Below are 56,568 nucleotides of genomic sequence, written 5' to 3'. Positions count from 1 at the left end.
TGACAACCATCTCTGCAGCACTCCACCAATCAGGCCTTTATGGTAGAGTGGCCAGATGGAAGCCACTCCTCAGTAAAAGGCACATGCGAGTGCGCTTGGAGTTTGCCAAAAGGCACCTAAAGACTCTGACCATGAGAAACAAGATTCTCTGGTCTGATGAAACCAAGATTGAATTCTTTGGCCTGAATGCCAAGCGTCACGTCTGGAGGAAACCTGGCACCATCCCTACGGCGAAGCATGGTGGTGGCAGCATCATGCTGTGGGGATGTTTTTCAGCGGCAGGGACTGGGAGACTAGTCAGGATCAAGGGAAAGAGGAATAGAGCAAACTACAGAGAGTTCCTTGATGAAAACCTACCCCAGAGCACTCAGGACCTCAGACTGGGGAGAAGGTTCACCTTCCAACAGGACAACAACCCTAAGCACACAGCCAAGACAACGCAGGAGTGGCTTCGGGACAAGTCTCTGAATGTCCTTGAGTGGCCCAGCCAGAGCCCGGACTTGAACCCAATCTAACATCTCTGGAGAGACCTGAAAATTACTGTGCAGCGACGCTCCCCATCCAACCTGACAGAGCTTGAGAGGATCTGCAGAGAAGAATGGGAGAAACTCCCCAAATACAGGTGTGCCAAGCATGTAGCATCATACCCAAGAAGACTCGAGGCTGTAATCGCTGCCAAAGGTGCTTCAACAAAGTACTGAGTAAAGGGTCTGAATACTTACGTAAATGTGAACTTTATTTTTAATACATTTGCAAACATTTCTAAAAACCTGTTTTTGCTTTGTCATTATGGGGTATTGTGTGTAGATTGATGAGGGGAAAGGCTGTAACGTAACAAAATGTGGAAAAAGTCAAGGGGTCTAAATACTTTCTGAATGCACTGTATATATACATTTATATAAACTACCAGTCAAAAGTTTGGACACAACTACTCATTCAAGGGTTTTTCTTTCTTTTACTATTTTTTACATTGTAGAATAATAGTGAAGACATCAAAACTATGAAATAACACATATGGAATCATGTAGTAACCAAAAAAGTGTTAAACAAATCAAAATATATTTTATATTTGAGATTCTTCAAATAGCCACCCTTTGTCTTGACGACAGTTTTGCACACTCTTGGCATTCTCTCAACCAGCTTCATGAGGTAGTCACCTGGAATGCATTTCAATGAACAGGTATGCCTTCTTAAAAGTGAATTATGGCAAGAACAGTTCAAATAAGCAAAGAGAAATACAGTCCATCATTACTTTAAGACATGAAGGTCAGTCAGTACGGAAAATGTCAAGAACATTGAACGTTTCTTCAAGTGCAGTCGCAAAAACCATTAGGCGCTATGATGAAACTTGCTCTCATGAGGACTTCCACAGGAATGGAAGACCCAGAGTTACCTCTGCTGCAGAAGATAAGTTCATTAGAGTTACCAGCCTCAGAAATTGCAGCCCAAATAATTGCTTCACAGAGTTCAAGTCACAGACACATCTCAACATCAACTGTTCAGAGGGGACTGTGTGAATCAGGCCTTCATGGTCGAATTGCTGCAAAGAAACCACTACTAAAGGACACCAATAAGAAGAAGAGACCTGCTTGGGCCAAGAAACATGAGCAATGGACTTTAGACCGGTGGAAATATGTCCTTTGGTCTGGAGTCCTAATTGGAGATTTTTGGTTCCAACCGTTGTGTCTTTGTGAGACGCGGTGTGGGTGAACGGATGATCTCCGCATGTGTTGTTCCCGCCGTAAAGCATGGAGGAGGAGGTGTTATGGTGTCGGGGTGCTTTGCTGGTGACTCTGTCTGTGATTTATTTAGAATTCAAGGCACTCTTAACCAGCATGGCTACCACAGCATTCTGCAGCGATACGACATCCCATCTGGTTTGGGCTTAGTGGGACTATCATTTGTTTTTCAACAGGGCAATGACCCAACACACCTCCAGGCTGCATCAGATGACCTAGCCTCCACAATCCCCCAACCTCAACCCAATGGAGATGGTTTGGGATGAGTCGGACCGCAGAGTGAAGGAAAAGTAGCCAACAAGTGCTCAGCATATGTGGGAACTCCTTCAAGACTGTTGGAAAAGCATTCCAGGTGAAGCTGGTTGAGAGAATGCCAAGAGTGTGAAAAGCTGTCATCAAGGCAAATTTGAAGAATATCATATGTGTTATTTCATAGTTTTGATGTCTTCACTATTATTCTACAATGTAGAAAATAGTAAAAATATAGAAAAACACTTTAATGAGTACGTGTCCAAACTTTTGACTGGTTCTGTATATACATTTTTAGGAACTCAGTCAGGGTCTCAACTTACTGTTGAGAGTTAGAATTGTGGAATACACCAAATTTAGTTGTGCATCAGCAGTTTTTCTCTTGATATGTCAGTCACTGACAGTCACTCAATTAGTCCAAATACTGAAAACGTTTCTCTCCACCCTATGGCAAAATGTGTATAATTGCAGGACATTAGCTGTAAAACTGCTATTTTTCCTCTCCGCCTCCTGGCAAAATGAGAGAATTGCATGAAATGAGTTATTAAATTGCTAAATCTTCTCCCTGCCCCATGGCAAAATGTGTAGAATTGCAGCAAACCTGCTCTAAAACTACAACATTTTATCTGCGCCCAATGGCAAAATGTGTAGTATTGCAGCAAATTAGCTGTAAAAGTGCTATTTTTTCTCTCTGTCCCATGGCACAATGTGTAGAATTGCAGGAAATGAACTATAAAACTTCTAAAATATATATACGCTCTCAAGAGGGGGGCCATAAATATCCTTACGCATTATTAAACATAAACCAGCTAAATGACTGCTTTCTGTTCTTTTTCATCTAAATTTTATCCAGATGTTTTGGACATATTACTGTTTTGTATAATATAGTGAATGAAGGCTAATCCTTGCTGGCGCTTGAACCAGTGACCCATGGAGTAATAGATCAAGTGCATTATCGCCTGTGCCATAAACACTCGAACCTCTTTGGAGAGGTCATAGTATGATTGATTACAGGGATGGTATACAAAAATGAATGTGTTTGGAAAAGTGATATATTATTAAGACATTAATTGATTATCCTGCCAAAGCCAGGTCATGATTGTTTATAAAGACCATTTAGTTGTGTTGGTTTTGAGGTGTCAAGGACAGTGTTATCGGACTTAGAATAAACAAAACAAAACAAATGGTTGACGTGCACAATAAATACAATAATAAAAGGACCTGATTTTCCCATGCAGATGCTCTGTGGACAGTGACATTGCAGATCAGATAGGAAACAGTCATTCTGGTGCCTTCTATGCCACCCCTGGGCATTACAGAGGGCACCTGTCTATAAAAATAAACTGATGAGGAATATTCAGTCAAAACCACTGGAGTTTAAAAAACATTATTTTCAACATTGAAAATATGCTGGGGCAGCATGGACAGGACATAAGGGATAGAGAGCTTCCCAGGCTGTTCACATCATCATCCAGGGAACAGCTGTGGTTCGTTAACCCCTTTGGGCCTTGGGAAGCCCAGATCCTTCCCACGTACCACCACTGCCTGGGCTGTCTGTCTCTCCCCCGGATGTGATCACCAGCACAGCCTAGGGCTTTGCTCGTCATTACCCACTGCTGGGCCTGATGGGCACGCTGGTAATGATGATTGTCACATTAGATTATCAACAGTGTCTAGTGACACCAGTGCTTGGCCAGCCCTACTGTCATTGAAATTGCCCCGCTTACAATGAGGCACATTATTAATTATTATTATTATTATTATCACTGGTTTGGATGCCAAGGACACAGTGGTACACGTTGTTACCCAGGAAAACAGGGAGGGCACATGCATCGAGAGCTTATGAAAACAACCTGTCAGCAGCCAGTCAGTTTCTTGTAATGGAGAGGAGGGGAGAAGCAGATGTGATTAAATGGGATTAAAGCTGCACAGGGAGAATGGGGGAACACTCCTGCTGTGGAATTTTATGCAAGAGAGACAGTTTATGCAGTGAGTGACAGCGCAAACTAACTGTAGATAGTAGCTGCTGATTGGGATGTCACTTTGGCTTTGTGAGATAGTCAGACTGCAAAACAAGTTCAAGGAAATCACGAAAACAAATCCTGTATTTATTTTTGTATTACGGGCCTCTTGTCATGAGATTTACAAGTGTAGCACACCCTCTCCCGTCTTTGTGGGCAATCAGTCAGCCCAGCAATCTCTGTTCTCTCTGTGACTCCAGGTAAGGAATCAATTCCATAAAACTCTGCCTTTGTGATAATAGAGTAGAGTGAAAATGTTGTTATCTGAGGTGACTAAATTGGGAGAAATGGGTATAGGAGTCAGTCTGCCCAAGCTACTGCGACTTTGACACGGTAAAAATAGGTATAATCGTCCTGGCCAATCAAATCCATTCTCTGCTGTCTTCTCTTTTAACAGCAGATTGTACATTCTGTGGGACAGCTTGTGATTATGTCGGCTCATTCTAGGCGAGATGAAGATAAACGTTGTTTATCTCGTTTAGTTGCTGGTAAATTGAGGATTATTTGTTTCTGTGACCTTAATCCCCTGACATTATCTGGCAGGGGACTCGGTTCTGGGATGTGAAATAATCACATGATGATGATGATGATGATGATAACAAATGCCAATAATCAGAGTAATTATAAAAGTTGTATTCAGCGGTTTGTGGCTTTGCAACAGCCTCATCTCCTTGAAGGTAGTAATTAACTGGACTAATGTCCAGGATAGGTGATGAATTGATTGCTGACAGGATTGCAAATTATTACATTTGTTGCTTGATAATATTGCCAAGGTATGCAACATCACTAAACACATCTGGTAAAAGGGAGCTCAGCTCAAAATGTAAAGTATGTTATGCTAAGAGGACAGAAATTTGGTCAATCTCTGGACAATAATGGGTGAAAAGGGTTGAGCAGTGGGGTATGTGCTGCTTTCTGCAAGAACCACTCAGTTATTCTGGAACCAGGTGCAGGCAAGAAACTAATCTACTTAACGTATCTGGGAAAACGTTTGTGATTACCTTAAGCAATTCTAAGAATAATTGCAAATATGAAACCTATTGACCTTCTTCACCTGCGGGATTGTCTGAGACCGGACAGCTGATGAAACTGTGGGTTTGCACAAACAAATAATTTCTGCACAAACTGTCAGAAACCGTCTCAGGGAAGCTTATCTGCGTGCTCGTCTCTTATATCGATGGCAATTTGAATGCACAGAGATACATTTTACATTTTAGTAATTTAGCAGACGCTCTTATCCAGAGCGACTTACAGTTAGTGAGTGCATACATTTTTCATACATATTGTGGGAATCGAAACCACAACCCTGGCGTTGCAAGCGCCATGCTCTACCAACTGAGCTACAGGAGGCCTTGACGATACCGTGACGAGATCCTGAGGCCTATTGTTGTGCCATTCATCATGGCCCCATGTCGCAAGGATCTGTACACAATTCCTGGAACCTGAAAATGTCCCAGTTCTTCCATGACCTGCATACTCAGTTCCCACCAATATCCAGCAACTTCGCACAGCGATTGTAGAGGAGTGGGACAACATTCCACAATCTCTGTGCGAAGGAGATGTGTCGTACTGCACAAGGCAAATGGTGGTCACACCAGATACTGACTGGTTTTCTGATCCACGCCCCTACCTTTTTTTAAAGGTATCTGTGACCAACAGATGCATATCTGTATTCCCAGTCATGTGAAATCCATAGATCAGGGCCAAATTAATTTAATTCAATTGACTGATTTCCTTATTTGAACTGTAACTCAGTGAAATCTTTGAAATTGTTGCGTGTTTTTGTTCAGTGTATGTTGTTAATTGTAGCTATAGGTTATTATACATGACCTCTTTCCTGAGACATGCAGTAACTGTCCTCCTAGAACCATAGAAGGTGAGCTGTTCTGCTGTAGTGTTACTGACAGTAGCTTCAGAGGGCTCAGTGCTGGTTGTAACATGGTGTTGAGTCTCAGTTGGTGCCTTGGAATGGAAGAGAATGGAACAACATTGATGGTATGTTTTGTCAGGGTAAGGTATAGGGTAGCTAATAAATCAATGACTAGTGCGACATTACTAGCTTTTCCAGCTGGCGGATAGCCTTTGATACATAGGTAGTGTTAAGTAATCCAATAATGTGTATGCCGCCATGTTGTCTATTTCAAATATTCTCTCATTGATTGAGACAGGTGTCTCAATGTCATTTAACACAATGCTTGATTTTTGAGTCACGCTCATGACATGCAGCACTTTGGGGTGGACACCCACCTATCTCGATCAATGAGAGAAGATTTGAAATAAACAAGATGGCGGTGTACACATTGTTGGATTACTACATGGAGCAAAACATTTATTTTATTTAATAACGGAACCTTTTCTAAATTCCAACTGCAACTAGCCATGGAAGTTTAGAAGACAGCAGTGGCTTCTAAGTTGTGAATTGAAGAAGTACTGGCAAGTAAAGGTTGGTCGAAAATGTGCTGCTTACCCTTAAAGGGATACTTCGGGATTTTGGCAATGAAGCCCTTTATCTACTTCCCCAGAGTAGTATGAGTTCATGGATACCATTTTTATCTCTGCATCCAGTATGAAGGAAGTTAGTGGTAGTTTCGCGAGCCAATACTAATTAGCTTTAGTGCAATGACTGGAAGTCTATGTTATCTACCAGCATGCTAGCAGTTACTATAGACTTCCAGTCATTGCGCTAATGCAACTTCCTTCAAAATGCACGCAGTCATAAAAATAGTATACACAAGTTCATCTGATTGCCAAAATCCTGAAGTATCCCTTTAACAATACATTTTTTTTACATTTTAGTCATTTAGCAAACACTCTTATCCAGACTGACTTACAGTATTGAGTCCATACATTTTCATACTTTTTTCATACTGGTACCCCTTGGGAATTGAATCCACAACCCTGGCGTTGCAAGCGTCATGCCCTACCAACTGAGCTACACTACCTACGTATCAACGGCTATCCGCCAGCTGGAACAGTTATGTCGGACTAGCCATTGATTTATAAGCTAGGTATAGGTTACGGTTAAAGGGCTGGCAAATAACGCACCTGAGAGATATTTGGACTAGAAGACTAGCTACATAGTGAGGTGACGTTTTCAATATGCCTGTAGCTGCGTTTACACAGGCAGGTCAATTCTGATATTTTTTCCACTAATTGGCGTTTTGACCAATCAAATAAGATCTTTTCACATCAGCGCTTTTTCAGAGCTGATCTGATTGGTCAAAAGACCAATTAGTGGGGAAAAAAATCAGAATTGACCCCTCGCTAAACCCTGCCCCAGAATTTGGGGCAACCAATGGTAGCACTCCAATGGATAGCAACTGTCATCGAGTCAAACACCTCAGACAAACTCACAGTTTGAGATCATTGTGAGGAGATTTCGCCAGTGGTTGAATGGGGAATTGGGCTTCCTGGGAAAATGTTGTCCCAGGTTGCAACAGTAACCAAGGATGGTGGGGCTTGGCGAAGGGTCAATTACTGAGAGCACCACTCTGGATATCCACTTTGACATGTCAGCCTGATTCCTGTTTTTTTTTTTTGTTCACGCCACACTACAAAACAGAAGGAAACGTACCTCCTTGATGAGAAGTGTCGGATGGCTCCCTCTCAGCCCTGTCCTGTCCTTCTTATAAGATAAGACCAGGGGTAGAGACTCGGGTCACACTGAGGTTAACCAAATGGACCCCAGCAATAGTCACTGTGGATAGGTCCCAAATGGCACCCTGGCTATTACCTATGAGCCCTGTTTTTCAGGAGTAAGAGAGAGTTGCCCCTTGACACTGATCTAACACCAGTTTTATGTTTCCCCAATAATGGTTAAGGTCAGGATTTGGGGAGGGTACGCTGATCTTAGATCTGTGCTTATGGGAAATGTCTACCTCCGCCATATTTCGGAGTTCAACTTAAGGGTCTGCTATCGCGACCTAAACATTCACAATCAAGGCTGCCGTTTTATAATTTCCATCCACTCAACAGAGGGAAATGAAGTGTTCATAGATTCCTGGAGACAGAAGATATGACTTGCCAAGCACTATGAAACTAATTGTTTCATGTCAAACTTTAGCATGCAACAATTCCTCTTCCAGTGAGTGGTGTCATGTTGCCAAGTTTGAACTATCTTGCTCCCTTATCTTTTTCTGAAATGTTGCCCAAAATGCCACTTGTCAGGACACTGCATCCCTCTTGTACAGTAGACTGGGCTATAGTAACTTGTGAGTCACACCAGAGAGGAATAGGCGAAGCGAGCGGGATAACTGGGCCCAAAATGTTTTTTCTCCAGCAGGTGGCGTTTTTCTTTGGCACATGACATGGAGTACAGGGAGTGGATTAGCTAAAGAGACTGCAGAACTTGACATTCAGGGCTACCCACTGGGCCGGCAATATCTGCCGAGCTCACCGGGCCAGTTAATCAAGATGTCATATGGCCCGTAGGAGGTGGGAAGGACATCAATTCAGAGTTGAACATCAGCACGCGCATTCAAAGTCCTTTTTCATATCAGACACAGCAATGTCATTACTAGCAAAGAAAGGTTTGCTTACATAGCCGCGGGAAGTAGTGCTGAGGGTGCCCCCTGATAAATCAAAACGTTAAAAAATACACTGCTCAAAAAAATAAAGGGAACACTAAAATAACACATCCTAGATCTGAATGAATGAAATAATATTATAATTTTTTCTTTACATAGTTGAATGTGCTGACAACAAAATCACACAAAAATTATCAATGGAAATCAAATGTATCAACCCATGGAGGTCTGGATTTGGAGTCACCCTCAAAATTAAAGTGGAAAACCACACTACAGGCTGATCCAACTTTGATGTAATGTCCTTAAAACAAGTCAAAATGAGGCTCAGTAGTGTGTGTGGCCTCCACGTGCCTGTATGACCTCCCTACAACGCCTGGGCATGCTCCTGATGAGGTGGCGGATGGTCTCCTGAGGGATCTCCTCCCAGACCTGGACTAAAGCGTCCGCCAACTCCTGGACAGTCTGTGGTGCAACGTGGCGTTGGTGGATGGAGCGAGACATGATGTCCAAGATGTGCTCAATTGGATTCAGGTCTGGGGAACGGGCGGGCCAGTCCATAGCATCAATGCCTTCCTCTTGCAGGAACTGCTGACACCCTCCAGCCACATGAGGTCTAGCATTGTCTTGCATTAGGAGGAACCCAGGGCCAACCGCACCAGCATATGGTCTCACAGTCAGGCTACCTCTGGCGAGCACATGGAGGGCTGTGCGGCCCCCCAAAGAAATGCCACCCCACACCATGACTGACCCACCGCCAAACCAGTCATGCTGGAGGATGTTGCAGGCAGCAGAACATTCTCCACGGCGTCTCCTGACTCTGTCACGTCTGTCACGTGCTCAGTGTGAACCTGCTTTCATCTGTGAAGAGCACAGGGCGCCAGTGGCGAATTTGCCAATCTTGGTGTTCTCTGGCAAATGCCAAACGTCCTGCAAGGTGTTGGCCTGTAAGCACAACCCCCACCTGTGGATGTCGGGCCCTCATACCACCCTCATGGAGTCTGTTTCTGACCGTTTGAGCAGACACATGCACATTTGTGGCCTGCTGGAGGTCATTTTGCAGGGCTCTGGCAGTGCTCCTCCTGCTCCTCCTTGCACAAAGGTGGAGGTAGCGGTCCTGCTGCTGGGTTGTTGCCCTCCTACGGCCTCCTCCACGTCTCCTGATGTACTGGCCTGTCTCCTGGTGGCGCCTCCATGCTCTGGACACTACGCTGACAGACACAGCAAACCTTCTTGCCACAGCTCGCATTGATGTGCCATCCTGGATGAGCTGCACTACCTGAGCCACTTGTGTGGGTTGTAGACTCCGTCTCATGCTACCACTAGAGTGAAAGCACCGCCAGCATTCAAAAGTGACCAAAACATCAGCCAGGAAGCATAGGAACTGAGAAGTGGTCTGTGGTCACCACCTGCAAAACCAGTCCTTTATTGGGGGTGTCTTGCTAATTGCCTATAATTTCCACCTGTTGTCTATTCCATTTGCACAACAGCATGTTAAATTTATTGTCAATCAGTGTTGCTTCCTAAGTGGATAGTTTGATTTCACAGAAGTGTGATTGACTTGGAGTTACATTGTGTTGTTTAAGTGTTCCCTTTATTTTTTGAGCAGTGTATATATAACCCCCCCCCCCCCATGTTTACATAGGCCTACACTATGGAGCTGCTTGCTTGTCAAGACATTAACATTATTTACACAAATCACTTATTGGTTAAATACAAAATGAATATTGTAATAATGCTATTCTTTATAGGCCTATATAATTGTTTAAAAACCACATTAATTGCCAAAGGTGTTCATGAGCTATGTCATTTATTATCAGCTGAATATCAACTGTCGGGTGGCAAGAGCGCGCAACTCCTCACACAGCTGATTGCTGAGTGGAAAGAAATGTGTCACTGCGCAACATGTCAGTCACTGCGCAACATCCCTAAATGCAATCTCCGGAAAATACAACAGTTTTGATGGCAATTATTTAAAAGAGCAGCATCCCAACTTTCCAGTGCTGTATGATTTATTTCTCAACTTTTGCACAATTGGCAGCGCTTTACAATCTTGAGTGTCTGGCATGACAATAAAAAAGTAAGAAGTGTGTCGGCCATTCAAATGCATAAACGGTAGGCCTACATTCACTGTACAATTCACACAATTACATTGTATTTATGAACACTAAAAATCACATGATTTTATTAGCGCCAGTGGTAGTTTTTTGGGACATTAAACAAGCAACAAGATCATATTTAGTGTCTGTGAACTAGCTAATGATTAGCCCATTGGGGTAAACTATGCAGAGGAGCAACCCCATGCTTCAGCCATGTAGTCACAATGCTGCATCAGGTTACAGGTGATAATGCTTATTGATAAAATAGCACACCTGCCTGATAATATGGACCATGTCCCTAAAGATATTGCTTTTCATCAATATGTTATTGGGCTCATTTCTGGAGGGGAATATTACTTTATAAACGGTTTAATATAGGCTATATGTCATCATTGAGAGGGGGATGGTCATATTTTTGTTTTCCGAACCATCAGTGTACATATCAGATTTTATGGTTGGCCATAATATAAAAGGTTCTTGCCCAGACTGCAAATGAAACATGAAATCACCCACGATTGAAATGCTGCGTGCATAAATTGCTTTCCTGTGATCTTGGTCCGGCCCAGTCATTTTCTCATTCGGGCCAGTAGTTTTCACTTGGTACTGGCCTGGTGTGACACTGGCAAATGTACCTGAACGTCAAGCCCTGGATTGGTACACAGGCTAACTGCCTTCCATTTCTTGAAGACATTTATTTGAATTGTTAAAGCGGCCACTTGAGTGGTCAATATAATTGATAATATGTGGTCACACACGATAACTGACATTTGTTAGTCACACGCGATATCTCAATTGGCCCCAGGGGGGGCGCTGCATCATTGGTGGGGGACGACAGGTTTATTGTTGCCTTGTTAATGCTAAACATTTCAGCCTTTAACTAATCATGTCTTATAGGGGAACCAAACTCTCCATCAAATGTATTCCTTCATCTTTTTTCAAATAGACACTTACAGAGACAGACAGCCTACCCCCATCATGCAGATAACACGTCAATGACAACCTTCCCCTATAACACATGTCAATGACAGCCTTCCCCTATTACACGTCTCAATGACAGCCTTAGCCTATAACACATATCAATCACCGATGCAGAATTCAGAATAGTCAATGCTGGAGGTTGAGAGGGTGTTAGTTACTATTGTAGGTGTATCCCTCCTTGGACGACTCACCACCACATTGATGCCATGGCTGGACTCAGGGATGCATCTGGCCTAAGAGGAAAACAGCAGGGTGACTGCAGCAGCCATAAATATGTTTGTGAGTTAACATAAAATGGCAACTGCCTGCAACACAAGGTATGTTCAATTTTATCACGTTTCGACACATCAAGCAAATCTCTCACAGCCCCTTGTGTACAGCTATAAATTAACAGTATGAAGGAACTGTAATCCAAACAGCAGGCCCACCTTCCATCTCCCACTCAGGTGATATGTGCTGCTGGTTTTGGTGATATGCTCTCCTGATATCATCCAGCAGCAGCATCAGATGATTTAGAGCACTGCAATGACAAGTCACAAGACAACCTTTTTCTTGACTCTGGTGAGTTTATACAGGATGAAATCATTCAGAGAAATAAATCAAAACTACTCGCTACAGTAGCCTATAACCACACTATATAACCTTGAAAATCAAATGTAATGGTAAGTCTGACTGATGATAAGTATTGATGCATGTGAAACAACTGTCTTACAGGGATTGGCAATGATGGGCATGTTTAGAATTGTCCATAGCATCTTCTACAAAATCATGTAAAATATTATAAAATAGATAACATTTTTACAGCATCATTTGTGGAAATGCATGCTGTCAAATAAAATATTGCATTATAATTTTCTTACACACATACAGTACCAGTCAAAAGTTTGGACACACCTACTCATTCAAGGGGGTTTTCTTTATTTTTACTATTTTCTACATTGTAGAATAATAGTGAAGACATCAAAACTATGAAATAACACATATGGAATCATGTAGTAAGCAAAAAAGTGTTAAACAAATCAAAATATATTTTATATTTGAGATTCTTCAAAGTAGCCACCCTTTGCCTTGATGACAGTTTTGCACACTCTTGTCATTCTCTCAACCAGCTTCATGAGGTAGTCACAGGTGTGCCTTGTTAAAAGTTAATTTGTGGAATTGCTTTCCTTCTTAATGCATTTGAGCCAATCACCAAGAAGGAGAGTGATGGAGTGCTGCATCAGCTGACCTGGCCTCCACAATCTCCCAACCTCAAGCCAATTGAGATGGTTTGGGATGAGTTGGACCGCAGAGTGAAGGAAAAGCAGTGAACAAGTGCTCAGCATATGTGGGACTCCTTCAAGACTGTTGGGAAAGCATTCCAGGTGAAGCTGGTTGAGAGAATGCCAAGAGTGTGCAAAGCTATCATCAAGGCAAAGGGTGGCTATTTGAAGAATCTCAAATATAAAATATATTTTCCATATGTGTTATTTCATAGTGTTGATGTCTTCACTATTATTCCACAATGTAGACAATAGTAAAAATAAAGAAAACCCAGTGAATTAGTAGGTGTTGATTAAACAAGTTTACTGGAGAACGGAGACCAAGTAGAGACTTTTGGACAAGGTGGATAATTGTATAATATAAGGCAGTTTATTCAGAGGTAAAGATATCTGAAATCGCGTGCACGGACCCGTTCGTCAACCTCGTAGGGAGATATCTGAGAGCGAGCCCCTAAACATTGTGTGCTGACATTTTATACAATAAAATAAAGTAGGTTGATTCTAGTAGTTCTGATCTTCTGATTGGTCCTGATGAGTTGGTCGAGGTCACCTCCATTGCATTGGCTCTGAGTCGGGTTCTCTGTCTTCAGATGTTCAGCCTAAGAGAAGGGGGTTTTTGTGTGTGTGTGCTTAACAATGATGATGTGTGTGTGTGTGTGTGTGTGCGTGTGTGTATGTGTGTGTGTGTGTGTGTATGTGTGTGTGTCTGTATGTGTGTGTATGTGTGTGTGTGTGTATGTGTGTATGTTTAACAATGATGATGTGTGTGTGTGTGTGTGTGTGTGTATGTGTGTGTGTGTGGGGGGGGGTGTGTGTGTGTATGTCCTCAGAGCAATAACTCGTGAGTTTGGGAGAACTGAGAGACCTATGGCGTGGGTGTTGTCCATAGCCACCTGCTGATAAGGCCGACAAGATAGAAGTCTTTGTGCATTGTATTAAATCCAAAGGCCCAACACAAGATGGGTTATGCACAAGATTTTAGTCAGACCAAGCTATAACATTATATATTTACTATGACATAGGTGTGTCCAAACTTTTGACTGGTACTGTATATATACACATATTTATTTATTTTATTCACTTGAGTCTTTTGTCAGACTAGCTGTGTTTCCATCCAATTGGCGACAGGTTTGTATGCGAATAGGCATAAAAACAATATGCGCATTTTCCCACCAGAGATGTTTCCATCAATTTGACTTATTGGAGTTTAAAGGCTGTGCATGATGACATAGTGCATATAAAAATACATTTTGCGGTTAAATTCCCATGTACCAAATAAAAAAACGAAAGTTAAATGGGTTTCCATCACCTTTAAAACAAAGGAGCATCAAGCTCAACCTTGTACTTTCATCACCCTGTGAAGTTCATCATAATTTATTTTATCTGTAAATTCATTGGCCTAAACTGCATGATTTCCCGAAAAGTCGTAGTGAGAGGACCACACAATCACAAATGTCATCGTGTGACTCCCAAGTTTACTTTGATATGATTTGATTTGATGGTTATTATATCAATATTTGCGCATACAAGCGTTTCCACCGACATTTCTCGCATAATTTATTTTACCGACACAAAAAGATTCCACCTTTTACCGGGAAACGTTCTGTTTCCATCCATCAATCCTCTCATAAAATGTTGTCTCCGACATGTAGCCTATACTTTACTCCATAAAAGGGTTGGATGGAAACCTGGTTACTGACAGCTCTCGAGCGCCAATACACTTTGACAAATTTGTTCGATTAACCAATAGTTTATTACCATGGGCGTGTCCAGACATCCAAACGTTTCCCGGTAATTTAGACGACAGCTAGCAAAAGGTCGGTATCAATATTGAGAAGAAAGTCCTCCAAACGCATGTAAAATCAGCATAAGTTGATGAAAATAAGGTTTGGAGTTCTGTTTGACTAGTAAAGAACGTACGACGCAACGAAATAAGCATTTAAGTTCCTAAAAATGAGTTTACCTCGGCTCCCGTTTTTCCCCCGGTGCATGTGCTTGTAATCAAAAGCAAGCATGCTAGCTAGCTAATGACGCACCTGTTAACATTCATTCGCTTTTGCTAAAATATAAATTGCTAGTTATTGCAATATTGAATTTACCTTTGATGTTGGTGTGAAATGTAACCATCTAGCTAGTAGTTATTAGTCTCATACATTTTAGGGAGAAAATACACAGGCAGGTAGCTAGCTATTCCAACATGGGGTGTATTCGTTATGGAAACCATTTAACATTTTGTAAGTTTGGTGTAAACGGTTTCTGTTGCAAAACGTTTTGCAACAGAATCGGCTTAATGATTACACCCCTTGGCTGCAACCGCTTGCGCGAGCATCAAGATTGACATTGCAACTTTTGCCCTGATGTTAACGATAATTGGCTTGGTGATTGTACTCAACTCAAAGGTGGTTGTCCCTCTGATTGAGTTAGCTACACTCAGCAAGATCCTTCCTGTCTTTTGCCCCATCAATATGTCTATCATAAACGTTTTGATACTAGCAAAGTAGCTTGTTCTTTCATTACGACAAAATACAAATGACATGCCATCTGGAGCCTTCACATGTTTTAGCAAGTTTCCATAAATCCTCTTGCCAATAAGCTTTTTCATTTGCACCTCACAGGCATTGCATGTGAGAGGGGCTAGCTGGAATGGATCCAAAGAAGCCTCGTTTCCCAGGCCTCCCTGGTGCGACCCGCTTGCCTTGGCTGCAGCAGCAGGCATGGGGGCGAGGACTGCGGTCAGATGAGCCAGCAATAGGACGAGCCAGAGGCCTGCTGTTTGCAGCAGATGGGTCTGCTGGCTTAGGACGAGCCAGGGGTTTCACCACCCCTGGTGATACACCGCTTATGCAGTACGGGAGAGGAGTGCCCTTCCCAGTGAGCGAGCCCTCCATTGGCTTTGCCAGGGGGATACCCATGCCTACATCAGAAGATGGTGGACTTAGCCGCGCTAGAGGGCGGCTTCTCTCGACAGCTGAGCCGACAGTAGGTGTGGCAAGAGGGGCACCCCTTCTTGGTTTGGGGCCTCACCCCGGACAAGCCCCTCCAGGTCAACCTGAAGAGATGCCAAGTCTGCAGGCAGAAGAGGAAGTAGTAACCAAGCAGGTTTGTGTTGTGTTCCTTGGGGTTAGTAAAGTCTTTCTCCTAACTTCTACCAAGACCAGGGTTCAAGGTGGTTTCCATTTATGGGACTATTCTATTAGTTCCATTGCACCAGGCAAGCTCAATCAAGGGCAGATGAAGTATTAGAGATTATTTTTTTTAAATACCATTTGAGCTAAGTTTTTTTTTCTCTTATAGCTCTTGTAACGATATTGTAATTGGCAGGTGGACATGCCCACCCAAGGCCAGGGGTCGTCGCTGGTGTCCATGTTCAGAGGCTTGGGGATCGAGCCCTCAAAGACCTGGGGCAGGGGAGCGCCGCCAGTGGGTGAGTAATCTTGAGTTTATGAAACACTAGAGCTGTGTTCGAATACCCCATACTAACATACTGTATACTACATACTTAATGAGTATATACTACATACTATATACTATTAGTTCATTTTAGTATACTGTAAACAAACAGTATTGTTTCAGTTGAGCGTACGAGCGCTTCGCCTGTCTACCGGAAGTTGATGCTGTTGATATGCAACCTCTTGCTAGCTTGTTAGCATAACAAATGACTAGCTAGACATTTTACGATTTCGGGTGTGTTCGTAAATTCAATCTGGAGTGTCAGAGTGCGCTCTGGGCGTTCGTAGATCCAGAGCGTTGTCAGATTGTCCGTTAGTAAATTCAGAGCGTTCAGAGCGCACACTGGACGCTTTGGCGGAGGAGTAGGGTTGATCCGAGTGTTCAACGGCAGTCAAGCACCCAAGCTAACGTTGGCTAGCTACTTCCAGACACAAATGAGAGAACACCTCACTGACCATTTTACTCGCCCTAGCAGAGCTGGTTAGGCTGTTTTCATGTTTTCCAGAGTGTTGGTGACTGTAACTGTTGTTAAGTTGCGTCAATTCAAATCTGGTATTGGAACAAAAGAGGTCAACACGTCTTCTAAAATAGACTAGTATTTTAATTAATGCAAAACACTTCAATGGTAAATATGATGTTCGTATATACGGGTCCACTGAAATACCACGCAGGGCAGACAGAGAACTGGTCCATTTGTTATAAGTTCTTCTTTAAATACTCTTGACAGAGATATTTCCCGCTCCCTGCTGGCCTATCAGAGTAGAGACTGAGCGTGGTTTAGACTTACTCAGCCTATCGTTGGCGCACAGGCTGGTCCCAGCCCCTTGGCGCTTCACTGTTGCCAGGCATTAATTGTTATCTCCACAACTTGTCCCGAGTCAGCAACCTCAGACATCTTTGTAGCAGAACACATGTCCTTGAGCGGTCTAACAAAGAGGCAGTGTGTGTATGTGAGACACAAGTCTGTCTCGGCCTACCCCCTAATAGTTCCTCACAAAAATCACAGCTTGCTATGTTGACCAATCTATATCAGTACAGCACAAACCTATTATGTTTAATCATTAATGTATTCTTTCTAAGCTAGGCATCACATCTAGTTATAAGAAAATAGATCCCCACACTGTGCTGCTGGCAACAATTTAATTATGCTTTTTTTGGCCGACATTTACTGACACCGGCAATATTCAACGGGTGTTGAGCGTTCGTAAATTCATCAGTTATTCTGTGCTCTGGCACACTCAGACGAGCGTGCTATGAAATTGGAGTAGATAGCCAGAATTAACAATGTCCATTGAAACACACAACGACTATACCACTTAGCTAAGAATGTGAATAATCAAGTCAATAAACGTTGGGTAGTTAGTTAGATAGCAGATAGTTAATATACTGTCTGGCAAGTTCGATGTATTAGTAGCCAACTAACGTTAGGTAACTAGGTAACTAGCTAACATACTGCTGTAATGCAATGCAGTTTGTAAGGACAGCGTAGCTAACAAATTGTCAGCCAACGTAATGTAACTTAGTTGAAAAGTCATTACTTTATTACATTGCTCAACATTTTCTTAACATTTGTCATAATTAGTTAAAGCAATGAATTTGTATCTGCTCCAGTCAGACTTCGGCTGCATATTTTCCGCCAGTTTCTTCAAATCTGAAAATGTTATGAAGCCACGCCCATTTTCTGAAGTATTGCATTATGGGCCCTAAAAGCACAGAAATAGGGTCCACTGCTTGTATACTTCATATTTTGGCAAATTTAGTACGACATCCGGGAACTTTTGGCATACTATATCCATACTATGACCAATAAGCATACTATATACTCAATTCACGTCACAAATAGTACAGTTAGTGCAGTTAGTATGAGTATTCGAACACAGCTCAGGTTTGTATTCCAAATGGCACCCCATTCCCTATGTAGTGCACTACTTTTGACCAGGGCCAATAGTATGGGGGCAGATCAAAAGTAGTGCACTACGTAGGGAATAGGTTGCCATTTGGGACACGGCCTAGAGATTAAGGAATACTGGATCAAACTAACTGGGAAGATATCAAGTTTTACCCTCAAGCTCAAATGGCATGGGTTAAGAGTAATGGTTAGCCTTTACATTTAATAAAGTAGAAGATTGGAAATCAATCATATTGATGCACTCTGATTAGGGCTGGGCAATATGGCCTAAAAATCATATCGCACATTTTTTTTTCAAACTTATGGGCGATTCACGAGAGAGAGTTTTAAAAATGTTTTCTCTAAATAAGTGTTGTTGCACAATTAAAGGTCAAATACACTGCCTTTTAAACAGTCAGCAATAATCTGAATTCAGGAAAAATACATTATATATACAAAAGTATGTGGACACCCCTTCAAATTGGTGGATTTGGCTATTTCAGCCACACTTGTTGCTGACAGGCGTATACAATCGAGCACACAGCCGTATAATCTCCATAGAAAAATATTGGCAGTAGAATGGCCTTACTGAAGAGCTCAGTGACTTTCAACGTGGCACCGTCATAGGATTCCACCTTTCCAACAAGTCAGTTTGTCACATTTATATATATACACCTGTTCTGTAACATGCTGTCTAGAACGGGCACGCACACATGTTGATTTTTTCCATCCACACCAGACGCGGTCAGGACACGCAGGTTGACATATCCAAACGAACTCTGAACCAACAATATTAATTTGGGGACAGGTCGAAACGCATGAAACATTCATGGCCATTTAGCTAGCTAGCTTGCTGTTGCTAGCTAATTTGTCCTGGGATATAAACATTGGGTTGTTATTTTACCTGAAATGCACAAGGTCCTCTACTCTGACAATTAATCCACAGATAAAAGGGTAAACCCAGGTAGTTTCTAATAATCTCTCCTCTTTCAGTCTTCTTCTTTGGACTTTATATGGCTGTTGGCAACCAACTTTAAGGCGCATTAACACAACCAACTGGACTGGAGTGTGGACCTCAGTTCATCTTTCAATCACCCACGTGGGTATATGCTCCTAAAAACCAATGAGGAGATGGGAGAGGTGGAACTTGCAGCGTGTCAAGCGTCAAAAATAGAACCAAGTTCTATTTTAGCGCCTGGCTACGCAGACGCTCGTTGGGGCCCGCGAGCAGTTTGGATGAAATGATTGAATAAGATGTATGTGTACATTTATTTTGGTCAGCATGTAAGTGCTGTTATTGTGAAGTGGAAACGTCTAGGAGCAACAATGGCTCAGCCGTCAAGTGGTAGGCCACACAAGCTCACAGAACGGGACCGCTGAGTGCTGAAGCACGTAAAAATCGTCTGTCCTCGGTTGCAACATTCACTACCGATTTCCAAACTGTTTCTGGAAGCAACGTCAGCACAATAACTGTTTGTCGGGAGCTTCATGAAATGGGTTTCCATGGCCGAGCAGCCGCACACAAGCCTAAGATCAACATGCGTAATGCATGAGTGGTGTAAAGCTCGCCGTCATTGGACTCTGGAGCAGTGGAAACGCGTTCTCTGGAGTGATGAATCATACTTCACCATCTGGCAGTCTGACGGACAAATCAGAGTTTGGCGGATGCCAGGAGAACGCTACCTGCCCGAATGCATAGTGCCAACTGTAAAGTTTGGTGGAGGAGGAATAATAGTCTGGGGCTGTTTTTCATGATTCGGGCTAGGCCCCTTAGTTCCACTGAAGGGAAATCTTAACGCTACAGCATACAATGAATACTTTTTGGGATTAATTACAACGCCGACTGCGAGCTAGGCCTAATCGCCCAACATCAGTGCCCAACCTCACTAATGCGCTTGTGGCTGAATGGAAGCAAGTCCCCGCAGCAATGTTCCAACATCTAGTGGAAAGCCTTCCCAGTAGAGTGGAGGCTGTTATAGCAGCAAAGGGGGGACCAACTCCATATTGATGCCCATGATTTTGCGTTTCTATTGGCTTATTTTGGACCCTGCCTGCCTTCCCGCCTTAAGGACAACCACTCCCATTGTTAGGGTGGCGACATGTGCATCTCATCATTATCTACAGATCTCTGGTGTAAATGGGAAGGTGCACACAGCACAGGAGACAAGACCAAAAAGACAACATGAGAACAAGAGGACATAAACACTAATAAAATAGGAATTAGGAATAATGCGCAAAAACATAAACTCTGATGCACTAAAGTTAAACCATTTTTGGTACGCAATAAATAGATTTGCCTTATCCAACATACAGTGCCTTGCAAAAGTATTCATCCCCCTTGGCGTTTTTCCTATTTTGTTGCATTACAACCTGTAATTTAAATGGATTTTTATTTAATGTAATGGACATAAACAAAATAGTCCAAATTGGTGAAGTGAAATGAAAAAATTCAAAAAAATTAATAACGAAAAAGTGGTGCGTACATATGTATTCACCCCCTTTGCTATGAAACTCCTAAATAAGATCTGGTGCAACCAATTACCTTCAGAAGTCACATAATTAGTTTTAAAAAGTCCACCTGTGTGCAATCTAAGTGTCACATGATCTGTCACATGATCTCAGTATATATACACCTGTTCTGAAAGGCCCCAGAGTCTGCAACACCACTAAGCAAGGGGCACCACCAAGCAAGCGGCACCATGAAGACCAAGGAGCTCTCCAAACAGGTCAGGGACAAAGTTGTGGAGAAGTACAGATCAGGGTTGGGTTATAAAAAAATATCAAAAACTTTGATCATCCCACGGAGATCCATTATTAAAAAATTGAAAGAATATGGCACCACAACAAACCTGCCAAGAGAGGGCCGCCCACCAAAACTCACAGACCAGGCAAGGAGGGCATTAATCAGAGAGGCAACAAAGAGACCAAAGATAACCCTGAAGGAGCTGCAAAGGACCACTTTCAGCCGTATACTCCACAGAGCTGGGCTTTACGGAAGAGTGGCCAGAAAAAAGCCATTGCTTAAAGAAATAAATAAGCAAACACGTTTGGTGTTTGCCAAAAGGCATGTGGGAGACTCCACAAACATATGGAAGAAGGTACTCTGGTCAGATGAGACTAAAATTGAGCTTTTTGGCCATCAAGGAAAACGCTATGTTTGGCGCAAACCCAACACCTCTCATCACCCCGAGAACACCATCCCCACAGTGAAGCATGGTGGTGGCAGCGTCATGCTGTGGGGATGTTTTTTATCGTCAGGGACTGGGAAACTGGTCAGAATTGAAGGAATGGTGGATGGCGCTAAATACAGGGAAATTCTTGAGGGAAACAGAGATTTGAGACTGGGACGGAGGTTCACCTTCCAGCAGGACAATGACCCTAAGCATACTGCTAAAGCAACACTCGAGTGGTTTAAGGGGAAACATTTAAATGTCTTGGAATGGCCTAGTCAAAGCCCAGACCTCAATCCAGTTGAGAGTCTGTGGTATGACTTAAAGATTGCTGTACAGCAGCGGAACTCATCCAAATTGAAGGAGCTGGAGCACTTTTGCCTTGAAGAATGGGCAAAAATCCCAGTTGCTAGATGTGCCAAGCTTATAGAGACATACCCCAAGAGACTTGCAGCTGTAATTGCTGCAAAAGGTAGCTCTACAAAGTATTGACTTTGGGGGGGGTGAATAGTTATGCACGCTCAAGTTTTCTGTTTTTTTTGTCTTATTTCTTGTTTGTTTCACAAGAAAAAATATTTTGCATCTTCAAAGTGGTAGGCATGTTGTGTAAATTAAACCCCCAAAAAATCCATTTTAATTCCAGGTTGTAAGGCAACAAAATAGGAAACATGCCACGGGGGGGGGGGGGAATAGTTTCGCAAGCCCCTGTAGCCTCTAAGTTCTAGGCACTCCGTGACCGAATCAAATAGTAATTTTAGCTTTAAAATATTTAGTGAGCTTGCTTGATTTCCTTAAGCTCCAACTGAGTCCTCAGGATGGAGGAGATGGATGAATCCATTAAATCCCCTGGTGTGTTTTTCACTGGTGTTTGGTGCAGGGAGGGGTGCTTTTGGAGCAGAGCTCAAACCACAGACAGCCCCTGTTGGAGCGGTGGCAGTCGCCGGCCCGGGTGGAGATGGATTCCCTGAGGACATGATGGGCCAAGGTAGCAGGTGAGGAGGTGATGAGTTCAAACCCTGCGGCTTAACCTGTGGCTAAAGCAGGCCAATTCCTCCATGTTACTAAGGTCCTTAGGGACCTGGCAGTAATGCTTCTAGAATGCGTTGTTCATGCTGTGCACATACACAGGTACCTCTCGCATATCTCCATTCTCCTCATTTATATGCCCATCTCATTTCAAATTATTATTGAATTATCCATTGTTAATGTGGAGGTAATCAGACTTTTTGGTGTGCATGTGACTGTCATTGTCACAGTTCGTTCATGATAATTCAAAGACAACTAGGCCAGATAATAAAAATATATACTTTTTTCTTTCGAAAAATGGATAAGCAGTAAGATTGATTCGATAACAGAACTTATTATTAATGTTGAATAGCAAATTGCCTTTTTTTTCTCTACATATTATTTAACACACACTTATAGTTGGGAATTACGTGTTTTTTTTTTTTTACTAAGAACTTGTAATGTGTCTGTCTCTGTCTGCAGCTTCCTTGGCCGAGGTGTACCATCTCAGATGGAAGGAATGGGGCAAGCATCGATGCCCCTCTTGGGTACTGGAAGGGGGCCCACTGTGCCCCCTGCTCTCCCTCCTTGCCCTATCCCTTCCCATCCTGTCTCCCCCGATGCCCCTCTTCCCCCTCCAGCCCCACCCAACGAGGCCCACATGACTCCAGGTAGCTCTCCAACCAAGGGAAAAATTAAGATGGAGGCCACCTGGTAAGTACCATCCAAGTACCATTATTTGTGAAACCATGTTATGAAACCGTCTATTATTATGAAGTAAATGATGTTGCTTTAAATGTTACTGTTGTTGAAGGCAGTCAAATGAGGCAGAAATTAATTTATGTCAATTATGAATTGTGTTTTATGACTAACTATTGTTAGGCCTAGTCATTGAAAGGTTATTTCCTCTCCCTTTGCAGTGAAACATTGCACAAGACTGGTACCAAAGGAACACCATTGGCCATAGGCTCGAACCACATCACCATTCGCTGCAGGAACGAGGCAGTCTATCAGTACCATGTCACTTTCATGTAGGTACATGTATTAGGAAAAAAGTGTTACATTCATATTTTACGCAGCATTCCTGGGTAAAATATCTACTCTGGAAATATAATTTGGTCTGTTGAAGAGGAGTAACTTATTACATTTTGTCCCACTTTTCAGTCCCAACGTGGAGTCGATGGGTATGCGATTTGGCATGATGAAGGACCATCGCCCCACCACTGGGGAGGTTGTTGCGTTTGACGGCTCAATTCTCTACCTCCCTGTGAAAATGGAAGAGGTAGGTCACTTTTCTCTGATGTCTGTGACTGTAGATGTGTATTAGTTATGTGCAAATAATTGGCTTATACTTGTAAATACACAATATGGGAATAGCTGCTTACAGAATTGATGAGTGTAGAGTTATAGTAACTGTGTATTTTCACTCAACTAGACCCAACGTTAACGCTCAATACCGATGTGGCACATAGTGCAGCTACACTCCTGTCTTTAGCCATCTTCTCCTCTGTGCCCCCTGTTGTGGTCTAATCTTTCCTCCATACAGGTGGTTCACCTGAAGAGTGAGAGACGAACTGACAACCAGGAGGTTGACATCAAGGTCCAGATGACTAAGATCCTGCCACCCAACTCTGACCTGTGCATCCCCTTCTACAACGTGGTGCTGAGAAGGTAACAGAGCCGTCCGTATTCATTAGGGCAAAACTTAGCCATCATTAGGGCACACCGTAGCAAAATATTTTACAATGGAAAACAATGTTTCTTATTGGACAAGTTCAGGTAGTCCCTCCCTGTTTCAGTCTGGTGGCTTCCATTTTCAATCTAATAAATACACCCTGGTGCTGCAATATGAACCGCTAATTGTCTACCACTAATTGACCTCTTCACTTTAAATTAGGAGAAATTGGGGGTGTTTTTCAACAAAAGGCCTGTGGTCTACCTATGAGGGAAGTTCTCTGTGGGAAGCTGGCCTTAGTGCAGCCATATTGTCAGTCAGTAGCTAATCTCTTCTCATCTATTGTGCTTGCTTGATGGCTTCATGTAAAAACATGCTTTGATGGGCTTCAGTTGTTTTACACACAAAACTAGACTTCTTTTAAAACATTCAATTTCCCTCTAAATCCTGAAGCTTTTTCACTGAAGTAGCGAATTATACACTGAACAAAAACATAAACGCAACATGTAAAGCTGATTAAACAGCATGATCATTACACAGGTGCACCTTGTGCTGGAGACAAAGGCCACTCTAAAATGTGCAGTTTTTATCACAACACAATGCCGCAGATGTCTCAAGTTTTGAGGGAGCGTGCAATTGGCATGCTGACTGCAGGAATGTCCACCAGAGCTGTTGCCAGAGAATGTAATGTTCATTTCTCTACCAGAAGCTGCCTCCAACATCGTTTTAGAGAATTTGGCAGTACGTCCAACCGGCCTCACAACCGCAGACCACTTGTAATGCGTTGTGTGGGCGAGTGGTTTGCTGATGCCAACGTTGTGAACAGATTGCTCCATGGTGGCAGTGGGGTTATGGTATGGGTAGGCATAAGCGAACACCATTGCATTTTATTGATGGCAATTTGAATGCACAGAGATACCGTGACAAAGTCCTGAGGCCCATTGTCGTGCCATTCATCTCCCGCCATCACCTCATGTTTCAGCATGATAATGCACGGCCCCGTGTCGCAAGGATCTGTACACAATTCTTGGAAGCTGGAAATGTCCCAGTTCTTCCATGGCCTGCATACTCACCAGACATGTCACCCATTGAGCATGTTTGTGATGCTCTGGATCGACGTGTACAACAGCGTGTTCCAGTTCCTGCCAATATCCAGCAACTTCACACAGCAATTGAAAAGGAGTGGGACAACATTCCACAGGCCACAATCAACAGCCTGATCAATTGTGTTGCGCTGCATGAGGCAAATGGTGGTCACACCAGATACTGACTGGTTTTCTGATTCACGGCCCTACCTTTTTTTTAAGGTACACTACATAGCCAAAGGTATGTGGACACCTGCTCGTCGAACGTCTCATTCCAAAATCATGGGCATTAATATGGAGCTGGTCCCCCCCTTTGCTGCTATAACAGCCTCCACTCTTCTGGGAAGGCTTTCCACTAGATGTTGGAACATAGGGACTTGTTTCGAGTCAGCCACAAGCATTCGTGAGGTCGGCACTGATGTTGGGCAATTAGGCCTGGCTAGCAGTCGGCGTTCATCCCAAAGGTGTTCGATAAGGTAGAGGTCAGGGCTCTGTGCAGGCCAGTCAAGTTCTTTCACACCGATCTCGACAAACCATTTCTGTATGGACCTCGCTTTGTGCACGGGAGCATTGTCATGCTGAAACAGGAAAGGGCCTTCCCCAAACTGTTGCCACAAGGTTGGAACCACAGAATTGTCTAGAATGTTTGTATGCTGTAGCGTTAAGATTTCCCTTCACTGTAACTAAGGGGACTAGCCCGAACCATGAAAAACAGTCCCAGACCATTATTCCTCCACCAAACTTTACAGTTGACACTACGCATTCGGGCAGGTAGCATTCTCCTGGCATCCGCCAAACCCAGATTCGTCCGTCGAACTGCCAGAGGGTGAAGCGTGATTCATCACTCCAGAGAACGCGTTTCCACTGCTCCAGAGTCCAATGAGAGCTTTACACCATTCCAGCCGCGCGGTGATATTAGGCTTGTGTGCGGCTGCTCGGCCATGGAAACCCATTTCATGAAGCTCCCGACGGAACAGTTCTTGTGCTGACGTTGCTTCCAGAGGCAGTTTGGAACTCGGTAGTGAGTGTTGCAACCGAGGACAGATGTTTTTTACGCGCTTCAGCACTCTGCGGTCCTGTTCTCTGAGCTTGTGTGGCCTACCACTTCTCGGCTGAGCCGTTGTTGCTCCTAGATGTTTACTCTTCACAATAACAGCACTTACAGTTGACCGGGGCAGCTCTAGCAGGGCTGAAATTTGACGAACTGACTTGTTGGAAAGGTGGCATCCTATGACGGTGCCACGTTGAAAGTCAGTGAGCTCCTCAGTAAGGCCATTCTACTGCCAATTGTTGTCTATGGAGATTGCATGGCTATGTAATCGATTTTATGCACCTGCCAGCAACGGGTGTGGCTGAAATAGCCGAATCCACTAATATGAAGGGGTGTCCACATCCTTTTGGCCATGCAGTGTATATGTGATCAAAATATGCATATCTCTTTATTCCCAGTCATGTGAAATCCATAGAATAGGGCCTAATTTATTTATTTCAATTGACTGACTACCTTATATGAACTGTAAGTCACTAAAATCTTTGCATGTTGCGTTTTATATTTTTGTTTAGTATACAAATATGTAACCCCCCCCCCCCCCCCAAAAAAAAAAAGACGTCTTGCTGGCTACACCAAACGTGAACTTTGTCTGGTGCAATGAGACATTAATGTTCTCCCCCTGTGTGTTGTCAAGGGTAATGAAGATCCTGGGACTGAAGCTTGTGGGGCGTAATCATTACGATCCAAAAAGCGCAGTCATACTTGGGAAACATCGGTAAGTAATTAGATTTGCCCTCAGATCGAGAAATTATACTCCAACTGAAATCTCAATGATAATAGCAGCTGACTCAAGCCGCTTGGTTTCTGTCTTCTGTTAACCTAGGCTGCAGGTGTGGCCAGGTTACTCGACGTGCATAAAGCACACTGACGGAGGCCTGTACCTCCAGGTGGATGTGTCCCACAAAGTGCTGCGAAATGACTCTGTCCTCGACTGCATGTGAGATCATTTCAGTGCACCTTACAACACTTAGAACCATGGTTACATTACATCACTGACTAACTTGTGTGATACTCTAAAATATGCATGATAAATCTCTTCTCTTGCCAGCTATTTGTTCACATGGTGTGTATGTCCACATGATGCACTGTCTGCAGTACGTGATGAGTTCATAAACATTTAAACAGGCCATATTTTTACCCCTGGTCATAGACCTATTTACAAATAGCATATTCATTGATACACCATGTATATTTCAACACACATCAATAAGCTTGAATCTGCCTGCTCATAGAGATTTGGACACAGTATGTCTCAACCACTTTAAAACTACCTCAGGGATTTGAGACTGAGGGGTTATGTCTAGGCTAGGGCACTAAAGGGTCACATGCAAGGAAGAAATGGGTTTACATTTTAGTCATTTAGTAGACGCTCTTTTCCAGAGCGACTTAGTGCATTCATCTTAAGATAGCTAGGTGAGACAACCACATATTATAGTAAGTACATTTTTCCTCAAAGTAGTTATCAGCAAAGTCAGTGCTAGTATAAAAAGACAAGTGCGAGTGTTATTCCCTTGTTTTTTGTCTTTTGTTGTTTTTTTTACTTGGAGGTTATAAATGGGCTGACATGCAGGCCATAAATGGGGTGATTTTCAGTCCAAATTGGGGTGATTTGCGGGGCCCTGATTGGTGACCTTTGACTTTTTGACCCCTCTGCCTTCCAGGAACGTGATCTACCAGCAAAGCAGGGAGAGCTTCCAGGATGAGTGCACCAAAGAGCTGATCGGCAGCATTGTCATCACCCGATACAACAACCGCACCTACCGCATCGACGACATTGAGTGGGGCAAGTCCCCCAAAGACACCTTCACCATGGCCAATGGCTCCACGACCACTTTCGTTGAGTACTACAGGTAAGGCTGTGTGGCATCCATTATGCAGAGTTCTACTAGCGTTAGCGCAATAGCATGCTAGCTGTTCCCATAGACTTCCAGTCATTGAGCCAACAACTATCCATTTAAAAGCGCCTCTGCAGAAATATGTATATATAAAGAAAATTACATATTTTTTTGTAGTGGTGGCAACAATTTAGCAGCTGTGTGAATATAGGGGAAACACTTGTGTGTATTTTTACTTTTTTCCTGTAATCTGAACAGCAAAAACTACGGCATCACCATAAAAGAGATGGACCAACCAATGCTTATCCATCGACCCAAAGAGAGGTCCAAGCCTGGGGGAAAGGTAAAACTATTTCTAAGGATATCATGAAATGTAGCTTTATCTTGACATAGTTAACTTTTTGTACTTATTTATTCCATATTCATCTCAAAATAGGATGTTGTCTTTCCTCACACACCCAACTACCCTGAAACAAAATACTTGTCTGTATCCTTGGAACAGAATGACACCTTGTGGCTTGAGTCAGTATTGAGATTAATTTCAACATCTGTTCTACTATCACACATGCTTTATAAGATAGTCCTTTGAGTTTTTATTGCGTTGGATACATTTTCGCCATAAAGATACAATATACATTATATTTAATTTTATGTTTTTGTCTTACAGCAAGTCATAACTGGCGAGATCCTGCTTCTGCCTGAGCTCTCCTTCATGACTGGAGTCCCTGACAAAATGAGAAAGGACTTCCGCGCCATGAAGGTAAAATCATTGTGTCGGCAATGCATTCTCCTCCCTGGGGAGTGTTCTATGACATCCACAGTACATGAAGGCAACACAGTTGTTTTGATAAGGCAGCATTTGATAACAATAGTAACCAGCCAATTTGTTTTATTTCAAAGAAATGAAATCAATTGAATAGGGGGGGGGGGGGGCAAATACTATATGTACCCAGACACGTCACATAGTAACTGGGGGGGAAAGTCATAGAGTAAATCTATTTCTATGGGTATAGTACTGTATAGAATCTGAAAGTGCCGGTTTTACCATCCCAGGACCTGACGATGCACATCAATGTAAGTAGTGAGCAGCACACTCACTCCCTGAAGCAGCTCCTGAAGAACATCAACACCAACCCAGAGGCCCAGACGGAGCTGGCACGCTGGGGCCTGGAGATCAGCCAAGACATCCTGGTGGTGAGCATACACTGCACAATCAAACAGTACATTTCATTTATCTCAGTGACAAATTAGATGTATAGCTAAAGTCGCACATAGAAAGACAAAATTAACATTTATTTATCTGGTGGTGAGTAGGGTGGGGCTATATCCAGATTGTCATACCTTCATACCGTTCCTGTACCATACCGGGGTATTCGGTATTACCGGCAATGTACACAAGGGGTGCTATTTCTTTACAAAAAAATAAGAAAAACAGCACAAATAAAATTAAGTCATCAGGGATCTTGATCCAGGAGGGGATTAGTTGTCTCTGCTGTAACCAAGAAGCTTGATCTGGCATCTAGCAAGTTAGCAAACCAAATGCATAGCTGGAGCCCTGAGCTGGAGATCATTTATTTGGCGCTATTTCAAAATACCCCAGTATACGGTATATATGGTATACTGCCAAAGCCATAGTGGTGATTAGGGTGACCACATGCCCCGGATTATGCGGAACAGTCCCACATTTTGGCCCTTTGTCCGGCTACCAAACAATCATGTCCCGTATTTTATCAACAAATTCAATAACAACAAATTTAGAATTTTTTTTAAATTTGTCCCGTATTTCAGTCCGACATTCCGACCTGACTCTTGCAGTCATGTTGCGCTTATGAAAACATGCACTATATATACAAAAGTATGTGGACACCCCTTCAAATTTGTGATTTCGGCTATTTCAGCTACACCCATTGCTGACAGGTGTATAAAATTGAGCACACAGCCGTGCAATCTCCAAACATTGGCAGTAGAATGGCTTACTGAAGAGCTGTGACTTTCAACGTGGCACCGTCATAGGATGCCACCTTTCCAACAAGTCAGTTCGTCAAATTTCTGCACTACTAGAGCTGCCCCGGTCAACTGTAAGTGCTGTTATTGTGAGGTGGAAACATCTAGTAGCAACAACTGCTCAGCCGCAAGTGGTAGGCCACACAAGCTCACAGAACGGGACCGCCGAGTGCTGAAGTTGCGACACTCACTACCGAGTTCCAAACTGCCTCTGGAAGCAACGTCAGCACAATAGCTGTTAGTCGGGAGCTTCATGAAATAGGTTTCCATGGCCAAGCAGCCGCACACAAGCCTAACATGCTGATCACACTGCCCGCCTCGAGTGCGAGAGCGTTGCAAAATAAATGTACACATACATGTTATTCAATCATTGCACCCACACTGCTCGCGCGTGTCAACGAGCGTCTGCGTAGCCAGGCGCTAAAATAGAACTTGGTTCTATTTGTGACACTTGACGTGCTGCAAGTCCCACCTCTCCCATCTCCTCATTGGTTTTTAGGAGCATATACCCACGTGGGTGATTAAAAGATGAATTGAGGTCCACACTCCAGTCGGTGGTGGTAATGCACCTTAAAGTTGGTTGCCAACCACCATATGAAATCAGAAGAAGAAGCCTGAAGGAGGAGAGATTACTAGAAACAAACTCTGTTTACCCTTTTATCTGTGGATTAATTGTCGGAGTAGAGGATCTTGTACATTTCAGGTAAAATAACAACCCAATGTTTATATCCCAGGACAAATTAGCTAGCAACATCAAGCTAGCTAGCTAAATTGCCATAAATGTTTAATGCTTTTCAACCTGTCCCCAAATTAATATAGTTGGTTCAGAGTTCGTTTTGATATTTCAACCTGCATGTCCTGATTTGCGTCTGGTGTGGATGGACAAACTCAACATGCACGCGAACGGTGTGGTCAGCATGTAAGATCACCATGCGCAATGCCAAGCATCGGCTGGAATGGCGTAAAGCTCGCCACCATTGGACTCTGGAGCAGTGGAAAAGCGTTCTCTGGAGTGATGAATCAAGCTTCACTATCTGGCAGTCCAACGGACGAATCTGGGTTTGACGAATACCTGCCCGAATGCGTAGTGCCAACTGTAAAGTTTGGTGGAGGAGCAATAATGGTCTGGGGCTGTTTTTCATGGATCGGGCTAGGCCCCTTAGTTCCAGTGAAGGGAAATCTTAACGCTACAGCATACAATGACATTCTAGACTTACACTAAATGTAAGTCGCTCTGGATAAGAGCATCTGCTAAATTACTAAAAATGTTAAAAAAAATTGAAGATTCTGTGCTTCCAACTTTGTGGCAACTGTTTGGGGAAGGCCCTTTCCTGTTTCAGCATGACAATGCCCCCGTGCACAAAGCGAGGTCAATACAGAAATTGTTTTTCGAGATTGGTGTGGAAGAACTTGACTGATCTGCACAGAGCCCTGACCTCAACCCCATCGAACACTTTGGGATGAATTGGAACGCCGACTGAGAGCCAGGCCTAATCGCCCAACATCAGTGCCCGACCTCACTAATACGCTTGTGGCTGAATGGAAGCAAGTCCCCGCAGCAATGTTCCAACATCTAGTGGAAAGCCTTCCCAGAAGAGTGGACGCTGTTATAGCAGCAAAGCTGGGACCAACTCCATATTAATGCCCATGATTTTGGAATGAGCTGTTTGACTAGCAGGTGTCCACATACCTTTGGTATGGATTACTTTATCCTATCTCTTTAAGGAACACCTGGGATAGGATAAAGTAATCCTTCTACACCCCCCCCTTACCCCACCCCCCCCAAAAAAATAAAAAATTATAATAATAATTGTAAAGTGGTTATCCCACTGGCTATAAGGTGAATGCACCAATTTGTAAGTCGCTCTGGATAAGAGTGTCTGCTAAATGACGTAAATGTAGTGTATATGACTAGACGTAGGCCAATGTCATAGGCCTATCGTCAACCAATTATATTTCTCAAATCCTTTCGGGCTAAAGTTGGAGAGGACAGTTAGACCTCTTAACTACTTATAAAAACCGTGTTTCTGATGAAGAGCTACAAAAGTAGGTAAATATCCATATTAGACTGAAAGGTATATGGTAATTACGTCAAACTTGTGAGGCTCTCGTACTCATTAGTTGCTCATTCAACATATTTGCTGCTACTTCACTCAATCCCGTTTTTAACTCTTCCTTCCTACCTGTTTTACATTCCCTGAGACCAACCAGAAAGGTTTCCTTGGCCAAATATTCCCAGATTTTGTGGTCTCTCGTTTCTGCATCACCAAATTTTGCGCAGCAAAGGAGTAGAGTAGGTGCACTTCAATTGCTCCTTCAGTGCGCAGACTGCTAAGTGTAGTGACACATTCCGCTACTTCTCACAATGGTGCTTGGTTAGTAAAGTTTAGATCAAAGCTGAATCATTGTCTTGGAAGATCACATAATGATTAATTAGTATTCTACATAACCAAATATAATAGCATAGTATAACGCAGGGCCTAAAATTTACTTTTTGGTCTACCAGCCACTGTGGCAGGTACAGTAGATTTTAAAAAATCTACCAGCCACTCAGATTTTTTACCAGGCAAAATAAAAAAATTCGTAGTTAAGTAATAAAAAAAAACACAAACAGATGACCATGCTGTGTACTATTTCTAAAACAAGAAATGTAAACTCAGCAAAAAAGGAAACATTCTCTCACTGTCAACTGCGTTTATTTTCAGCAAACTTAACGTGTAAATATTTGTATGAAGATTCAACCATAAACTGAACAAGTTCCACAGACATGTGACTAACAGAAATGGAATAAGTCCCTGAACAAAGGGGGGGGTCAAAATCTAAAGTAACAGTCAGTATCTGGTGTGGTCACCAGTTGTATTAAGTACTGCAGTGCATCTCCTCCTCACGGACTGCACCAGATTTGCCAGTTCTTGCTGTGAGATGTTACCCCACTCTTCCACCAAGGCACCTGCAAGTTCCCGGACATTTCTTGGGGGAATGGCCCTCACCCTCCGATCCAACGGGTCCCAGACGTGCTCAATGGGATTGAGATCCGGGCTCTTCGCTGGCCATGGCAGAACACTGACATTCCTGTCTTGCAGGAAATCACGCACAGAACGAGCAGTATGGCTGGTGGCATTGTCATGCTGGAAGGTCATGTCAGGAAGAGCCTGCAGGAAGGGTACCACATGAAGGAGGAGGATGTCTTCCCTGTAACGCACAGCGTTGAGATTGCCTGCAATGACAACAAGCTCAGTCCGATGATGCTGTGACTCACCGCCCCAGACCATGACGGACCCTCCACCTCCAAATCGATCCCGCTCCAGAGTACAGGTGTAACGCTCATTCCTTCGACGATAAACGTGAATCCAACCATCACCCCTGGTGAGACAAAACCGCGACTCAGTGAAGATAACTTTTTGCCAGTCCTGTCTGGTCCAGTGACGGTGGGTTTGTGCCCAGATACGACGTTGTTGCCGGTAATGTCTGGTAAGGACCTGCCTTACAACAGGCCTACAAGCACTCAGTCCAGCCTCTCTCAGCCTATTGCGGACAGTCTGAGCACTGATGGAGGGATGGTGCGTTCCTGGTGTAACTCGGGCAGTTGTTGTTGCTGCCATCCTATACCTGTCCCGCAGGTGTGATGTTCGGATGTACCGATCCTGTGCAGGTGTTGTTACACGTGGTCTGCCACTGCGAGGACGATCAGCTGTCCGTCCTGTCTCCCTGTAGCGTTGTCTTAGGCGTCTCACAGTACGGACATTGCAATTTATTGCCCTGGCCACATCTGCAGTCCTCATGCCTCCTTGCAGCATGCCTACGGCACGTTCATGCGGATAAGCAGGGATCCTGGGCATCTTTCTTTTAGTGTTTTTCAGAGTCAGTAGAAAGGCCTCTTTAGTGTCCTAAGTTTTCATAACTGTGACCTTAATTGCCTACCGTCTGTAAGCTGTTAGTGTCTTAACGACCGTTCCACAGGTGCATGTTCATTAATTGTTTATGGTTCATTGAACAAGCATGGGAAACAGTGTTTAAACCCTTTACAATGAAGATCTGTGAAGTTATTTGGATTTTTACAAATTATCTTTGAAAGACAGGGTCCTGAAAAGGGGACGTTTCTTTTTTTGCTGAGTTTATTAGTAAGAAGTAATGTGGTATAATGCTCAATTTCATTTTTTGTGACCTGAGTCTTTTAATAATCAAAATATCAGAGAAAAAATCTTCAGCTGCCCCTTTAAGGCCTGGAGGTTACCGTGGTAACGGGGCCACTCGAGTCCTATCACGTTTGTTTGTGTGAGATTTGTGATCTGGCTAGGATGTCTCTTCGCTATCAGTTGAAGCAGTAGACTCAAACTAACCTTGTAAAACAACCGAACTTGTGAACAAAACAATGTAAATAGCCAAGAAACACGAGGACAAAGTCTAACTTTGTAGACTGTTGAGTAAAATAGACTGACTTTTATGCCTGTGCCGGTGCCTCCAAAAATGAATCCATCAGCACTTCACTCATTGCGCACATCTCCTATGCCAGGCAGTTTCTGCTCGTGGTGGGATATAGGATTCGTATTTCTTTGTGCAATTAGCAGCTATGAAACAAAAGAGCAGAAATACTTTGAAAACAGGTACTGCAGCATTTTTCTAACCCTAACGCGCACGTGTGCTCATACTTGACTTTTGACTATTTTTATTTGCGAATTTAATGCTCTCACTGTAGAGCCCTGCAAATTGACCACCCGCGAACGTGGCTGGTGAAATAGACATTCTTATCCGCCAATACCTAAACCTACCCACATTTGGCAGGTGGCAGGTATTAATTTTATGCCCTGGTATAACATTACTGTTAAGAAATTAGGTGGTGTTTTTGGTTTATGAGATTTTAGAAAAATGATGTAATGTGGCCAAAACTCAACCGCACGCACCACGAGGTAGAATTTGCTTTGATTGAAACAAAATAAAGGCTATATAGTTTAACACCATCTGCTACACTGACCCGCAAATGTCCCGCAAAATCATCCTGTTTTTGTGCATTTGGGTATTTTAAATGTCGTCACCCTAGTGGTGAGGCTCCACACAGCTCATGACATAATATACAACATGCTCACTCACACATTCTTAAAAAATGGTCAGGTGCTGGGTCGTCGTCAGTGAAATCCATGGAAGGTAAAATGGACAGCAATAGGTCAGTCGTGTGTTTAAATTAAATGCACAGTTAATGATTATGATGCTATGGTTGGGTGTATTGGGCCTGTCCTGTATGCAGAAAACCTCCCAGCACAGCTCCCAGGGGCCACGTTGTAGCTGAGTTTAGCCTTCGAAAAACAACTTAGAAGTAAGAAAAACAAGGCAACCGTAAACATGTCGTCCCCCACAAATGATGCAGCGCCCCCCTTGGGCCAATCAGTGTAATTTAGTAAATGGCGGATCTCTATGGCAAGACCCAAGTTTAGTCAAAATCGGGCCAGTGGTGTCTGCGATTGCGTGGGTTAGCTAGACTCATATCCCTGAGCATGTGTGCCATATTTCATCACACTGAGTCAAACAGATCAAGAGATATAAGCATGTGCCCGTTATAGCACCACAGTGTGGTCTATGAATGTTCTTGCATATGTTGAGTCTTAACAATGTTTGCAGCTTGTGTACCAAATTTAGTTAAAGTACGAATATCCTTCACTGTTGTTCCATCCAGACTACAGGAAGAATTCTGCCCCTGGAGACCATCTGTCTGCAGTCAGCGTCCTTTGTCACCGGAGCTGATGTCAGCTGGTCCAGGGAGGTTATCAGAGATGCTTCCATCAGTTGTGTGAGTCTCAGGGTAAAAGGGTAAAGTACAGCACACTAATGATGTCAGGGGAATGACTAGCTTACCGTAATTTTTGTCTGTACTGCAGTCTGTTTTTGGGTTGATTTAAGGAAATTCAGTCTTCTACGCAGCCACTTAAAACGTGATTTAGTTGAAGAAAAAGAAACGGAGGAAACAAGAAATCAGCCTGGCTCTGGCCAATAATAGTGCATTATATAGGGAATAATGACATTTCAGGCTCACACTTCTCCTCTGGCCCGTTCTGTTTGATTCTCAGATCCCCATGAACTGCTGGGCCATTTTCTACCCGTGGCGCTGTGCCGAGCAGGCCGAGGAGCTAGTGTCCTGCTTTGGGAAGGTGGCCGGACCCATGGGCCTGAGGATGGATCGCCCCATCCGCGTGGAGCTGAGGGACGACCGCACCGAGACCTACGTCAAGAGCATCCACTCCCAGCTCACTAGTGAAGTAGGACATGACACTACCGCCTCTGAGCACCTTAGAACATTTTTTTTGCAAACAATTGTTGTTATTGAATCACAGAAGCTGTATAGGCCATGAAGAGAAATAGAGTACATTTTTCTGAACATTTCCCCAACCTCTGTTTCACCCCAAACCTTTGAGCCTACTTCAAACATTTGACTAGTAAAAATGTGGAGGTTAATTCGTTTCACTAATGTCCCTCAACTTTGTGGTTATTTCTATGATGCTGTGTGAGTTATTCACATCAGTAATACATAAACGCTGGGCGTTAGGAGATTTGTCCTTTCGTTGTAAAGCGCTTTGATGTGGAAAAGTGCTATATAAATCCTATTAATTATGAATCTATTATAATGAGCTTTCTCTTTTTTATCGTGGCCCATTTTTCAGCCCAACGTGCAGTTGGTAGTGTGCATCATGACAGGCAACAGAGACGACCTCTACAGTGCCATCAAGAAGCTGTGCTGCGTCCAGAGTCCCGTGCCCTCTCAGGTTGACTCTGCCACACCTCCAGACAATTCACTATTGATCTTCATTTAGCCAGGATAGTCCACTCCACAACAAACGCACAACATACAGTAAACGTTCAAATAATATGGTTAGGTGCCAGCACTATTTTGCTTAGCCTACACCTCGGCAGTGGTAGAAAAAGTACCAAATTGTCATACTTTTGTAAAAGTAAAGTCACCCAGTAAAATACTACTTGAGTAAAAGTCTAAAATTATTTTGTTTTAAATATACTGAAGTGTCAAAGTAAAAGTATAAATCATTTCAAGTTCCTTATATTGAGAAAACCAGACAGCAATATTTTCTTGTTTTTTAAATTCATGGATAGCCAGGGGCACACTCCAAAACTCAGGTATCATTTACAAACGACACGTGTGTTTGGTGAGTCTGCCAGATCACATGCAGTAGGGTTGACCAGGGATGTTCTCTTAATAAGTGTGTGAATTGGACCATTATCCTGTCCTGCTAAGCATTCAAAATGTAACGAGTACTTCTGGGTGTCAGGGGAAATGTATAGAGTAAAAAGTACATTCTTCAGGAATGTAGTGAAGTAAAAGCAAACTTTGTCAAAAGTTGTATAAATATTAAAGTCGAGATACCCATAAAAAATACTTAAGTAGTACTTTAAAGTATTTTTACTTAAATAGGCCTACTTTACACAACTGCACCAGTTGAGAACAAGTTCTCATTTACAACTGCAACCTGTCCAAGATAAAGCAAAGATCTGTGAATGTTGAAGGTGTAAGGTTCAGGGAAAGAGGCAAGGAACCAAAATTGAGGAAACAGATGTTCAGACAATGTATAGCTTTTGATAAGCACACAAAAGGTTTATCAGCTGCCTAATGCAAAGGTTAATCTAAAATGAAAAATGTTCATCTCTTTGGCTTTGTAGGCCATTAACATCCGGACCATCTCCCAACCCCAAAAGCTGAGGAGCGTTGCCCAGAAAATCCTGCTGCAGATGAACTGCAAACTGGGGGGAGAGCTGTGGACCGTGAACGTCCCTCTGGTTAGTGTTATATTCTTCTCTACTGGTAAGGTTTTGGCTGACGTTGACTGTGTTCTAAGTTTAGGTGTAGGGATGCTATGTGTCCACCAGATGGAGACAGTGGGTTGATGGAGCCAGAGAAACATTCAAGTCAGAATTAAAGCTTTGCATAAGATAAAGAGAGAGAATCAGGATTTCAGAACAAGTCACAAATATCATATTTTATAGTGTAATGTACAAAATAAACACCAATTTACCGTTAAAGAAAGTGACATACAAATGCCAATGGGATAATATAAAACAAGTAGAGTTTATACTGCAAAATGACATTTTCAGTACACAGTCTGAAGAGGTAAGGGGTTTTGTTATTTTTGTCAAGTCAGCTGTTAAAATGTTTTACCTGCCACTCACAGTTCTGGTAAAGGTGGGGCACCTCATTTTACCCTTGGGGCGGCTGGAGCAGAGGAGAGATGTGACCAGGATTATGTGTTGCCATCAGACAGCTACAGGTTGTAGGGCCCTATACAATTCTTGTTGCGGAGAACGTGGGATGGAATCCCAGAATTCAGAGATTAAAACGGAATTCAACAATATTCCAAAATGTATTGAACTTATTAGTAGGAAATCAACTAAATGTAATTTGCCCAAGATTATCATAAAACATGAATAATATGCATCAGTGATTTGTATTTTCCTTCAACTTTCTGAAGAGGTAACGGCCCCTGTCTGTGTGTGCGTTTGTCTACCACTTTGTGTAGCTGTTATCGATGATGCTAACGTAATGACAACCGTCTTCTGGTAGATGGAAAGGCTTTCCCTAAAACCTTCTCAATTAAATGTTAACTACAAAGTAGCCTATGCCTACCTGGCAGAAGGATATCATGATAATTTGCATCAATCCATTTGCCATTTGTTTAGCAAACTCTGCAATCACATGAGTGCTACAGAAACATCGGTAACATTGCTAACCAAACAACGGTCTCTGGCTGGTGCGCAGTTAATTTAAAGTGTAACTACACCCAAAAATCGAAATGTCTTAACCTTAACCTCAAAAGTGGTCTCCTGATGTGGTTTAAGCATTGTTGTGGACTTACAGTGGGGAAAAAAAGTATTTAGTCAGCCACCAATTGTGCAAGTTCTCCCACTTAAAAAGATGAGAGAGGCCTGTAATTTTCATCATAGGTACACGTCAACTATGACAGACAAAATGAGAAAAAATAATCCTGAAAATCACATTGTAGGATTTGTAATGAATTTATTTGGTCAATAACAAAAGTTTCTCAATACTTTGTTATATACCCTTTGTTGGCAATGACACAGGTCAAATGTTTTCTGTAAGTCTTTACAAGGTTTTCACACACTGTTGCTGGTATTTTGGCCCATTCCTCCATGCAGATCTCCTCTAGAGCAGTGATGTTTTGGGGCTGTCGCTGGGCAACACAGACTTTCAACTCCCTCCAAAGATTTTCTATGGGGTTGAGATCTGGAGACTGGCTAGGCCACTCCAGGACCTTGAAATGCTTCTTACGAAGCCACTCCTTCGTTGCCCGGGCGGTGTGTTTGGGATCATTGTCATGCTGCAAGACCCAGCCACGTTTCACCTTCAATGCCCTTGCTGATGGAAGGAGGTTTTCACTCAAAATCTCACGATACATGGCTCCATTCATTCTTTCCTTTACACGGATCAGTCGTCCTGGTCCCTATGCAGAAAAACAGCCCCAAAGCATGATGTTTCTACCCCCATGCTTCACAGTAGGTATGGTGTTCTTTGGATGCAACTCAGCATTCTTTGTCCTCCAAACACGACGAGTTGACTTTTTACCAAAAAGTTATATTTTGGTTTCATCTGACCATATGACATTCTCCCAATCCTCTTCTGGATCATCCAAATGCACTCTAGCAAACTTCAGACGGGCCTGGACATGTACTGGCTTAAGCAGGGGGACACGTCTGGCACTGCAGGATTTGAGTCCCTGGCGGCGTAGTGTGTTACTGATGGTAGGCTTTGTTACTTTGGTCCCAGCTCTCTGCAGGTCATTCACTAGGTCCCCCCGTGTGGTTCTGGGATTTTTGCTCACCGTTCTTGTGATCATTTTGACCCCACTGGGTGAGATCTTGCGTGGAGCCCCAGATCGAGGGAGATTATCAGTGGTCTTGTATGTCTTCCATTTCCTAATAATTGCTCCCACATTTGATTTCTTCAAACCAAGCTGCTTACCTATTGCAGATTCAGTCTTCCCAGCCTGGTGCAGGTCTACAATTTTGTTTCTGGTGTCCTTTGACAGCTCTTTGGTCTTGGCCATAGTGGAGTTTGGAGTGTGACTGTTTGAGGTTGTGGACAGGTGTCTTTTATACTGATAACAAGTTCAGACAGGTGCCATTAATAAAGGTAACGAGTGGAGGACAGAGGAGCCTCTTAAAAAAAAAGTTACAGGTCTGTGAGAGCCAGAAATCTTGCTTGTTTGTAGGAGACCAAATACTTATTTTCCACCATAATTTGCAAATAAATTCATTACAAATCCTACAATGTGATTTTCTGTATTTTTTTTTCTCAATTTGTCTGTCATAGTTGACGTGTACCTATTATGAAAATTACAGGCCTCTCTCATCTTTTTAAGTGGGAGAACTTGCACAATTGGTGGCTGACTAAATACTTTTTTCCCCCACTGTATAACATCCAATTTGGTTGTTTTTCTATTAAACCACAAAAGGGTGTTGTCAAAAAGTGATTGAATTCAAATGGGTTTACCCAGCTGTTAGATTTGTTTGTTTGTTTTAGTGTAGTATTTTTAGCACCTGTCTTTGCTCTACGTTTGAACAGAAACATCTGATGGTGATTGGAGTGGACGTCCATCACGACACCAGCAAGAAGAACAGATCAGTCATGGGCTTCGTCGCCAGCCTGAACAGGTGAACGCCCCCTAAAAGACACACCACACAGTAACATATTAGTGAATGCAATTAACAGATCTTAATTGATGGCTTTTCTGATTTAATTATGGATATATCCCAAATGGCACCCTATTCCCTATATCAGGGATGGGGCAACTTTGATGGGAGTGGGGGCCACAAAAAATATGAACTGATGAGGGGACACAGTGGCTCGTGGGTCTGCGTACCTACATCCATACCCACACATGCAGTCAGAGCCAGCCCTAGCCTTTTGGGCTTTAGATGGCTAACCTATGTAGTGCACTACCTTTTACCAGGCCCCAAAGGGTGCACTATATAGGGAATAGGGTGTTATTTGGGATACAACCTATGACATTTCCTCCTATTCCTCCCCTCCCCCAGCCTGCTGACTAGGTGGTACTCCAGAGTGACCTTCCAGATGCCCAATGAGGAGATCATCAATGGGTTCAGGGTGTGTCTGCTGGCTGCACTGCAGAAATACTACGAGGTGACCATTTTAATATAGGCCTACTATGAGTTGTGATGCCTTTTATTTATTTTTAACACAGCATACTAAAGGCCTTTCAGCCCAGCCTGGGATTTATTTAAAATATTCAGTACCAGTCAAAAGTTTGGACACACCTACTCATTCAAGGGGTTTTCTTTATTTGTACTATTTTCTACATTGTAGAATTATAGCGAAGACATCAGAACTATGAAATAACACAAATGGAATCATGTAGTAACCAAAAATGTGTTAAACAAATCCAAATATATTTGAGATTCTTTAAAGTAGCCACCCTTTGCCTTGATGACAGCGTTGCACACTCTTGGCAGACTCTCAATCAGCTTCATGAGGTAGTCACCTGGAATGCTTTTCCAACAGTCTTGAAGGTGTTGCCACATATGCTGAGCACTTGTTGGCTGCTTTTCCTTCACTCTGCGGTCCAACTCAGCCCAAACCATCTCAATTGGGTTGAGGTCGGGTGATTGTGGAGGCCAGGTCATCTGATGTAGCGCTCCATCACTCTCCTTCTTGGTCAAATAGCCCTTACACAGCCTGGAGGTGTGTTTTGGGTCATTGTCCTGTTGAAAAACAAATGATAGTCCCACTAAGTGCAAACCAGATGGGATGGCGTATCGCTGCAGCATGCTGTGGTAGCCATGCTGGTTAAGTGTGCCTTGAAATCTAAATAAATCACTGACAGTGTCACCACCAAAGCACCCCCACACTATCACACCTCCTCCATGCTTCATGGTGGGAACCACACATGCAGATATCATCCGTTCACCTACTCTGCGTCTCACAAAGACACGGTGGTTGGAACCAAAAATCTCAAATTTGGACTCATCGGACCAAAGGACAGATTTCGTGTTTCTTGGGCCAAGCAAGTCTCTTCTTCTTATTGGTGTCCTTTAGAAGTGGTTTCTTTGCAGCAATTCGACCATGAAGGCCTGATTCACGCAGTCTCCTCTGAACAGTTGAGATGTGTCTGTTACTTGAACTCTGAAGCATTCATTTGGGCTGCAATCTGAGGTGCAGTTAATTGCAGATTTCTGAGGCTGGTAACTCTAATGAACTTTTCCTCTGCAGCAGAGGTAACTCTGGGTCTTCCTTTCCTGTGGCGGTCCTCATGAGAGTCAGTTTCGTCATAGCACTTGATGGTTTTTGCGACTGCACTTGAAGAAACGTTAAAAGTTCTTGAAATGTTCCGCATTGACTGACCTTCAAGTCTCAAAGTAATGATGGACTGTTGTTTCTCTTTGCTTATTTGAGCTGTTCTTAATATGGACTTAGACCTATTTGGCAAAATACCATCTTCTGTTTACCATCCCTACCTTGTCACAACACTACTGATTGGCTCAAACGCATTAAGAAGGAAAGAAATTCCACAAATTAACTTTTAACAAGGTACACCTGTTAATTGAAATGGATTTTCATGCAGTTCCACGTGTGTACTTAGAGGAATAAAAGTGAATATATGAAAATTGACCCATAACTCCACCTATACAACAACATAGGACTATATATCATTTTAAGCAGGGTTCATTGGCAAGTCAAATTCAAGGACTTTCAGGGACTTTTTCAAGCACTTAATTTTCAAGGACCTCAATTAAGTGATAATGCCCTGGAAGCCAGTGTTTAGAGGATATATTGGCATGGGTGTTGTTAGGGCCGAGACGAAGTTAAGGGCCGGCAAACCGTGCCAATATAGCCTCCAAACACCGGCTTCGAGGGCATCATCACTTTTATACAACGGGTTACCAACATATTCAAATAATGATTGACATATTTTCATTGACGTTATTTTGATGAATTTATTCATCCTTCCATAAGATATAGTCCCGACACAAATCTAGGGTTGCTACCCCCCAAGCCAGCTGGTCGTTCGTTCTATCGGTTCGGTTGCCAGAGACGCGACCCAGTCGTTCAGTCTTTTTGTTCTGTGTCTATGGACGTTGTTCATTCTAAATGTTCCATTGCCATACTGGCTGGCAACGTTCATATCCCTTGCTTGCTAGCTAGCCAACTACGGCTAATTTACAGTCACGTCAAAAAGTGCAGCCAGCATAACCGCAAAGTAGCTGCATTTGCATTTGTGTAAGCTGTTTTCTAGTGACATTTATTTGGATACATCCATAACAATTTTTTAATGAGGCGCGATTTCGCCTGGCATAGAAAATGTGCTCACTCGTCAGGACACTGTTGTTCAGAAGAGCTAGCCAACAACACAACTAACACAATCACTTCAAACTGAAGCTGGAAAGACCGCAAACTAGCTGCACGTCGTTTCGTTTTACCAGCTGATTCATGATTTCGACTGGTTGAGAAACGCTGCCTGCCTGTCTGTCTGTCTCGTCCCGACTCCCGACACGTTCATTACTTAATTTAGCCGGTGGTAACTTGTGGAATAGACACTGGCTGGAATGCGGTTTTAACCAATCAGCATTCAGGATTTGACCCACCTGTTGTATAAAGTTATACAATTATATAATTGTACAGGGCGGCAGGTAGCTTAGTGGTTAAGAGCGTTGTGCCAGTAACCGAAAGGTCGCTGGTTCTAATCTCCGAGCCGACTAGATGAAAATCTGTCGGTGCCCTTGAGCAAGGCACTTAACCCTAATTGCTCCTGTAAGTCGCTCTGGATAAGAAAAAAAAAATAAGTTAATTAAATTACATATAGGGCCTATTATAAACTGGGTGGTTCGAGCCCTGAATGCTGATTGGCTGACAGCTGTGGTATATCAGACCGTATACCACGGGAATTACATATTTATTTTTACTGCTCTAATTACGTTGGTAACCAGTTTATAATAGCAATAAGGCACATCGGGGGTTTGTGGTATATGGCCAATATACCACGGCTAAGGGCTGTATCCAGGCACTCCTCGTTGCGTCGTGCTTAAGAGCAGCCCTTAGCCGTGGTATATTGGCCATATACCACACCTTGTGCCTTAATGCTTAAATATAGAACCCCCAAAATGCATGCAGAAAGTGTCAAAAACGTAGGCTGTTACCACTTTAAGAATAATGAATTGTTTAGACCTTGCCAATGCATTGATGTTGAAAGTATTATTACATTCTAAAATATGGGAGAATAATGTGGACATTGCCTGACTAAATAGATTACATGTGTGCATGGCGATTTTTCTGTATCCTATGTGGCCGACGCAGGCACACAAAATAAAGCCGTGAATAGCGGTAGCATAAATCTCACAATTTGAATCTCACCATCGCTTTTTTATAATGATTAAGTGACCAAAAAACAGGTTCCTTTGTTAATGGAAAGATTTGTATGGAAAGCCAAGTTGAAGCCAACATTAGATGTTGTCTTCCTCATAATAACCGCACGTGGTTTTACCGCAACAGAGTAGTGGCCCCGTGTAGCTCAGTTGGTAGAGCATGGCGCTTGCAACGCCAGGGTTGTGGGTTCGTTTCCCACGGGGGGCCAGTATGACATTTTCCTAAATAAAAATGTATGCACTCACTAAATGTAAGTCGCTCTGGATAAGAGCGTCTGCTAAATGACTAAAATGTACAAATGTAAAATGTAGTGCAACGCCCTTCAATTGAAGCGGTGGGAAGCAAATTAAACTAGCCGCATTGCTCACAAAAACGGATAAAAAATATTTCAAAAAGGGAGCAGGAGAACTTATAAATTGACTATAATAATTACAATAACTTTTCAAGCACCAAATTGAAGGTAGGCCTATTCCAGTACTTGCATTTCTGTGCTCCAATTTCAGGTTCAATTAGACTACTTCAATTGCAGCTGTAACATGGAAAACTAAATTTATTTGTCATGTTATTTCATTACCAGATCATATTGTGAATAGGTCCACTAGGCTATGTAATTTGTTGTCATTATATCCAGAATAATTAATAGGAAAAGCGTTGGGTGTTGCGCAATAGTCTTTCCTACATAATTGCGCACTGTAGACTGTGTCCAATCCGAGGCACGAAAACATGAACACATTACCTTGCTGCTTTCTGTTAAATCTGAGACCCTGCTGTAAATGAAGCAGAAACAACCTGATGATCAACATCAATTCGCTAGGGATATTAGATCCAACGTGGATCCAGGCACAACTGTCTTCACCGGCATAACGAATGAGACACAAATGTTCTGGACGTTCCTCGTGAAACAGCACTTGGACTGTTGTTGCATCGCATGCACTATCACAATAGCTGTTCGTCACTTGACTGTCATTCTGGAAAATTCCTTCCTTGATCAGATGGGTGTACATTTCACGGCGTAACTAATCAGCTGGACACCAAATGCGCCTCCAACAAGTATTATGCATAATTGAAGAACCACATTCATGACAGTTTCGATGTAGGTTTTAAGTATGAAGGTAAGGTGACTCTTTCATTTAGGAGCATTCGATTTTGCATTCACATTTATTATTTTGGATTTGTGTGCCCATGAAAATGCGCCGCGTCCTCAGAGCATGCGCAGACCAGCTGGCTGGTGTATTTACGGACATATTCAATCTCTCTATCCCAGTCTGCTGTCCCCACATGCTTCAAGATGGCCACCATTATTCCTGTACCCAAGAAAGCAAAGGTAACTGAACTAAACGACTATCGCCACGTAGCACTCACCTGTCATCATGAAGTGCTTTGAGAGACTAGGCAAGGATCATATCACCTCTACCTTACCTGCTACCCTAGACCCACTTCAATTTGCTTACCGCCCCAATAGAGCCACAGACGATGCAATCGCCGTCACTCTGCACGCTGCCCTATCCCATCTGGACAAGAGGAATACCTATGTAAGAATGCTGTTCATTGACTATAGCTCAGCATTCAACACCATAGTACCCTCCAAGCTCATCGTTAAGCTCGAGGCCCTGTGTCTGAACCCCGCCCTGTGCAACTGGGTCCTGAACTTCCTGACGGGCCGCCCCCAGGTGGTGAAGGTAGGAAACAACACCTCCACTTAGCTGATCCTCAACACTGGGGCCCCACAAGGGTGCGTGCTCAGCCCACTCCTGTACGACACAACAGTAGTAGGCTTGATTACCAACAATGACGAGACAGCCTACAGGGAGGAGGTGAGGGCTCTGGGAGTGTGGTGCCAGAAAAATAACTTCTCACTCAACGTCAACAAAACAAAGGAGATGATCATGGACTTCAGGAAACAGCAGAGGGTGCACCCCCATATCCACATCGACGGGACTGCAGTGCAGAAGGTGTAAAGCTTCAAGTTCCTTGGCGTACACATCACTGACAAACTGAAATGGTCCACCCACGCAGACAGTGTGGTGAAGAAGCCGCAACAGAGCCTCTTCAACCTCAGGAGGCTAAAGAAATTTGTCTTGGCACCTAAAACCATCACAAACTTTTACAGATGCACAATTGAGAGCATCCTGTCGGGCTGTATCACCGCCTGGTACGGAAACTGCACCGCCCGCAACCGCAAGGCTCTCCAGAGGGTGGTGTGGTCTGCACAACGGATTACCGGGGGCAAACTACCCGCCCACCAGGACACCTACAGCACCCGATGTCACAGGAAGGACAAAAAGCTATCATCCGGAAGGCAGGTCAGTACAGGTGCATCAAAGCTGGGACCGAGAGACTGAAGAACAGCTTCTATCTCAAGGCCATCAGACTGTTAAACAGCCATCACTAGCGCATTAGAGGCTGCTGCCTATAGACATAGACTAGAAATCTCTAGCTACTTTAAGAAATGGAACTATAGCCACTTTAATAATGTTTACATATCTTGCATTACTCATCTCATATGTATATGCTGTATTCTATACTATTCTACTGTATCTTAGTCCATGCCGCTCTAACATCGCTTGTCCATATATGTATATATTCTTAATTCATTCCTTACTTAGATTTGTGTGTATTGGGTATATGTTGTGAAATTGTTAGATATTACTGCACTGTCGGAGCTAGATGCACAAGCATTTCGTTACACCCGCAATAACATCTGCTAAACACGTGTATGTGACCAATAACATTTGATTTGATTTGACATTAGACACAATGTTACGTAGTTACACTGCATTTCTGCGATCTCTATACAAAAAACTGTCCAACAGCTAGATCCAGGATTCTTACAGGGTTCAAGTTCAATGTCTAATTTAACTGATTAATGCTTAATATATGATATAAAGACAACTTACACTGCCATAAATGCAAGGACAGAAAAGTAATATTTTATGTTATACCATTTTGGACAAATCCGTCAAGACACCATCCATGATAAAGGATTAAACCGGTTTTAAATCAACTCGTGATCTTATGATCCCCGTTATATCTTAATGTAATGACATGAAAAAAAATTGCTGATTATTATCAATGACTTATCAACAGCTACTGTATAATTAGTTGTCCAGTGTAGGAAATCCTCACTGTTACCCTAGTTTTATAGAAAGACCCATATGCTAGTGATAAAACATTTTTTTATGTATGTACAGTGGGGGAAAAAAGTATTTAGTCAGCCACCAATTGTGCAAGTTCTCCCACTTAAAAAGATGAGAGAGGCCTGTAATTTCTATCATAGGTACACGTCAACTATGACAGACAAAATGAGAATAAAATATCAAGAAAATCACATTGTAGGATTTTTTATGAATTTATTTGCAAATTATGGTGGAAAATAAGTATTTGGTCAATAACAAAAGTTTCTCAATACTTTGTTATATACCCTTTGTTGGCAATGACACAGGTCAAACGTTTTCTGTAAGTCTTCACAAGGTTTTCACTCATTGTTTCTGGTATTTTGGCCCATTCCTCCATGCAGATCTACTCTAGAGCAGTGATGTTTTGTGGCTGTCGCTGGGCAACACAGACTTTCAACTCCCTCCAAAGATTTTCTATGGGGTTGAGATCTGGAGACTGGCTAGACCACTCCAGGACCTTGAAATGCTTCTTACGAAGCCACTCCTTCGTTGCCCGGGCGGTGTGTTTGGGATCATTGTCATGCTGAAAGACCCAGCCACGTTTCATCTTCAATGCCCTTGCTGATGGAAGGAGGTTTTCACTCAAAATCTCACAATACATGGCCCCATTCATTATTTCCTTTACACAGATCAGTCGTCCTGGTCCCTATGCAGAAAAACAGCCCCAAAGCATGATGTTTTCACCCCCATGCTTCACAGTAGGTATGGTGTTCTTTGGATGCAACTCAGCATTCTTTGTCCTCCAAACACGACGAGTTGAGTTTTTACCAAAAAGTTATATTTTGGTTTCATCTGACCATATGACATTCTCCCAATCCTCTTCTGGATCATCCAAATGCACTCTAGCAAACTTCAGACGGGCCTGGACATGTACTGGCTTAAGCAGGGGGACACGTCTGGCACTGCAGGATTTGAGTCTCTGGCGGCGTAGTGTGTTACTGATGGTAGGCTTTGTTACTTTGGTCCCAGCTCTCTGCAGGTCATTCACTAGGTCCCCCCGTGTGGTTCTGGGATTTTTGCTCACCGTTCTTGTGATCATTTTGACCCCACGGGGTGAGATCTTGCGTGGAGCCCCAGATCGAGGGAGATTATCAGTGGTCTTGTATGTCTTCCATTTCCTAATAATTGCTCCCACAGTTGATTTCTTCAAACCAAGCTGCTTACCTATTGCAGATTCAGTCTTCCCAGCCTGGTGCAGGTCTACAATTTTGTTTCTGGTGTCCTTTGACAGCTCTTTGGTCTTGGCCATAGTGGAGTTTGGAGTGTGACTGTTTGAGGTTGTGGACAGGTGTCTTTTATACTGATAACAAGTTCAAACAGGTGCCATTAATACAGGTAACGAGTGGAGGACAGAGGAGCCTCTTAAAGAAGAAGTTACAGGTCTGTGAGAGCCAGAAATCTTGCTTGTTTGTAGGTGACCAAATACTTATTTTCCACCATAATTTGCAAATAAATTCATTAAAAATCCTACAATGTGATTTTCTGGAAAAAAAATTCTCAATTTGTCTGTCATAGTTGACGTGTACCTATTATGAAAATTACAGGCCTCTCTCATCTTTTTAAGTGGGAGAACTTGCACAATTGGTGGCTGACTAAATACGTTTTTTCCCCACTGTATATATGTGTATATATACAGTTGAAGTCAGAAGTTTACATACACCTTAGCCACATACATTTAATTTCAGTTTTGAAATTGACATTTAATCCTAGTAAAACTTCCCTGTTTTAGGTCAGTTAGGATCACCACTTTATTTGAAGAATGTGAAATGTCAGAATAATAGTAGAGAGAATTATTTATTTCAGCTTTTATTTATTTCATCACATTCCCAGTGGGTCAGAAGTTTACATACACTCAATTAGTATTTGGTAGCATTGCCTTTAAATTGTTTAACTTGGGTCAAACATTTCGGGTAGCCTTCCACTAGCTTCCCACAATAAGTTGGGTGAATTTTGGCCCATTCCTCCTGACAGAGCTGGTGTAACTGAGTCAGGTTTGTAGGCCTCCTTGCTCGCACATGCTTTTTCAGTTCTTTCCTCAGATTTTCTATAGGATTGAGGTCAGGTCTTTGTGATGGCTACTCCAATACCTTGACTTTGCCACAACTTTGGAAGTATGCTTGGGGTCATTGTCCATTTGGAAGACCGATTTGCGACCATGCTTTAACTTCCTGACTGATGTCTTGAGATGTTGCTTCAATATATCCACATAATTTTCCTTCCTCATGATCCCATCTATTTTGTGAAGTGCACCAATCCCTCCTGCAGCAAAGCACCCCCACAGCATGATGCTGCCACCCCCGTGCTTCACGGTTGGGATGGTGTTCTTCGGCTTGCAAGGCACCCCCTTTTTCCTCCAAACATAACGATGGTCATTATGGCCAAACAGTTCTATTTTTGTTTCATCAGACCAGAGGACATTTCTCCAAAAAGTACGATCTTTGTCCCCATGTGCAGTTGCAAACCGTAGTCTGGCTTTTTATGGCAGTTTTGGAGCAGTGGCTTCTTCCTTGCTGAGCGGCCTTTCAGGTTATGTCGATTGTAGGACTCGTTTTACTGTGGATATAGATACTTTTGTACCTGTTTCCTCCAGCATCTTCACAAGGTCCTTTGATGTTCTTGGATTGATTTGCACTTTTCGCACCAAAGTACGTTCATCTCTAGGAGACAGAACGCGTCACCTTCCTGAGCGGTATGACTGCTGCGTGGTCCCATGGTGTTTATACTTGCGCACTATTGTTTGTACAGATGAACGTGGTACCTTCGGGTGTTTGGAAATTGCTCCCAAGGATGAACCAGACGTGTGGAGGTCTACAATTTTTTTTCTGAGGTTTTGGCTGATTTCTTTTGGTTTTCTCATGATGTCAAGCAAAGAGACACTTTGTTTGAAGGTAGGCCTTGAAATACATCCACAGGTACACCTCCAATTGACTCATATTATGTCAATTAGCCTATCAGAAGCTTCTAAAGCCATTACATAATTTTCTGGAATTTTCCAAGCTGTTTAAAGGCACAGTCAACTTAGTGTATGTAAACTTCTGACCCACTAGAATTGTGATACAGTGAATTATAAGTGAAATAATCTATCTGTAAACATTTGCTGAAATAATTACTTGTGTCATGCACAAAGTAGATGTCCTAACCGACTTGCCAAAACTATAGTTTAACGAGAAATTTGTGGAGTGGTTGAAAAACTAGGTTTAATGACTCGAACCTAAGTGTTTGTAAACTTCCAACTTCAACTGTATGTGTATATATATGTGTGTGTGTGTGTGTATGTATTTATATATATGTGTATGTGTGTGTGTGTGTGTATACAGTGGGGAGAACAAGTATTTGATACACTGCCGATTTTGCATGTTTTCCTACTTACAAAGCATGTAGAGGTCTGTAATTTTTATCATAGGTACACTTCAACTGTGAAAATCCAGTTTGCCAATGACCATCTGGATGATCCAGAGGAGGAATGGGAGAAGGTCATGTGGTCTGATGAGACACAAATTGAGCTTTTTGGTCTAAACTCCACTCGCCGTGTTTGGAGGAAGAAGAAGGATGAGTACAACCCCAAGAACACCATTCCAACCGTGAAGCATGGAGGTGGAAACATAATTCTTTGGGGATGCTTTTCTGCAAAGGGGACAGGACGACTGCACCGTATTGAGGGGAGGATGGATGGGGCCATGTATCGCGAGATCTTGGCCAACAACCTCCTTCCCTCAGTAAGAGCATTGAAGATGGATCGTGGCTGGGTCTTCCAGCATGACAACAACCCGAAACACACAGCCAGGGCAACTAAGGAGTGGCTCCGTAAGAAGCATCTCAAGGTCCTGGAGTGGCCTAGCCAGTCTCCAGACCTGAACCCAATAGAAAATCTTTGGAGGGAGCTGAAAGTCCGTATTGCCCAGCGACAGCCCCGAAACCTGAAGGATCTGGAGAAGGTCGGTATGGAGGAGTGGGCCAAAATCCCTGCTGCAGTGTGTGCAAACCTGGTCAAGACCTACAGGAAACGTATGATCTCTGTAATTGCAAACAAAGGTTTCTGTACCAAATATAAAGTTCTGCTTTTCTGATGTATCAAATACTTATGTCATCCAATAAAATGCAAATTAATTACTTAAAAATCATACAATGTGATTTTCTGGATTTTTGTTTTAGATTCCGTCTCTCACAGTTGAAGTGTACCTATGATAAAAATTACAGACCTCTACATGCTTTGTAAGTAGGAAAATCGGCAGTGTATCAAATACTTGTTCTCCCCACTGTATGTATGTATGTATGTGTGTGTGTGTGTGTATATATATATATATATATATATATAATATATATATGTGTGTGTGTGTTAGTGGCTTACAAAAATAAGTCATGATTTATATGTGTAATGTTTTTCCAGGTGAACCATAACTTCCCGGAGAAGATTGTGGTATACCGGGACGGTGTGTCTGACGGCCAGCTGAAGACAGTGGAGCTGTATGAGATCCCTCAGCTGCTGAAGTGTTTCGAGACGTTCCCTAACTATGAGCCCAAGCTGGTGTTCATCGTGGTACAGAAACGCTCCAGCACCAACCTGTACTCCTGCTCCGGAGGCCGCTTTGGAACACCTCCGCCAGGAACTGTCCTGGACCACACAGTCACCAACAGGGAATGGTGAATCCTGGCTCTGTCTTTAAGGGATACTTCAGGATTGTGGCAATGAGGCCCTTTATCTACTTCCCCAAAGTCAGATGAACTCGTCGATACCATTTTTATGTTGGAGGTAGTTTCGTGAGCCAATGCTAACTAGCATTAGCGCAATGACTAGCAGATACCCATAGACATCCAGTCATGACCTCCAGTCATTTATCAAATGATTTATTTTTCTCTCCCCAGGGTTGACTTCTACCTGATGGCGCATCACATTCGACAGGGCTGTGGCCTGCCTACACACTACATCTCAGTCTACAACACAGCAAACCTCTCCCCAGACCACTTGCAAAGGTAAGGTATAACGTACAGTGAATTATGCCACCATAAATCTCTAGTTGGCAGTAAGGGCCAAATAGTATCTGCTAGTTTACATAATACCTCAGGTATTTTTGACTTTATACATTGGTGGGTGGAGTGGATGCGTCACATGAAAGCCTGTCATTCTTGCAGCATTAACATATAACCTTGTTACCACAATCTAATCCTGGGTCTCACTCCAGGCTGACCTTCAAAATGTGCCACATGTACTGGAATTGGCCCGGGACTATCCGAGTGCCAGCGCCGTGCAAGTATGCCCACAAACTGGCCTTCCTGTCGGGCCAGTACCTCCACTCAGAGCCGGCTATCCAGCTGGCAGACAAGCTCTACTTCCTCTGATGTGTGCCTCCATAGCCTCAGCCCCCCTAGAAGGAGCACACCAGTCTGCAGAACAATTAACAGGTCGCAACAGAGCAAGCCGTGAAGAAGAAAAATGGAAGGAGGAAAATAAATTAGAAAAAGGGGAGGCTTTCAGATTGACTTTTGGATCAGATAAAACAAAATTTTTGTTTTGTTCAGCAGCCAGTGTTCTCATGGTAAGATGAATCATTGTCCGACATAGACACCCCCCCCCCCCCCAATGCATGTGGAGAGTTGAGCCTGTTGCTCTTGAAAAGGTGCCGGTAATCTTGTCTTGAATCCATATATCACAAATTATGTTAGCTGATGAAATCAAGAATGTCATGATTAGCTAATTAATATAATTAGCTTGTGATGGCCGTTGATACGAGACTCCTGTTTAGCCGTAATCAGCAAGATTTCGACCAACCTTTACTTGGCGGTACATTCTTCGTTCTCTATTCGAAAGGCACTGTTGTCTTTGAAACTTTGTGTCCCATTGCAGGTGGTATGTTGGAATTTAGAAAATGCTCTGTTATTAAATGCAATCTATTTTTGCTCCGTGAAGTAATCCAACAATGTTGGATTATTATTGTCAATGAGTGAAGACAATGATACATTTTAAGATGGCGGCGTATACATTTTTGGACTACTTCATCGAGCAAAAAATGATTCAATTTAATGACGAAGGATTTTCTAAATTCCCATGTTCCCCCTGCAACTAGCCATGGGAGTTAAGAAAACACACTCGAGAACGAAGAAAGTATTGAGTAGAGGTTAGTCAAAGATCCTGATTATGGCTACTGATTACTGCTAAACAGCAGCTTTTGCACGCCCTCAGACACAAGCTTTCACTCTGCCGCTGAGGTTTGGTTTTACATGGCTAACATTTTGTAAGAGTTAAGAAATATAGCTGTTTTCAGTGCTTTGAGGAATAGGAACAAATGTTTATAAAACAAAAAAGAGCCAGTTTTCCACTGTTTGCATGACCCACAGAGACCAGAGGAGATTTTATTTGGGATAGTGTGAAATTCAAGTCTGTTTTAATTTATTACAACAATAGTGGGTTTTATTTGTGTTGTCCTCTGTTTTGTTGCTCCAGATACATTGCTGTTGGAAATAAAACTGGTGTGGATGGGAAAGGGTTTCTTAACTTGTTAGTCTTGTCTTTTTTTCCAGAATGTTTGTGGGGCTATTCCCCAAATGTGCTGCGTGTCCAAGTGATCAGAAAGCTTTCCATTTAAATTGACTCGATAGTCCAGTAGATGTGCTGTCCCTTCTCTGTAGTTGTATAGGCCACTAGGCACAGACTAGAACAATCAACAAAGTTTGCCATAATGCCAAAAGGTTCTCGCTTGGTAAGTTACCAGCAAGAACATGGGAGTCTTTCACATTGACAGATGATAAAGTCCCCTGTAGCTCAGTTGGTAGAGCATGGCGCTTGCAATGCCAGGGTTGTGGGTTCGTTTCCCACGGGGGCCAGTATGAAAATGTATGCACTCACTAACTGTAAGTCGCTCTGGATAAGAGCGTCTGTTAAATGACTAAAATGTAATAAATAAAGCTAGAGGAGAGAAGCTGTCATTGAATAACCGGAAGCACGAATAAGTCTCAGGAACTCTAAAGGCTGTGTTTGTTATTTTAATGCCCACAACACGGGGGGGTGGGGGGACGGAACGGATGGATGGAAATGGCCATGTGATGGAAAATCTGATAGAAATTAAAGGTCTGGTGTGCCTGAATGATGGCGGAGGGACCAGGATTGATGTAGCCACAGGGAAAGAGTCTGCCTTGGACCTCACTCTGGTATCTAGTGCAATGGCAGGAATCTGAGTGGGAGAAGTCGACAGTAGGGAGTGATCATTACCCCAAAGTATGCACAGTAGGCCGGAGGGAGGATGTAAATAATGTGTTGAATGCACCATTTACCATGGCAGATGTGTAAAGGGCAATAGGTAAGGCTGGGTTAACTTCACCTGGGAAAGATGAGGTGTGCTATGTTACGTTGGCCCATCTTAGTGATTGGATAAGGTATTGGTGTTGCTCAACAGTGTGGGAGGAGGGGAAACTACCAGGCAGCTGGAAGGAGTCAGTAGTGGTACCAATCCGGAAGCCAGGGAAGGACCCAACGAGGCCAACAAGCTATCGGCCAATAGCTTTAACATCACATGTATGAAAAATTATCAAATGTATGATTACGGAGAGGCTAACTTTCTTCCTGGAGAGCAGGGGGCTAGTATCGCCACATCAGAGTGTGTTCAGGAAGGATAGGGGAACTATGGACCCAGTGCTCTGCTTAGAAGCAGAGGTCAGGCAGGCTCAGGTGAACAAGGAGACTGTTGAAGCTGTCTTTTTTGATGTGGGGAAGGCGTACGATATGATGTGCAAGGAGGGGTTGTTAATCAAGCTTGATATTATGAGGGTAGGGGGAAGAATGTACAACTGGATAAAGGATTTCTTGTTTGGAAGGTCTATCCAGGTGAGGGTGGGGAAGTCTGTGAGGCAGCTACCTGGTGGATAATGGTACACCACAGGGGAGTGTGATTGGTCCTCTGTTGTTCTCAATCATGATCAATGATGTTTACTCTCAGGTACAGACGGATATTGAGAGGTCATTATTTGCAGATGATGGGGCCTTATGGAAGAGGGGAATAAATGTGCCATACATAGTCAGGAAGGTACAGGAAGCAATTGATGAGGTAGAGCGGTGGGCATTCATGTGGGGATTCAGGTTCTCTGTAGAGAAAACTGACAGTGTTCCTTACCAGGAGGAAGGTGGGAGATGAGGTATGCTTGAGGTTATATGAGAGAAACTTGGAGAGGGTGGGGGCCTTCAGGTTCCTTGGGGTATACTTTGACACTAGACTGACCTGGGCAGAACACATCGAGAGAGTGGTGGGAAAGTGTAAGAAGGTGCTAAATGTGATACGCTGTCTGACAGGGAAGGAGTGGGGGGCTGGGCGTTCCTCATTGAGAACCATGTATGTTGCATTGATCTGATCTGTAATAGACTATGGCAGTATAACGTATGGTTCGGCAGCCCGGACCTCATTGGAAAGGCTAGATGTCATACAGGGGCAAGGACTTAGAACATGTAGTGGGGTGTTTCGGACCTCCCCAGTGTCTGCACTACAGGTGGAGATGAGGGATATGCCATTGCAGATTAGGAGACAGCAGCTGGCAATGAATTATTGGGTCAACCTACAGGAACATGGGGTGTCTCATCCTGCTAAAGGGATTTTACAGGCATTCTGGGAACATGAGCGAAGACAGAACACAAACCTTGGGTGGGTGGGTAATACCCAGGCGAAGGAGCTGGGACTGTATGGAAGGGAGTTTAGTCCAACGGTAGCTATTCCTGTAAATCCACCATGACTACTCCCGCCTCCAGTAGTTGATCTAGAAGTGTTGGAGAGACTACAGAAAGATAGGGAGGGTGTTGATCCATCTGATTTGTTTAAGAGGTGACGTCTGAATACTGTGTATCAGGATTTTGTGGCCATTTACACAGATGGTTCAAAAGATTCAAGGACAGGACGTACTGGGTCAGCATTTGTAGTGCAGGAATGTGGGGTGGCAGTCAGGAAACGTATTACAGATCATCTGGCTGTATATATGGCGGAGCTGAT

The 56,568-nt window shown here is 43.1% G+C and overlaps 1 protein-coding gene across 1 annotated transcript; it reads left to right on the top strand.

Moving 5' to 3' along the window:
• Nucleotides 1-15,514: 15,514 nt before the first annotated feature.
• On the top strand, nucleotides 15,515-52,939 carry piwil2 (piwi-like RNA-mediated gene silencing 2; the record flags this gene model as incomplete). Its single annotated transcript, XM_084176381.1, has 22 exons — nucleotides 15,515-15,970; nucleotides 16,193-16,295; nucleotides 22,257-22,371; nucleotides 22,868-23,098; nucleotides 23,305-23,415; nucleotides 23,549-23,666; nucleotides 23,931-24,055; nucleotides 26,830-26,910; nucleotides 27,019-27,132; nucleotides 27,857-28,045; nucleotides 28,289-28,373; nucleotides 28,698-28,790; nucleotides 29,084-29,224; nucleotides 35,703-35,816; nucleotides 36,094-36,282; nucleotides 36,685-36,786; nucleotides 37,694-37,810; nucleotides 40,611-40,699; nucleotides 41,084-41,189; nucleotides 51,990-52,243; nucleotides 52,466-52,573; nucleotides 52,783-52,939. The coding sequence occupies 22 exons, from the start codon at nucleotides 15,515-15,517 to the stop codon at nucleotides 52,937-52,939; spliced, it is 3,198 nt and encodes a 1,065-aa protein (XP_084032507.1).
• Between the last annotated feature and the right edge of the window lie 3,629 nt (nucleotides 52,940-56,568).

This window comes from Coregonus lavaretus (assembly GCF_964263955.1).
Source record: "Coregonus lavaretus genome assembly, chromosome: 14".
Classification (NCBI taxonomy): domain Eukaryota; kingdom Metazoa; phylum Chordata; class Actinopteri; order Salmoniformes; family Salmonidae; genus Coregonus; species Coregonus lavaretus.
Note: the sequence above shows the minus strand (reverse complement) of the source record. Positions and strands in the feature narration are given on the sequence as shown.